Below are 72089 nucleotides of genomic sequence, written 5' to 3'. Positions count from 1 at the left end.
GCGGCCCCCAGGGATGCAGGGGTCTGCGCACCCCTAGAATTAAAGCCCTGGGGAGGTGGTGGTGCCTGGAGCTGGGGGGATCCATGAGGCACCCCATTGATAAATAAATAAGCCCCAGGGAGGTGGTGGTCCCCAGGGCACCTGGGGAACCTATATGGGCCTCCCCTGCATTTTTTATTAAACAAGCCCCAGGGAGGTTGTGGTCCACGGGCATCAATAAGCCCCATGAGAGCGGACCCATGTGCCATTTTATACAATTTTGCTGTGCATCCAACCACGAATTCACTCCCAAGTGAATTTAAAAAATGCTTTTAACCCCTGTCAGGGTCTTTGTGGGACCCCCCTTTACCATATCTGGAGGTTCAGGGTATTCAAATTCGGCCCCCTTTTCTTTATTTTTTTATATTTTTGGTGCAGCTCGGCTTCAAGCCGAGCAAGATGGCTGCCAACTAACTATTCCTGGTTGAAGTATCAGCAGACAAGCAAATTTCAGCATGGTGACTACAGAGCCGCGAGTCCACTGCAAGGATCCACGTCCCCAGATATCTATAATTTTTAATCTTAAATATCTCTAAAACTACACAAAGACTGCTTTCTGGACTATCATCTAGCTTTCTGCCAAATTAGGTGTAATTCCATTCAGTCGTTTGGATGCTAGTCATGGACAAATTCACTATGGGAAAGTGCATGGGGGATACGCGTTTTGGGACTACTCCTTTTTTTCTCTGCACTCGTTTCATGTATTACCCCGAAACTTTCAACGCAGCAGCTGAACCAACTAAAGTAAATGTTTTGAAAATGTTGTACATTTCGTGAAGATTTGTCAAGAGGTGTCAATGTTATTGGCAAAACAACAAATGCTGTTCCAATGATAACTAGGTCCTAAATATAACTTCCTACTGGTGCCCGCCCATAAGTAGTATATCTATCTATCTATCTATCTATCTATCTATCTATCTATCTATCTATCTATCTATCTATCTATCTATCTATCTATCTATCTATCTATCTATCTCTACAGAGTTTTCCAATATCAAGATAAGAAATCACGCGCACTCCCAGCAGATAATTGCAGATAGTGATTATATATATATATACACACATATTCAAATCATTGTTGTCAGCGATACTATTTGGGCATTTAAAATATTTTCAATATTTAAAGAAAAATCTGTTTTGTTACATTTTCTGTTTAATCACAACTTTCATAATACATTACATAAATGCGCATACATCCGCATGCAGCTTACATGTAGTAACACCTGACTTCACATCCTTCCCAACAATGCTGATTGTTATTTGTGCTCTGAGCGTGGTGTAGGCAACCCTCCCACTGCTATGTGTTTGTCATGTAGTTCAGTGGACTTTAGTTTCTGGACTGGTACCAATACCATGAAAAAACAGATTCACGTTTACTTAACTGTTCTAAGTTTAACAACCAATCTAATGATGCAGGTACTCCGAATAGGATGGTCACTAGTATTAGGTCTCTTACAGTTCAGCATGTGTTGTCCAATTCTCTCATTCTTTGGTCTGCGGGATCAGTTTGCAGGCTCCTGCTCATAAAGATCTGATTATACCCTTCAATTATTGGACTAGGACTAATTCTGGTGCCAAGTCCTGGCACTCGAAAGCTGTTAATAACTCTGCCCAAACCTCAGTTATCGGATATAATCAACACCCTCTGTTTTCCACTTGCTTCACATCTATGGGGAAGATTTACAACAAACTAACACAGCGGGATGCAGCTAGTCATTTTGCTGCACCACGCTGCGTTAGTTTGGAAGCACAGGGATGCAGCAAAGTGGGGAGTGGGGGAGAGAGAAAGGTTGGAGGGATGGATGGAAAAGAGAGATTTGTATGAGGAGATGAAGGGAGCGGGCCAGGTTTGTTTATTTTTGCCAAGACTGCTTTTGAGTCAGGCAATGGGTCAGAAACTGAATTTGATGAAAAGAGGTAAATCGTGGCCACTGGCACTCCGTTTAAATTTTTCTTGTACACGTCTTTATATCGGATTTTGTTCAAGTTTTCCTACTTTAGCGTGCTGTTCGGTATTATAGGGCTGCCTGTCCCTAGGTAGATAATAGTTTATGAGCATATGGTTAGTGATGAGATATCACAACCCTACCGAGCGCACAGCGACACTGTTATTTTGACTACTATTCTTATTTAAAAGAACCAATAACTACAACTTTAAAGACTGTTTCATATTATTTTCTTATTTATTTAAGTTGTTCCATTCGATTTTTTGATTTGTGTTGAATTTCAATCATGGATCATTACAATCAATTATTATTTTCCAAGATTACAATTAATCATACATTTGTATTATAATTCATATAAGTATCATTAAAAAAATGTTGGCGATTGTGGCGATGGTTGGCCCAATGCATTTCGGGACCGTTGTCCCTTCTTCAGGGGCCTCTGCAAAAAAAATGATGAACATTAATGTATTTAAACAACACTCTTATAAATCAGCTTTTATGTACATTGGCCACTTCAAAGTTTTAAGTGCACCACCACTGTTACTTCGCTTTTTGCAGTACATAACAACATGTATTTAATTCTATGGAGATTCCAAATACAAAACAACTTAATGCGCTCATTTTTATCATCGCTACAGGTACACATGGCATTATTCTATTGTGTAACATGAATTCATCTGTATATGTTGAACCTGTTATTTATCCAGAACTCTATCTATATGGCCGTGCACGGTTAATCTAGGATCATGAGGGATGAGTTATTGTACGTGGTTTTACTGCATTGAACGGAGGAGATAGTTCCATCCGTGTTTTCTTAATATAGGACTACCCAACGATTTGAACATGATTATGTGATGAAGCACTCGCATGATTTTCTTTCGTGATTCCTCTCGTTTTCAGATAGTATGGATTGTGTTCTTATTCGTGTCTGTGAACAGGAAGTGTGAAACGCTGTTTAGGCTAAACTGACGAAAAAGCGTCATTATTTACTGCACATTACCAAACACAAAAAAAGGGTGAACACCCATAAAATACCTTAAAACATGAAGGTCGATCTTGATCTGAAATAGAAGCAAAAAATACGACTAAATTACTATGAGGGAGCCCGCGTGTGGACTGAATTTAATATCGCTATTGTTTATCAGTAGATACGCTCACCTTTGATGAGAAAAATATATCGCTTTTCGCAACGCGTCTCGCCAGCATTCAGCTTGAGTTTCTACGAATGGGGACCCGAGTTCTCACGAGTTTTAAAGCCTACAAGGAAACGAAACACCTATGGGTAAAAGATAGCGGTTAGCCGAGCAATGTGTCGGCCATTTTGAAATGTCGAGATTACTCGTATGAATGAAGGGGAAATTAAGATGAATCTTAATATTCTGCGCTTAGGAGGAACAATGAAAGATTATCCAGAGATGCCAGGACTTTGAGTGACTTCCCTCATAATATTGAAAGAAAGTGTGAACATGATATGTTTGGGTATCGAAATACCATAGAGGTCAGGAAAAACAAATAAGCATGGATATGAAAGTTCAATGTATCTAGAATGAAGCGACCGATGTTGGTTGCTAAGATCAAGATGTAAATAAAGAAATTCAGGGTATATCTAATAGGGCATGTGTGTAATGCTGTCTACATGAATCTTTGTTCACAGATACCTACGAATACATACTAATATGGTGGGATTGCATTTTCCCAATTTAACATTTAAAAGAATTGTTCTCTTCTTAGTTTAATCATGCTGAATTGATAGATACCAACATTAACAACATTAGTAAGTTGTGCTATCAAGAGAAAACATAGGTTCATGAGTCGTCCCCTCATCTTTAGATTTACAAAAAACATCCTAGATCTAGTTTGTCATTTAAACCTAATGGTTCCATTGTTTGAAATGTTTTGATTAACATGACTTCCCATTGGGATAAGGTCTTGCGACTATCTGTTCCTTCTCTAATTTCTACCTTTTCAATGGCCATAAACCGCACTTGGGATATGTTGTGTTTGTGGGTGATCCAATGGGCCGCCAGGTTGGATTTGGTGTTTTGGTTACGGATCATGCTTTTGTGTTCCCCTATCCTTATTTTGAGTTTTCTTTCTGTCTTCCCTATCTACATGAGTCCGCATGGACTCATGTACATGGATGACATTTTTCTCATCTAGAAAGGTTCTCGTAACATATTGGATCAGAACATCATGGAAATAAATGAAAAGAATCCTAGAATCAAATTCACACATCTAATAAATAGTGAGGAAATATCATTTCTTGATGTAAAGATCATAAAAAAGGAAACAAAAATTCAGACTCAAACATTTGTGAAAACCACGGATCGCAACAATACACTACTGTATCAGAGTTTTCATTCACCGCAACTGATAGAGAATTTACCTTTTTCACAAATGTTGAGAAGCAAAAGAATTTGCTCCACAACCGAAGCTCATGAGGAAGATCTCTGTCGAATAAAGGAAAGATTTAGAGACAGAGGATACCCAGCGAGATGCATTGAAAAATCAGAAGCACGCGTTAAAATCATTTATCGCGATATACTACTGAAAAGCAAAATGAAATCTACAACTACAACACGGAATGTGTTTGTATCTAAGTTTTCAACCAAAGCCATCAATATAAGGAAGATAATTTCAAAAAGATGGGAATTACTTCAAAATGATGAAGATTTTAATAACATCTTTCAAACCAAACACATTTTTGCTTACACAAGAAGCCGTAATCTGTAAGAACAACTCAAACATAAAACACTGAGTAACAATATTCAACATAAAGGAATGAGGAAATGTAACAACTGCATTCACTGCAAAAACGTAATACAACAAAACGTTGTGACCCATCCCAGAACTGGTGACAAATTTACTTTGAAATTTACAGCTGATTGCAATTCGAACTTTGTGATTTATTGCATAAAATGTCCATGCGGACTCATGTACATAGGGAAGACAGAAAGAAAACTCAAAATAAAAATAGGGGAACACAAAAGCATGATCCGTAACCAAAACACCAAATCCAACCCACAAACACAACATATCCCAAGTGCGGTTTATGGCCATTGAAACAGTAGAAATTAGAGAAGGAACAGATAGTCGCAAGACCTTATCCCAACGGGAAGTCATGTTAATCAAAAAATTTCAAACAATGGAACAATTAGGTTTAAATGACAAACTAGATCTAGGATGTTTTTTGTAAATCTAAAGATGAGGGGACGACTCATGAACTGATGTGTACTCTTGATAGCACAACTTACTAATGTTGTTAATGTTGGTATCTATCAATTCAGCATGATTAAACTAAGAAGGGAAAATTTATTTTAAATGTTAAATTGGGAAAATGCAATTCCACCATATTAGTATGTATTTGTAGGTATCTGTGAACAAAGATTCATGTAGACAGCATTACACACATGGACTATTAGATATACCCAGAATTTCTTTATTTACATCTTGATCTTAGCAACCAACATCTATCGCTTCATTCTAGATACATTGAACTTTCATCTCCATGCTTATTTGTTTTTCCTGACCTCTATGGTATTTCGATACCCAAACATATCATGTTCACAATTTCTTTCAATATTATGAGGGAAGTCACTCAAAGTCCTGGCATCTCTGGATAATCATTCATTGTTCCTCCTAAGCGCAGAATATTAAGATTCATCTTAATTTCTCCTTCATTCATATGAGTAATCTCGACATTTCAAAATGGCCGACGCATTGTTCGGCTAACCGCTATCTTTTACCCATAGGTATTTCGTTTCCTTGTAAGCTTTAAACCTCGTGAGAACTCGGGTCCCCATTCGTAGAAACCCGGAAGCTGAATTCTGGCGAGACGCGTTGCAAAAAGCGATTCATTTTTCTCATCAAAGGTGAGCGTATCTACTGATAAACGTTAGCGATATTAAATCCAGTCCACACGCGGTCTCCCTCATAGTAATTTAGTCGTATTTTTTGCTTCTATTTCAGATCAAGATCGACCTTCATGTTTTAAGGTATTTAATGGGTATTCACCCTTCTTTTGTGTTTGGTAATGTGCGGTAAATAATGACGCTTTTTCGTCAGTTTAGCCTAAACAGCGTTTCACACTTCCTGTTCACAGACACGAATAAGATCACAATCCATACTATCTGAAAACGCGAGAAATCAAGAAAGAAAATCATGTGAGTGCTTCATCACATAATCATGTTCAAATCGATGGGTAGTCCTATTTTGAGAAAACACGGGTGGAACTATCCCCTCCGTTCAATGCAGTAAAACCATGTACGATAACGCATCCCTCATGTTCCTAGATTAATCGGGCACGTCCATATAGAGTTCTTGATAAATAACAGGTTCAACATACGCAGATGAATTCATGTTACACAATAGAATAATGCCATGTGTACCTGTAGCGATGATAAAAATGAGCGCATTAAGTTGTTTTGTATATGGAATCTCCATAGAATTAAATACATGTTGTTATGTACTGCAAAAACGAAGTAACAGTGGTGGTGCACTTAAAACTTTGAAGTGGCCAATGTACATAAAAGCTGATTTATAAGCGTGTTGTTTAAATACGTTAATGTTCATAATTTTTTCGCAGAGGCCCCTGAAGAAGGGACAACGGTCCCGAAATGCATTGGGCCAACCATCGCAACAATCGCCAACATTTTTTTTATGATACTTGTATGAATTATAAATAAGCATGGGCGAATTTTGCGAATCTCGCGTTCGCGAATTTTGCGGATTTGCGAACTCGCAATCCGCAAAATCCGCGAATTCCCGCGAATTTGCAGATTTTTTTTTTTGTGTGTTCGCGCGTGTTTCTGCCAGTTCGCGAGGGTTTTTACAATTTCGCAATTTGCGAACTTACCTGTCGGGTCGCAAGTTTTGCGAACATGTTGTTTCTACGTGTCCAGCCTGTTTGGGACACTCTTCTTCATCACTGCCACTCTCTGTCACCACTGCCACTCTCTGACTACTCATGCAACCCTCTGGCCCACCCATGCCACCCTCTGTTTCATCACCACACCCTCTGGTTGTCCAGTGTACATTATTTTCGGCAAAGCAAAGCACACCTTCCCTGCCTCAAGTGACCTGAATTAATTTGGGGCTGATTAATGTGTCACAGAATATTTTTTTAGCTGGCACCTGCTTCCTTAGTGCTTCCTGATTAGTGATCTTTTGCACTTGCTAAGTGCTTTCATTGTTGCAAAATTAGTTACAACACCTGCCCTGCCCCAACTGACAATAATGAATTAGGGGCTGATTAATGGATTTTAACTTCCAGCCTGGCTCCTGCTTGTCTCCCTTAGCTGTAATTCAGGACCTTTGTGGCATATGTGTAACTATTCTGAGGTTCAGAGCAGGGTCACATAATAGTTGCAACTGGCAACTGAACTCTGGAGGGGCCCCTCAGGAAGCACTACAGGAAATGGCTACTAATGATGAGCCTGAACTTTTGAACCTGGTAAGTAGTTTCAGTTTTGCTAAGATCGTATTTCTGCAATTAAGCACTTACTCGCGGGGTGCGAAGTTGTACTGGCAAGCCGCGAACTCACGCGAACAGTGCGAGCAAGCCATAAAATCCGCTGCTCGCGGATTTGCGGATTTTGCGGGAGATTCGCGGATCTCGCGGATTGCGAATTTACCGAAAATCCGCAAAATCCGCGAGCGAAACGGATTTTCCGCCCATGCTTAATTATAATACAAATGTATGATTAATTGTAATCTTGGAAAATAATAATTGATTGTAATGATCCATGATTCAAAATTGAATACAAATTAAAAAATAGAATGGAACAACTTAAATAAATAAGAAAATAATGTGAAACAGTCTTTAAAGTTGTAGTAATTGGTTCTTTTAAATAAGAATAGTAGTCAAAATAACAGTGTTGTTGTGCGCTCGGTAGGGTTGTGATATCTCATCTCTAACCATATGCTCATAAAATGGGTCAGAAACACCTGATATATGCACCACGGACAGGAAGTACAGATTAGAGCTTGGAGTCCAGCAAACATAGGTGCCATGGGGATAGCAGTACGCTGAATGCGAAGGAAGTACTTATAGTGTTCGGCGAATACTTACCGCCTTCTGGGAGGGCCCAAATGAGTCATGCTTGCAAGCATGGAAGGTGGGCCTGGCAGAGAAGGACAAGGGGTTTTGATAAGACCCAAAATACTCCTGTGAATATGGAGATGGAGCTCTGGCAGATTTAAAGGGGTTGTTGGCCACTGGCAAGGCGGAGGCATACAGCTCAAAGGAATGCCAGGGTCTTCTATTGCTACTGTGGTCGACAGCTACACTACGTGTTAAACTAAAGGTGTAGATTTGTGGCTTTCGATTGTAAAAGGGTTCAGGGGTCAAAGTGAAAAGATGTATTAGAGAAGAGAGTTGTGCTGCTTGTAGACGTGCTGGTAACTCAGGGGGTGGCTCGTCCGCTTTGGCGGGTGAGCATCGCCCCACTGCTCAAAGGCAGCAGACAACATAAAAATAAAATGACAACACAAATATTTTATTGTAATCGAATTTTTCACTTGCTGTCGCGGAGTGTAGGGCGGGACGGGTCATGTTGCATCTCATACAGCAGGGGGAGGAGGAGTATTAGGCACTGAAAGTCCACGGCCGACCAAGCTGACATGCGCACTTGGATATCTCCAGGTTACCTTAGAGATATCAGCAGTGCTCAGGAGCTTAGGCTCCCATTTCCTGCTGGAGCGTACACCAGGGCCCATTGCGGCCAATCCCAGCACTTCTCTCATGCTGGGAGTAATAGCATGAGAGCAGCGCTGGGATTGCATGGGGAGTCTGAGAGCCTGTCCTCATGGGGTTAGAGTGTCAGGAGGAGGGAAGCGCGGGAGCAGAAGACTGACCCCGGTGCGGTGAAAGGTACATTTCTTTTTATAACTTTTTAATCCCCCCCCCTGTGCTGTTCCCCCCCCCCCCCTCCCCTCCCCACGTAGGATTAGCAGCAGCTACTGCTGCAAAAAGGCTAGGAGAAGAACCTGGTAGTTGACCACACGGATCAAATTACAACAGTAATGCCAAGACCGGATCTCATTTTGAGACACCCATATGAGAGTGACCTGGAGGTTTTACTTGGGATGCAAATATATGGGGTGAGCCTGTAGAGGTCTGAGCCTAACTACTGTCTTCAGAGTTTGGACAGGAGCACATAGATCTGTGGCCATTGACATGAAAAGCTGGCAAGTTAGGTGAGGTCCAAAGTAATGTAAACAGAGACTCATAGGCTGTGTAAAACAAGAGCATAGATTTAAGGCAGCCCAGATGATCTGGGCTGACTTAAATCTATGGTCTTCTTTTAAACAAAAGCATAGATCAACAGGTAAACAGGATCATTGCCCTGCACTACTACTCTCAGTCACAGTGGCTACTCTCTATTGCCTTTATAAGTAATAACAAAAGCACTCCAATCGCTCTCGAAGAAGTGAACACAACAAAACCTTAATTCATTCTTTCTTCAATTAAAGTCTTTGTTATTCTTTTCGTTCCCTATAAAAAAAATGTACGTTGATTTTTATCATTGCTTCCCACACTTTGCATTGACATAACCATCCATTACATAGAACAACTGGAACGACATGAAAGAAAATTACTTTTTAATTAAAGAAAGAGTGAATTAAGAATGTGTTGTGTTCAGCTGTCGGAGAACAATTGTACAGTTTGGATTGATTTAAGATTACGTTTAAGCCTTAGAACTGAGGCAAGATGCAGAGAGTATTTCTTCTTTGGCACCTGAAACTTATTTGATCAAATTAGTTTGCAGAAGGCAGAATTTAGTGAGCAGGGTCTGAAATAACATTCCATCTTTTTCTGGAGGGGCAGTGGTTTGTCACCTGGAAGTGCATCAAGTTTGCAGGTAATATACGGGGAGTCGCGGCTGCATCCATTTTCAGGTAAATGAATAGGGAAGGATGTTTTGCATATTTTGAAATTAAATTGTTTTAGGGTCAGAACTAGGGTTAATAGACCCAGTACTCCTACAACGAGGCACAGGGAGGCAAAGAAGTCTTAGGGCACTACTGTTATGTGCTGTCAGATAAAAGGAAAAGGCATGAAAAGCTGCCTCCTCTTAGTAGACGGGGAGCACTCTAGTTGCAAATTTGCTATTTTTCCAGGAGTACCAATTATTATTGCCCCGTTGGTGAGCATGAGGATAATATGAAATATGCACCAGCTATGGGATGGCTCGCAAAAGGCTGGTGAGTTCATTGAAGGGAGCTGCAGATCAACAGGAAGTAAGTATCAGTAGGTCTGATGAAGGGCTGGTGGACCAAGAAAGTAGACAAATGCAGAAAGCCCAGGAAATCTGATAAAGTGGTGGCATTAGAGCCAAAATGGCAGAGCTTAACTTTATTTAGGGGATGGGAATGTGCATACTAAGCAATGTGTTATATGGGTGTATAGTGTTGCATACATACCATAAGAATTATTTGATTTAGTGACCACAGCATTTTCTGTATAATTATGAATTTGCCTCACTTGCCACATACCTCACCATCTGCTCCAAAGCCACATAACTCACTATCTGCTCCATAATTTTCAGATTTCAACAAAAAACGTGCTACTAGTGCAAATGGATCAAAAGTTACGAAAAAATCGCCACATCGTGTGCTGCGCAGTCGCAGAACGTTTACAAAGGTTAACTGGTCACCTTTCAGGGACTTATTGAAGTATTCATGAATAGAACTGGTGTTAATGAAGAGAAAGATTTGCACAGACAAGATTAATGTATGTTAAAAGGGCCAAATAATACTGCCCCAGAATATGCTGCTTCATATGCCATTTCTTTTTCCATAAATTACTCATCCCTACCACAATATTTGGTTGTTCATCCAATTTAAATGCAGTTGCCCTCAATGCTTGTTTGCATTAAACGAGGGAATTAATGCACTTTTGCAACGCAATCTGTTTAGTTGCAATTTTTTTAAAATACAATTTGTATTGAATATTTCAGCTAGAGGCGCGGGTAAACGAAGGGGCATATTTACAAGTATTGTCACGAACCAGTTTTCACACTGCTTAGCGACAATTTTTTCTTCGCTGTTGTTTGTCAAATCCTAACGCCTTGTTTGCTATGTATTTACAATACGGTGCTAAGTGGCGTCAGGATCAGCTAGCGCCCGGGAAAAATTATGCTAACACTAGCGTCAAGGTGTAACAAAACGGCACGTTAGCGTGAAAAAAGTGCCCGCCGGCAAATCAGCGACAAGAAACATCACGCTAGTCAGTCTAACATCATTTTTCGGCGCCTAGCGGGAAAAAAAGATGACAAATACGCCACTAAGGGGGAAAAAAAACTTGAATGAAGAATGGACCAGCCATGACCATGGTCAGCAGAGGACAACAATCCCTCCCCCTCCTAACAATCAGGATGACCAGCCAAATTCCGAGGGGAAGATGATGAGGACATGCGGAGGAGAATGAGATCCTTTTTGCGGGGGTGAGGGAGCATCAACACCAGCTCTTTGTAAGCACCAAGGTGTCATTGGGGACCAAAAACACTATATGGTAGTCCATAGTCAACAAGGTGAACTCCATTGCAGAGGTCAAAAGGACAGTGACGGACTGTAAAAAGCACTGGCATGTTGCCAATCGCAAAACTATGGAGAAACTGGCAAGCAATCGCTAGGCAACACTGCAGACTGGGGTTGAGAGTCCAGCTCCTCAGGAGACACTCAATGTCTTGGAGGACGAGGTATCTGCAGTAATCTGCGAGGAGTTGATGGTTGGAGCAAAGGGACAGGACAGTGCTGACTATGACCAAGTACATCAACAACAGGATAAGTAACAACAAGGGGGGAATATGTCATGTCGTACAATCCAGACACTTATGCCTCAGCACTCTCACACTGTGTGCAGGTCAAACAATAGCCACTTAGGTACACTGGGGCTTATTCACAAGTCCTTTATGCTGCCAGTACGTTACTTTTTCTTTATCAAAAGTGACAAACTGGTGGCTTGTAACTAATCCCTTCATGGGAACAAACAATGACAATTGAACAGTCATGTGTTTCTTTCCAAAGGTTTGCATCAGGCAGTGTTGTAAGTCACACAGTCAGCCTATATTAACACACATTGGTATTGAAGTCATGTGCATTGTTGTCAAGATATGCCGCTTAACTATACTAACTACGGGGCATATATACCATAATGAAGCATAGTGTGGTGTTACCCCAAAATTGGTAGAACGGTGCTCCGACAGAATAGAAATGCAGTGATGCACTGTATGAACAGAAAATACAACACCCCTGCAAGTTTCTCAGTGCTGTTTTCCTTAAAATTGAAGTGCGCCAGCGCAGTCACCCTTATGCCATGTCTGGATCTTTGTCTTCAACGCACAGAGGGATCAATGCACACATAAAAGTGTGTGTAAAAAATACATAAGATGTCTCACACCCTGCAGAACACCTACTCTGCACATGATGAAATATAGTGGACGTCAATGATTCCCAAATGATGACTTGGATAGGCAGTAGCCACTTAGTGTTGGCACACAGCGCTAATGTCAAAAACTCCTGACATGTAACATTCATGGGCAGTGTAATCTGCCATACACAGCTTTGTGTAACAGATGTACCATGCATCACAAGAGAATCGAAAGTGTCATGCACTTTGAATGTCAAATGCTTACCTAAATGTCAACATAAAACAGACATCAACAATAGTATTTGCCCTTTCCATTGCAGAGGATGAAACCTTACCTCCTGGTCAGCGCCCTGTCCAGACATCAACAACGATGATGATGAAAACCTTCCAACCAAAGACCAGGACACACTCCAAGAGCTCCTGGAATCCACAGGAAAACCATCTCCAGACCTGGTGAGGGTCAGCAGCATTGTGGCATCTTCACATACCCCACCAAACAACCAACAGGCACCACTTACCACCACAGCCACAACCCCTGACTCTGAGGGTCCATAGATCACTTTCCCAAGGAGTGTGGTAGGAGTCCAGCAGGAGTTGGCAGATCAGGTGTAGGTGGGGTTGTTGCCCCTGGCAGCCACAGTAAAGGGGGTCTGTGGATGCCTCAGTCCCAATAGGGACAACTCTGTTGCCATCAGCGGCACCTACCCTCCGCTCCATGGCCTCCAGCAGTCCCTGGCTGACATCACTGGTGTCCTGAGGCAGAGGCATCAACAACTGCCCTGCCAAAGTGACACCAGCTATGTGACCAAAGTGCTGGGAGCAATCTGCGAAATCTTGGAGACCATGGAGCGGAAGGAAGACTCCCACATGGCTGACATGGCTGCCTATCACATCGACATTGATGCTGTGTTGTAAAACCAGCACATCCTCTTCGCTGCAGTGATGCCTCATGTACTGGCACAGAAGAATGCTGCTGCAGCCACAGTATACACATCTTCTGCCCCTGATGTGTCTGTGTCTCCCTTGCCAGCTGCATGTACTACACCACCCTTATGGGAGACAACGCACACATCAGAGGAGGAAGATGTGGATGGTACATCTTTCCAAAGGAAAATCTGGTCGTAGTATTCATCTGTCAAATGTCCAGTTTCTGCTTAGCCCTGAACTTACCATCATTCCTCGGGACATCTATCTTGACTTTGCCATGTTCACCATGGACATTTGTGGAATGCCAATGTGGCCATTACTCCCAAATGACACTGCAATCATCTTCCTGACTTATATTTTCTAATTCCTCTGCATGTTTCTTGGCATGTTACCCATAAGGACTCTGTCTGGTCATCCACTGCCTATATACATGCTTTGGTGTTGTTGTCAAAAAAACTGGCCCCGTGTGAACAAGTGTGTTTTGCACATGTAAATAAATGAACCTTTAATTGCCAGATGTGTGTTGTCTGTCACCATTTAGCAGGACGTGTGTCAGCAATGGATAATCTGTATAGCTCTACACCAAATACAGAGTCGATTTGAAAGTTTGGTGTCCCACACACCCTGGGACCCTGATAGTCAGTGAGATGTCAGAACACAATGTCTGATATACACTGAGTGCTAAATCAAGCTGACCACAACAACGTTTAATTGGAAATGTGCCCTCAACGTGTATAGAAAAATCAAGCTATCGACAAGTATCATGTCCAAACATAGTAACCAGTGAAAATACCTCATTAGGGTGACAAGCAAATGTAGAGATTGTCTTAGGTCATGAGGCAGCAAACTTAGTATCACTCAACATAACAACATTACATAAAGAAGTCAGAGGGTGTTCCGTCCCTTCAAGACTCCGACAGTGGTAGGTTGAAACGGTCCTGACGTCAGCATGTGGAGGACAGCAAGTAGCTTGTTCTGCGGAGGGATGTTGGTGCAGCGCTGAGATGTGGGCTGCGGCTTTGGCGCTATCTGGTTCAGGAGATGGACATTGAACCCCCTCCTGAGCCTGTAACGGGCTATGACCTCCTCTTGCTTGAGGTGAATGAGGGTGATCCTCTGTGGGTAGATCTGCGCCCTTTTCCGGCGTCTCCTCTTTGGTGGTGGTCTCCTTGGTGCTCCTAGCTGCAATAGCAGTAGAGCCATAGCATACTTGAGCTTGCAAAGGATGAATTTGGAGTGTTCTACTTTTATACAAATGTGTTAGCATCATTTTTAAGACCAGGTAATTCTAGCGGTAAAAAACTGCTGCTAATGGGATTTAGCAGCAGTTTTTCTTTTTTAGCGACATACAAGGTAATCCTTGTAATTATCACGTTATGCGTTTTGCAGGAGTTTTACTGCGGAAACCGAACTGGCGCTGTACAAAATTGTCTCTAACTGTGTAAAAACGTCGCTGAAAGGGCTTTGCAACACTTTGTAAACATGGAGAGAAAAAAAAATGCCTGCCGTAGCATCAAAAAGATTATGCTACGGAGGCGATAAATCCTTGTAAATATGCCCCTAAGTGCCTGATTTAATTATATACAGATACCCATTTCTCTGCCTGGGCAACACAATAAATTACTCCATCGCCCTGACGGAGATGATACCGGCCTAATTTATAGCTGACTGCCAAACTGGCGGTCATTTATAAAGCATTGGAAGGAACCACCATCTAAAAAGATAATACCCCCTCGCTATGGGACTCATCTCCCATGGCAAGGGGGTAATTGTTTTGTTTTGTTACTGCCCCTTATTGCCAGTGACGGACTGTAAAAAAGAACTATATGTCTCCCCATCGTAATTGGGTGGACAGAAAAATAGTCAATTCTCTGACTGCTTTTCATATGCTTGGCTTTCAAAGGCGGTTGGCTGCAGGGATGACGGAGTAGTCACCCCGTAGCCAAACCTATGGTCTGCCAGTGCATAAATCAGGTGGGTGGACCACATTGGTAGGAGTTCCCTCCCCGCCAGCAAATACATTAGCATCTGAGTGTGTTCCCCAAAATCGCAGGACGTTGTGAGACATGCTGGGTTCCGAACCTGATTTCATAATTCCAAAGCCAACCTCTCTTACTCATCTTCGCCAGATCATCTTACTATACGAGCATATTTCATTGTAGATGTTTGCCTGTCAACGTTGAAGTGCGCTCATGACAACCTCAAGGTGTGTCATTGTCAGAGGCAGCTAATGAGGAGGTGCGTCGCCCCACTTGCAAAAAGGAAAAATAAATTACAACAATGCAATGTTATTATCATTTTATTTTTCCACACTGTACCAGTTTGATTTTAGAATTGGGTGGGGCAGGGCTGGGCTGTGTCACGGGGAGAAATGATTGATGTACCATAAGTGCGCATGACGGTTTGGTCCGCCGACAGGGCCGGCCAAACCATTATGGGCATTTTAGTATTTCTCCACCTGGCTGTCTTGTACAGCCAAGTGGAGAACGGTCTCAGGCTTCCAGCCTCTGTCTGAGTGGTGAGCCAGGCCACTCAGACCAATCACAACGCTGCTGTCATGCTGGCAACAGCAGCGTCGTGATAGGCTAGTGAAGTCTGTGTGCTTCCTGCTTCCGTGATCCGCGGACAGAAGAAGCACATAGGAAAGGCGGAGGCCCGCAGGTAAGTGAAATAATATTTTCTACCCCCGCCCCACCCGTACTATTCAGTAGCAACCTCCACTGGTCATTGTTGATGTCTGCCCTGTCCCAATGTGGTGTAGACAGAAATGTCTCTTTCCATGCATCATTCTGGGCACGTGCATGAATATATGGCTCTGGGTATTTTAATTTTTTCGAAATGGTGGAAAAAAGTTCAAAGTGGGTCACAGACTGTGTTTGAGGTCGTAAAATTGCTAGTTAAGATTTACAATAAAGCAGACAGTAGGCTGGCTGGCAAAAGATATGTATTTTTTACGCATATCAGTTGTCCTCTGTGGTCGAGACCACAGCTTGAAACCAGACTATTTGAGTGAAGCGCGTACAGCTGCTAACCCCTTGGCTGAAAATATCCTGTGATGAGGCGATTCTTAGAAATACATTTTGTTCTCAGAAAAGCATGACTGTTGAGTCATGATTCTGCGAGGTCTGTACAGTTTCCTTGATGACGATTCTGGTGCCCTCATTCTCACACAAAGTTCATGTCTCAGACGTTATCTGTGACACTCTAGGAATTAACCATTTGTTGGACAGATCAGCATTCCGCCTTCTCTGTAGCGCCTAGAAACAATTCAGTACTTCAGTCTGTGTGTGTCTACATATTGTATGACACGATGAAAAAGTGTATCTTGTAAATGTAAATTGTAAACGCATTAATGCCATTCTGCAGTCACCTCTGGGCCCTAAAGAACAAGGTATTTAAGGCGTGGAATATTGCTACCAGCCATCACATATGCAGTTCTTTGTCAGCACGCACTTTCTGACATGGACTGCCCTGAGGCGCAATGGGTGGGAACTGATGGAAAGATGCACCAGTTTCAAGGCAGACTGTTCCATTTACATTTAAAAGGGACCCTAGACCACAAATTCTAAGGTTCCAAGCTTTATTCAGCTTAATTTGAATTATTGTTAATACATAAGACAGTTCCATTTATGTATACGTCTTGAGATGAAACACATGTGTTTGAAGAACACAATACAATAGAAAACTGATTTAGTGCAGTGTCAAACAAAGCTCATCATGACATAAAACACAACATATTTGTGAAAAAGAAATTACGAAAAACATTTGTGTTGAAAAGTACATAGGCAAACATGAAACAGCTATACCAGTCCTAGGTTTCAGAATAAACATTTGCGGACACTAACTCGTAAACAGGCCTGCTGTCCTACCTGTGATTTGAGCATCGGGGGTTACACAGTATCAAGGGGGTGCCTACAAGAGGGAAACACAGTTTAGTTTATTCCTCATAGCAAACCCTATTGGAAATGCCCCATGCTCAAAGGTCAACGCGTTTCAAATCCCTAATCGTTTTGGAATTCTCATCAGGACTCGGACATGGTCGCAAGCACTACAAAAAACAAATAAAAATAATATAATCTAATAACTGACTCAATCTTGTTTGAGACACCTTCATTTAAAGGGCAATAAATCTACCTTTAGAACAGTGTAGAGTGAATCCACTAGTTGTGAAGAATAGTAGGGGCATATCATCAAGAAACAGCGTTAAAATTATCGCCGCTTTAGCGGCAGAAAACTGCTGCTAAAGCGGCAATAATGGGCTTGATAATATGCCCTTGAGAGTTCCAATAGAAGCCCATGTTCTGGTGTCAACATGGGCTTCTATTGGAATTCTCAAGGGCATATTATCAAGCCCATTATCGCCGCTTTAGCGGCTGTTTTCTGAAACTAAAGCCGCAATAATTTTAACGCCGTGCTTGATAATATGCCCCAGTAGTTCTCAATCGTCTGAGTGTGAAGGGCTACAAAAATGTGAAACAATAATGGCACCTTGACAGATTCTGAATGGTGTCTAAGCCACTGAAGTCTGATGACTTCATAAACAGAAAATAGTTTCCTACCTTCCAAATCTTAGTGTAAACAGGATACGGTTCAATTAATGTAGATCCTCTGTCCCTTCCAATTCTAAAATAACAGATACCAAAAGGTTAAAATGTGCTATGACGACACCCCCTGGACGGACCCCAAAACTGTTTTTAGCTCCTGCGGAGCCCGAGCAACCTTGGCCGATGCCCAGTGGAGCTGTCCTATACAGCTAAAGGGGAGTCTGGCCCCTTGACCGTCACCTACCCAGCCGGTCATCTGTCATTGTTTTCCTTGTCTCCCTGTTTGTATCTCCTTTCCTCTCACTCCCCCTCCCTCTGTGATTCTTTGAGTCAAACTGATGTAACTATGTAACCCGTAACTCGCTGATTCAACTGATTTTTTTTTATTTTTTTTTGTTTTTATTGCAGAATTAGAAACCATTGCATACAATTGCTCAACCAGTACACTCATGGTGTCCCACCGCATCAATCGTAAGAGCTTAGATCATACACAGCCATTCAGCCCGCATCCCGGAGGCCGGGCGGCACAGCGTCCCAGTTAGAAGCAAGACATCATGGTGAGCGTCCCTGAGGGACAATGGTCGAAATCGCTTTACGTATCTGCATTTTACCCCCCCAAACCCTAACCTGTCCCCAACATCAGCCATCCTAGTCCAACATTCCAGTGCTACGGAGCCGCTGCAGTCCCGTTCCCCGTTCCCTACGAGGGCCTCGTCATGTCCGTCCCATGCTCCCCTGCCGTCCCCCGCTATCCACCCACGCTCCACAGACCCAGTAAGCAGTCCCAATCCAGAATCGCTGCCGTATCCAATCTGCCTCCCGGCTCCTGGCCCACCCCTCAACAACCCCTAAACAACCCCTAGTCCCACCCCGCCTGCAACCGCTAATGGTGTGTGCCATGATCCTGACTCTTGCATGGGTCCCGCTACAGATCCGCTGATACCTCCGTACCCGTAAGCCTTGCGGTGTCCTCGAGTCCTATCCATTCAGTCCTCATCCTCCACCAATGAATCACGCAAAGCCTGCACTATCAATTCCCATGCACGCGCTGATTCTAAGTTCTTTTCATTATCAAGCTTGACAGCCTGCCTCATTCGGAGCACACTCTCGCACTTGGACCACCTCAGCAAGTCATTCGTCCACCTCCTCACGGACGGTCCCTCCCTGGACTTCCAGTGCCAGGTAATCTCTCGCTGCGCCAGTATCAGCCCTAGGTCAATAAACTTACTTGTCACCTTAGTGTGTTTGGTGTGTGGGAACCAGAGCAACAAGCACGCCGCCATATCAAACTCCACCTCCCTGTCGGTCACTGCATTGAGAAGTTCCCCTACCTCCGCCCAGTAAGCTCCCAATTTCGGACAGCACCAGAGCAGGTGATCCATATCTGCCTCCGACGCCAAACACCTCGGACACCGCGCTTCCTGCACCTGGAAGTACCGTTTGATCTTCTCCGGAGTCAAGTAGGCCCTATGTAATACAAAGAAATGCACCTGCTGGAAGCGCGCGTTCCTCGTGCCCTTCCACGTACGCTTAAGAATATGGCTCCACACCGTGTCCGGAATGGGCCTACCTATGCTCGCCTCCCATTTCGCTTTCAGCCCCAGGAGCGGTTCCAGCCCCTCATGCAGCATCCTATTATGGAGGCAGGTCACCGCCTTAAAGTTGCCAGCGGCCATCACTACGTACTGGCATGCCATAGTCGTGTCCGGTTCAATGAGCCCCCCTCTCCAGTGCTTCTGAATGGCCGCCACCACCGCCGCATGCAAGAGGAAGCTCCCCTCCGGCAGCCCAAACTGTTCCTGTAGTACCCCGAAGGGCACCAAGGTCCCATCAACATACAGGTCCCCTACCACTTGCAGTCCCAACTCCTCCCATTCCGACAGTGGGGACCAATCGCCCCCATGCGGCAGTGCAGTCAACATGCCTATCGGTATCTCTGGTGCATACGGTCGGGTCGCCTTCGCCCTCCTCAGACTCCTCTGCCAGCATGACCTGAGCGTCCGCTCCTCCATAGTGAGGCCTCGCAACTCCAGTTTCTGCTGCATAACGATATAGGCCAGGACATGACGTTGTATCCCCAACTCTCGGTCGCAATCCGGCCCTCTGAACACCCTAGCCACGTGCTGTGTAAGAACCTGAAGCTGCGCCGCCAGGTAATACAACTCAAAATCAGGGACGGCCATCCCCCCCTCAATCTTGGGGCGAAGCAACGTGTTCAGTGCCACTCTACGGCGGCCATGCCCCCAAAGGAAGTCAATAACCATTGTCCGCAAGCCCCGAAAGATCCTCTGAGGAATCCAAATGGGCAGCGTTCGAAAATAATACAGGAGTCGTGGGAGCGCTACCATTTTCAACAGAGCAATCCTACCTAACACCGTCAGGGGAAGGGATGCCCAAAAGGACATACAACCTCTCAGCGCCCGTACGCACCGTCCAATATTGCCCTCTAATAGGTCCGCGGCCTCGTGGTAGATACGAACTCCCAAATAAGTAAAGCAAGATGGCTCCCAGACCACCCCCAAGTCACGTGCGGGGCAAGGTGCATCCGCTCGGAGCGGAAAGACACAGGTCTTCGCCCAGTTAACCCTGAGGCCCGACAACCGGCCAAACTCAGACAGCATTTCCATCGCCCCTTCCAGAGCCCGTTCCGTGTCCTCCATATATAGCAGCAGGTCATCCGCGTACAGTGAGATGTGGTGCAGCTGCCCACCGCTTGCAATCCCTGCATACCCGTCTCCCGACCTGGCACGCACCGCCAAGGGTTCCATCGCCAGTGCGAACAAAAGAGGGGAAGGGAGCACCCCTGTCGCATTCCCCTACCAACTGGATAAGACGCGGACACCAAATTGCCCAAGCGTACTCGCGCCGTTGCCGAGGAATACAGCACCTTCGTCCACCTGCGGAACCCTTCACCAATACCAAACCTCACTAGCACTTCATCCAGATAGACCCATTCCAAACTATCAAAAGCCTTCTCAATGTCTACAGACAACACCGCCTGGGCACCATCCGTATCCACTGTACCATCCAGTATCCCAACCAGGCGACGAATATTTAACGCCGTGCTTCTCGTGGGGACAAACCCCGCCTGGTCCCTGTGCACCAGGCCAGTCATGTGTGGGGCCAACCTGGTGGCCAAAATCCGGCTCAATATCTTGTAGTCCACCGTCAGCATGGACAATGGCATGTAGGACCTCACATCAGTCGCTTCCCTGCCGGGTTTTAGCAACGGCACTATCAGTGCTTCCCTCATTGACCCGGGCAGACCCCCCAACCTGTAAGCCTCCGTATACACCACCAGCAGTCTGGGCGCCAAACTATCAACATACTTCTGATAGAACTCTATTGGTAGGCCATCCACACCGGGCGTTTTATTCCGCGCCATGTGCTTAATGGCCGTCCTGATCTCGGCCAGCATGATAGGCCCACCTAAGTCTTTTGCATCGTCATCGTCAAGGACCGGAAGCTGCCCTGACTCCAGATACGCCGCGATTTCGTGGGCCTCTACTCCCAGCTGACTCTCGTACAGCTCCGCATAATAGGCCCGAAAGCACTCCAGCACCGCCGATTGGGAATACACCGTTTCCCCCTGTGCATTTTTGATGCTTAGGACCGGGCAGCCTCTGAGTTCGGGATTAGCAAGCCTGGCCAGGAGCGTACCCACCTTATCCCTTTCGGCATGCGCTCTAATGGCGTATTGTCTGTAGTCATAGCTCCGTAACCGTTCCGTTTCGGTGGCTACCACCTCCTTTGCCTCCATCAACCAGGCCTGCAATTCCGGTCGGGTCGGCCTACGCCGCTCCAGTTCCCTCAGTTTCTCCTCCGCACTGGCAAGCGCATTCAGCACCGACAATCGAGCATTCGAAAACCTACCCAAGCATACACCTCTCACCACCACTTTCATCGCATCCCATTCAGTGGACCTGCATGTAGCTGTACCCTCATTCTCACTGAAATACTGATAAATGCCCTGTTGGACTGCATCACTGAACACCGAGTCCTCCAGCATGTCGGGCCGGAGCCGCCATGTTGGAATCGCAGAACGCTCCTGCTGCCATTGGACATGCACCAGCAGAGGATTGTGATCCGAGATGGTTCTGGCCAAATACTCCGTATGAGAGACCAATGGGGCTAGGGACCCGCTACACAGTACCGAATCAATTCTAACATGTAGAGCATGGAGTGCTGAGAAAAAGGAGTAGTCCCTAACATCCCTGTGTTGTTCCCGCCACACATCCAACAGCCCCCACCTATCCTGCCAATCCTTCCTATGCATGGCTAGCTTACGTACCGGGGAGTCAACAAGGGGAGGGTGAGATCTGTCTAAGGCCACATCCGTGATCGAATTAAAGTCCCCCCCCAATATCACAGGACCAGCTAGGAAGGAGGCCAAAGAGCCGGATAAACCATCGAAAAAGCGGGCCTGATCAACATTTGGAGCATATACACAGCTGAGAACCACATCCCGACCATATAACCTCCCCTCCACCGCCACATATCTGCCCTCGGGATCCACCACTTGATTCAGCACCTGAAACGGTATCCCCGCCCTCACCCATATCAGTACCCCTCTAGCAAACGCTAAGTAAGTGGTGCCAAAAACCTGACCCCGCCATCTCTTCTGTAGTGCGGTGCATTCCTGTTTCGTTAAATGAGTCTCCTGCAACATGGCAACCTGAACCCCCCTTCTCACCAAATACGCATGCACTTTGCGGCGTTTGACCATAGTTCGCAGCCCTCGGACATTCCACGTCAGGCATTTCAAGTTAGGTAACGTCCCCATACCAGCATAGAGCGATCCAGTTCAAATGCAGCCAGTCAATACCCACACCATAGCCGTTGCCCCCCCCAGAACAAACTATTGAAAAGAAAACTCCCCGAACCCCACTCCCCAGGACAGAGCCCACAAACCCGGTGTCAGCCCCGATCCAAACCTTAAACCAAACACACATCCGACTAACCTGTGGTCGCCACCACAGAAGGCCTTAAGGGCCCTGGGGGGGTGAGTTATCGCCGACCCCGGCAAGCGAAGCCCGCGCCCCGCGCTCTCCATCCCGCCATGCCAACGCGGCACCCTGCCCTGCGACCCACCCAGCTCCAACAGGATGCCACCCTACCAAAAACCGTGTCTAAGTCCCAATGAAAAATCAGCCATGAAAAATCTCATCAGACGTCTGGGGGTTGACCACCGGCCCCTTCGAGCTCTCCGCCTCCGAAAGTTCCTCACCGGTCCTGCCGCCGACGTCGCCAGAGTCCTTCGCTGCCAGTTCACTCTCCGGCTGCGATCTCGTAATGGCCGCCGTCGCTGCAAGCGCCTCTCTCTTGTCTGCAGCCATTTGGGCCTCCCGTTTCTCTCGCTGGCGCCTATTGCGGGAGCGGATCCTTTGGGACTGCCGGACCTGAGGCGGTTTAGGCCGATCTCGCCGACTTTTGTGATTCTTGTCCGTGCCAGCTCTGTACGATTCCAACCACAGCCATGCTTCATCCGGGGTCTGAAAAAGTGCGTGGCCCCATCCAGGATTATCCGCAGCTTGGCCGGGAAGAGCAAGGAGTACTGGATGCCCTCCTCCCTCAGTTCCTTTTTCACTGCCAGAAATGATGCCCTATTCTTCTGGACCGCCTGAGTGTAGTCCGGGAAGATCGTGACCCTGCTGTTTTCCACCTCATATGGGCCCGAAGCCCGAGCTCTCTGGATTAGGAGGTCCCGGTCCTTATAATGAAGGAGCCTCACCACCATCGGTCGGGGGGGGCGGCCAAGCGCTGGCGGGCGAGCCGGCACCCTGTGAGCTCGTTCCAATGTAAAGAAGGAAGTAAGTCCCTCCGGTGCCACCACAGTCCGGAACCATTCCTCTATGTAGGCCACCGCATCCTCCCCCTCAATCCGTTCCGGCAGGCCTACGACCCGCATATTGTTCTTTCTGTTGCGCATTCGGCATCCTCCGCTCGTCGTTCCAACATGTCCAGCCGGGTCAGGATGTCTGTTATCTTATGTTCCGCGGTCACCACCGCCGGTTTCAGGTCCAATAAGAGCTGTTCATGGTCCTTCACCTTATCCGCCAACTTGGCGTGATCCGCTCGCAGGAGCCCCAGCCCCGTAGCGACCTGCGCAATGTCCTGCTGCAATGCCTCCTTGGTCGAGGTGATAGCATCCAGTATGGCATCCAAGCGTCGGTGTAGCCTCTGCTCCTGGTCCATCATCGGCGGGGGGCCCTCGCCGACCTGGGATAGTGCGGCCACCTCCTCCTGGCCCTGCTCGGTGGTGGTCGCTCCCCCAGCAGCCGCCATCTTAGGTTGCTCCGTCGCCTCTGCACGGGCAGAGGGCCTCGCCAAGTCCCAACAACCACTGTCCAGTGGGACGTGCGTCTCAGCAATGATCGCGACAGAGTGCCACCACAATGCCCGCAACTCCAAGGATCAGGAGGACCAGCGCCGTCCACCTCACTGCCACCAGGTCCGGGGGGAGGGGGAGGGGGAGAAGGAGTAGAGACGAGTAGTCGCCCCCAGTTGCCCTGAACAAATGCTGGGCACCAAACTTCCCGCCTTCAGGACCGCATCTACAGCTCCGATCTCGTAGAAGCGGGCCACCCCGCCAGTCGATGCCAATTCCGCTCAGTTTCGGTTTCTGAGACCATCGTCCGCGCCGCCGCCATTTTCTTCACACTCCAGGCGACACCTCGGCCGTCGTCTTACGAGGTCTCCACGGGGCCAGCGAACCCCAAAGTGCTTTCCGCCGCTCCCCAGTGGCTCCCCAACTCTTCGTAGGCCAGTCAGACCGACCAGGGGTCGCTCCGGGTGCTGAGTTCAGGAGAATTAGCGGGACCCTGCGCGGAGCTGCAAGCTCACGCCGCCATCCCGATCGGCGTCCAAGCCACGCCCCTCTCGCTGATTCAACTGATGTAGATAACAAAACTGTTTGTACCTAACACGAAGCCTGAGCAACCTTGGCCGATGCCTGGTGGAGCTGTCCTATGAAGCTATGGCGGAGTCTGGCCCCTTGGCCGTCACCTTCCCAGCCGGTCATCTGACATTGTTTTTCCTCATCTCCCCATATGTGTCTCCTTCTCTTCCCCTTCGATGGAACAATGACAACGCCCCCTGGGTGGACACCAAAAATGTTTGGACCCTCCGCGGAGACTGAGCAATCTTGGTCGAAGCTGTCCTATACAGCTATAGAGGAGTCTGGCCCCTTGGCCGTCACCTACCCAGCCGGTTTTCTGACATTGTTTTTCCTCGTCTCCCCGTTCGTGCCTCCTTCCCTCCCCCTCCTCCTCCCTCTGTGATTCTTTGACTCAAATTGATGTAACTATGTAACCTGTAATTCACTGATTCATCCGATATAACTATGTATCCTGTAACTCTCTGCTCCTCATGAAAAGCGCTCTGATACCTACGGGTCTAGTCAGCGCTATATAAAACTTTGCAAATAAAATAAATAAAACAGCAGATCTAATAACACTTCTATCAACCAGCCTTAGAGTTAAATTGGCGGTGATTACAAACATAGTGTGGCCAAATGTAAATTCTCAACCATGCTACCCGCTCATTACCTTGAAGTTGTTTGTGAATTTACGGACTTTGTTGGTGCGGCTTTGCCGCCCTCAGTAGGCACCGAATAATTACTCCTCCCTACAAACAGTAAACGGAATGCTGTTATCTTGATTCTGTCACCCAACCTCAATGTAGAGACGGCGAAAAGCGCCAGTGCAGTATTACTTGCCTGAATCTAATCGCTGGAGCGAGGGAGCACGATTGGATCCATCACACTAGGAATCTTTGCAGTAAGTGCCAGGGGCGTTTCTTCAAAACAGCTGACCACCTCACCCGACAGAGAAACACTAAGGGGTATATTCACAAGAACGTGTGTTAACTGTCGCAAGAGTAATGAAACCCAACTTCCAACATCGCAGCCTATCGCGGGAAAATAACCCCCTGTCAACGTGGAATTCACAACACGGCGGTAGCATGTGATAGTCTGCCAAAACCGCATACAATTGCTGTGATACAACCACCTCGATGGAGACAAAAACACAAACCACCTGCAATGGGCCAAAGCGCGATGAGGAAACCAGCGATAAGCAGCGCCAGGCCTGCAACACACACCTGGCAGGCAGGAAAAATCACTATAAAAGTATCCAAAAAAAAACAAACACAAACTGACCAACACCCAAGCACCATGGAGGCAGCTGGAGCAGGCACAGAGGACGAGCGCAACCCCACAAGTACACCGGGTGACCAGCCCGGGTCCTCGGGACAGGGAAGGGCAAGGACAAGGAGAAGAGGAAGTTAGCTAACAGGATCATAGTCACAGAGGTGATGGAAAACCATCAACAACTGTTCATCAACTCCAACGTGTCATAGGGCACCAAAAATGGAATATGGCGGGACATCGTGGACAAGGTGAATGCCGCCAGGGGGCACAAGAGGACAATGGATGAGGTCAAGAGGCGATGGAATGACATCAAGCGGCGGACCAAGGAGAAACTCTTCGCCAACCAGAAGGCAGCAACGCAGACTGGAGGTGGGGGCCCAGCGCCACAGCACGAGCTGGATGACATGGAGGAGCTGGTATCGACAGTCATCACTGTGGAGACTGTGGCCGGAATTGGGGGATCGGACACAGCTCGACATGACACAACACAACCGCAACAGGGTGAGTGACCACCAGGTAGGGGTGGAGATGGGCCCAATGGCCCAAAAGTACAGTCGAGCAGAGCACAGTGCACACCCAAAATGACTCTAGGTCCTCGCCCGGATCTACAGACTGTCACAATGTACAATGCTATGCTGTCTGAATATCAACAAGTACCATGCAGCTACATACATGTGTACACATTGTAATACACGATCTCCCCTTCACATTGCAGGGGCACTGTCAACACTTCCTGCTGAGCAGTCCTAGCCACTCTTCACTGATGACGAGGAGGAAAGCACCAGCATCGACACCCAAGCCATCCAAGACATCGTTGACCTCCTCCGCCACTCACCTCCAGGATAAGGGCAACCCAGCTATGTCCAGGAGACCCCTCCCACTACCCAAACAAACCAGCAGGAGGCACCCACAGCCCGGCACTCCCCCAAGACACCCAGGAACAACACATGGCCTTCCAACACCGTGTGCTGGAGGGCCAGAGGGAGACCGCAGAGCAGGTGCGGCTGGGCTTTGGCAACATGGCAACCAAACTTGACGCCATCCTTGGGTGTGTAGCCCCGCTCCACGGTCTCCAACGAGCCCTGACTGACATCGCTGGAGTCATGACGTGGAGAGAAGAACACGTGTCTGCTCAGAGTGGTTCCAGTGATACCAGCTGTGAGCTGCCACTCACGTGTGGGGAGGTGTGTTGCCGCGGCAAGGGCGACTGACGCTGGAATCTGGGGATCATGGTTCGATCCACGGTGCCGGTGGCAGATTAGCCCAGCACCATGTGACTCTGGGCAATAGCTCGCTTAATCTTCCCGACGGCCCCCAGCGCCTGGAGACCCTTACAGGTGATTGTTCGTGCTTTACAAATGCGGATTATTATTATTACTTATGCGGAAGCTCATGGAGGACATACTGTGGATGGAGCCGGATAGGATGGCAGCTACCGCTGCACATCAGCTGGGATCTACCATGCCCTGCAGATCCTCATCATGGCATTGCTGCCACAAGGCGTGGCAATGTTGAATGCTGCTGCCCCCACACCTTCCACATATCTACGCCCCCTGGTGTGCCTATGCCTTCCTAACCCTAACTGCTCCGGCACCTGAGGTGTCAGTGGCACACAGTGCGGCCGACAACCCAGCTTTGGCACCTGAGGTGTCAGTGGTACACAGTGTAGCCGACAATCCATTTTGGGCACCTGTGGTGTCAGTGGCACACAGTGCTGCAGCCGGTTACAGCAACACCCCCAGGTGGGGAAGGGCACACATAAGGGGATGAGGACGTGGATGGGCATGTGATCAGAAGGACTCAGTAGCATTCATTTCCGCCACCTGGCCTGTTCCTGGTTTGGTCCCGCACATGGCATCATCACCTTCCATTGACCCCCGATTCACTCAGGTGCACTCACCTTGGACAACGTCATGGACAGCCACATCCTGTTTGGTGACCAATGTCACGGCAACCAGACTGCGGACTGCATCCCTCCTCTTCCGCTGTACTTGTCTTCCACAGATGGACTCTGCCTGGCCCTCCACGGGCCCATATTGTGTAGTGTATTCGGCAGTGCCCTGTCCCGTTCCAGCTGCGGAACTGTACTGGATGTGCAATGAACATCCAGTGACGCAGTGCTGTGTCATGTCTTTCATCATTCATGTATGTATGTTTGGATGAATGTAGGGACCGTGATTTCCCTTGCGTCAATGATTCTCATGCTGTGGGATGCCAGTCAGAGGGTGCTACATAGCAATTTGTGTCACGGGTCCCATGGACACCACACCAGGGACATAAGTTTCAGCCACTTTCTTGTCCGGACATGGACTGAACCACTCCCAGTGCCCACGAGTCATTTTTGCAAGACGTGCGCTATTCCGGCGCACCGCAGACTAGAGCACTCTGCTCAAGCTCCCAGGTGGGGGCCTCATTGCTACCCATCGCAGGCATACTCGCTGGTCGTGTGCAGAACACTGGTCTAGTTGTCAACATATCACAGCCACTCCCTGAGGGCAGGTTTGCATGGACACCACACCCACCCTGCACAGGCATCACAGGCCATGTGACCCCGCTAATTTAAGGGGCCGACGACACCACATACCGCTCTGCCGGTGGTGACTGGATGACGGACCCCAGGTCTTGAGCCCGGCATGGGCCTACTACCATGTGGCACTGACTGTGGCTGAATAGGGTTTGTGACACACACTGCATTGCGGCTGGCACAGGCACCCCGCCTTGGGACGCTGACTGGGGTTCGACAGGGTTTGTGGCACACGATGCATTGTGGCCGGCACAGGCAACCCACCATGGAACGGTGACTTTGGGTGCCCTGAGTCATTGGCACCTTGAGCTGCTGAGCGTGTGTGCAGCCCACGATGATGCCCCGTCCCGGCGGTCCGGACTGCTCAGGATTTGTGTACCTTGCTGGACCGCAATGTAGGCCGCACCAGTGGGCTGCGCGGGCCTTCCGCTACATGGCCTTGCTACTGGGATCACAGAGTTAGTGGCACCCTTTGGGCTGAGCGGCTTTGCAGGCTGCCATGTTGCTGGGTGCCCTGGTTTGTCCATTGCCATGGTGTAATCAAGCCCCAGCATCAGATGTGAGACCTGGTGGCCAGCGCAGCGTTGATGCATGGTGTGGAGGGTGCCATGTTTGCGGACCCTGGGCATGTGGCTTGCAGCAGCATGTGGTGGGACCTGCAGTCTGCACACCGGTGACGGAAGGTGAGCAGCAGCCTCGTATTGGTAACGCGGGCAATCGGGCAATGCCCGAGGGGCCGGTGTCTGAGTTCCTGCTGTGGGCTGCTTTTTGAGCAGGCTGGGGCCGATTTTGGCAGTGTCTCTATTTTCAGCATACAGCCAGCGGCCCAGTGGGTGGCTGAGTGGCCTTTCTGCAGGCAGATGGGCGCTCATTAACACCGCCCTGTAATACCCCCCCCCCCTCCCTACACAGCCGGTCCCACACCCCCGGATTAGCACCAGGCAGAGTTGTCACTCCCTTTGTCTCTCGGGCCGGCCCATTAATGTATGCACATACTGAGCGGGGGCAGGGGGCCTCAGCAGAAGTGGCCTCACATGTTTTCAGGTGCGTTTCACTAGTGTAAACTAATGCGTGCATTTTTTTGAGCCCCCCCCTCCTTCTTTTTAATGTAATTACACTGAAGCAGTGATTTGAGGAAAGGCATTATGCAAATGGGGGCCGATTTTTTTTTGTGTGCCCGGGCCGATTTTCAATCCCAATCCGACCCTGGTGAGCAGTGAGGCCCGGGAGTGCATGGGCGGGCATGCTCCGATGGGCGGTGGGAGGGGCTGGGTTGCCTCTGTGTGGGTGTGCATGGGCGGGCGGGCAATGTTGTCTTCTGTAAGCATGTGTACAGAGCCAGTTATGTCTCTGGACTCTGTTTCAGATGACTTCTCTGTCTCAGAAGTGTGACCTGGTGTACTGCTATACGTACCGGCAAGTGGTTGGAGACACACCGGTGTCAGCAGGTGAGCAGTGTGGCCTGGGTGTGCAGGGTCGTCTCTCTCTCTCTCTCTCTCTCCCTCTCTGTCCCCTCTCTTCCTCTCTCTCTCTCTCTCCTTCGCTCTCTCTCTCTGTCCTTTGATGTGCGCAGGACACACCTTCTCATCATGTTTTTTGTCTTGCAGGCTGTGATCGACGTATTGTGTCGAGGGGAGCCGCATGTTTCTTCATTTAATTTCTGTGTTAATTTCATTGTTTGCTTCGTAAGTGAATGTGTGTTGCTCATTTCTGTAACAAGCAATGCATGTCACCAGTTGTGTTTGTGTGACATCAGGCGGATTCTTGCGTACATGTTTCGGTGTAGCTGATGTGGCATGTCTTTGGTCGGGGGTGCCAGGGAGGGGTGGTCCTGGGGGTGGTGTCGATGGGTGCTGTGGCCCTCTTGGGTGTCCATGCAGCATGTTCAGTTGCTTCATGGCATCTGTTTGTCTTCAGGTGTGGCTGTGAGCTGTGCTCCCTTTTGTGGTGCAGGCTGTGGCCCGATTTTACACCAGGTCAGAGCAGGTGTTAATTTCCTGCTGCTAACACGCTTTATCGCATGTTTTTGTGTTCTTATCACCAATCTGGCTGGTTGTTGTGAATGTTGAGGTGTGGTGTTGTCACGGCTTTTTGCACGGCAATGCCAGAGGGAGACCGTAGAGCAGGTGCGGCTGGTCTTTGGCAACCAAACTTGATGCCATCCTTGGGTGTGTAGCCCCGCTCCATGGTCTCCAACGAGCCCTGACTGACATCGCTGGAGTCATGACGTGGCGAGAAGAAAACCTGTCTGCTCAGAGTGGTTCCAGTGATAACAGCCGTGAGCTGCCACTCACGTGTGGAGAGGTGTGGCGCCGCGGCCAGGGCGACTGACGCTGGAATCTGGGGATCACGGTTCGATCCCCGGTGCCGGCGGCAGATTAGCTCAGCACCATGTGACTAGACAATAGCTCGCTTAATCTTCCCGACGGCCCCCAGCGCCTGGAGACCCTTACGGGTGATTGTTCGCGCTTTACAAATGTGGATTATTATTATTACTTATGCGGAGGCTCATGGAGGACATACTGTGGATGGAAGCGGAAATGATGGCAGCCACCGCTGCACATCAGCTGGGATCTATCATGCCCTGCAGATCCTCATCATGGCATTGCTGCCACAAGGCGTGGCAATGTTGAATGCTGCTTCCCCCACACCTTCCACATCTACGCCCCCTGGTGTGCCTATGCCTCCCTAACCCTAACCCCTCCGGCACCTGAGGTGTCAGTGGCACACAGTGCGCCCGACAATCCACCTCCGGCACCTGAGGTGTCAATGGTACACAGTGCAGCCGAGAATCCACCTCGGGCACCTGTGGTGTCAGTGGCACACAGTGCCTGCTGGTTACAGCAACACCCACAGGTGGGGCAGGGCACACATAAAGGGATGAGGACATGGATGGGCATGTGATCAGAAGGACTCAGTAGCATTCATTTCCACCACCTGGCCTGTTCCTGGTTTGGTCCCGCACATGGCCTCATGACCTTCCACTGACCCCCGATTCACTCAGATGCACTCACCTTGGACAACGACATGGTCAGCCGCATCCTGTTTGAGGACCAATGTCATGGCGACCAGACTACGGACTGCATCCCTCTTCTTCCGCTGTACTTGTCTTCCACGGATGGACTCTGGCTGGCCCTCCACAGGCCCATATTGTGTAGTGTATTTGGCAGTGCCCTGTCCCGCTCCAGCTGCGGAACTGCACTAGATGTGCAATGAACATCCAATGACGCACTGCTGTGTCATGTCTTTCCTCATTCATGTATGTATGTTTGGATGAATGTAGGGACAGTGATTTCCCTTGCGTCAATGATGCTCATGCTGTGGGATGCCAGTCAGAGAGTGCTACATAGCAATTTGTGTCACGGGTCCCGTTGACACCACACCAGGGACATAAGTTTCAGTCACTTTCTTGTCCGGACATGGACTGAACCACTCCCAGTACCCACAAGTCATTTTTGCAAGCCCTGCGCTGTTCGGGCGTACAGCAGACTAGAGCACTCTGCTCGAGCTCCCAGGTGGGGGCCTCATTGCTACTCATCACAGGCATACTCGCTGGTGGTGTGCAGGACACTGGTCTAGTTGTCAGCATATCACAGCCACTCCCTGAGGGCAGGTTTGCATGGACACCACACCCACCCAGCACAGGAATCACAGGCCATGTGACCCCGCAAATTTAAGGGGCCGAAGACACCACATACCGCTCTGCCGGTGGTGACTGGATGACGGACCCCAGGCCTTGAGACCGGCATGGACCTACTTCCATGTGGCACTGACTGGGGTTGAACAGGATTTGTGACACACATTGCATTGTGGCCGGCACAGGTACCCCGCCACGGGACGCTGACTGGGGTTGGACAGGGTTTGTAGCACACGCTGCATTGTGGCCGGCACAGGCACCCCGCCATGGGACGGTGACTTTGGGTGCCCTGAGTCATTGGCACCTTGAGCTGCTAAGCGTGTGTGCAGCCCACGATGATGCTCCGTCCTGGTGGTCCGGACTGCTCAGGATTTGTTTACCTTGCTGGACCGCAAAGTAGGCCGCACCAATGGGCTGCGCGGGCCTGCTATTACATGGGCTTGCTTCCGGGATCACAGAATTAGTGGCACCCATTGGGCTGAGCAGCTGTGCAGGCTGCCATGTTGCTGGGTGCCCTGGTTTGTCCTATGCCATGGTGTAATCAAGCCCCAGCATCAGATGTAAGACCTGGTGGCCAGTGCAGCGTGGATGCATGGTGCGGAGGGTGCCATGTCTACAGACACCGGGCATGTGGCTTGCAGCGGCATGTGGTGGGACCTGCAGTCTACACGCCGGTGGTGGAAGGTGAGCAGTGATGCCCGGGTGTGCATGGGCTGGCATGCTCCAATGGGCGGCGGGATGAGGTAATATGAATTTTTATGGTCAATTGTGTCCCCTAACGTAGACCCCAACGGCTCCATGTACGTGCTTCAAGTACATGTATGTTCCCTCCACAACCAGCTATGAAGACGCAAATACATTTGCGTCCAACGTTAACATGTCCTCTTTCAGATCCACCATGAATGGATCGATTATTCGGTTCCTAAGTATACCGTGCCACCGTCTTTACATGGTGCACTTTCACGTTTTCCTGGCTCTGGCGAGCTAGGCCCTGATTTCTGCCATCGAGCCCTTTCTGCCTTCTGCCTCCGAAAGCTGCAGCCTGGATCCGCATCCATGACCCTTGCCTTACTCCCTGCGTGGCAAGCGGTGCCCGGCTCGGCCTGCTTGCCTGCCAAAACTGTATTTTGCCTTCAAGTTATCTGCTCCGCTCCTCGAAAATACATTCCTGTCTAGTGATTTAGGAAAACATCTCCCCAGCTGCAGAGCAAAGGGCCCGGCCTTTCTGTCTTCGTAAAAGTAATTCATTGCTCCCGTTACCATGGTAGGCCCATGGCCCCCTCGCATTACACGCAGACACGTAGTCACATATGCACGCACTAGCAGTCAGTATAGAATAGCCTCTGCCCGAGAGACCTTTCCTTCTAGATAATACAGTTCCTAAAACACAAGATATAAGATATGATTTGGGTTTAGGTTTTTCTGACACGCCAGACTTCTGTCTCCCCGTATAGTGCAAATGTCAAGTCCCCTTTACCCTCCAGTTCCACGTCAATCACATGTCATGCTGCTGCGCGCGCATCTAGCCCAATATTTCTGCTGACACTGCAGGATTCTTCTATGGATCCACCCACCTGTGACACTCTCATGTGACGTTTCTAGCACACACCTCCGTGTACGCCCTCGTGCACGCCTTCTGTTACGTACATGTGTTCTTATCTCTTTTCTCTCAGCTGTTACGCCTTCTGTATCCATCACCATTGTATGCATTTACTATATATATTGTACTCTGTTAATAAAGCATTGTCTATCCCTTCCTGAACCCTCGTGGTGATGGAACATGATACCTGGTTCGAGCCAATTCCATTTTATGGAATAAAACCCTTATAAACTCAGATGCCACGGACTCTGCCTCTCATTTATGATTGAGCTATTTTATTGAACTTTACCACATAGAAATTCCGCATAGGTAAATCTTTATTTACCACATAATTTGGCGCCCGAATAGGGACCCCTCCCCCACCTTACGCGCCGGCGGTGCGTTGCAGGCCTAGCCCCCTGCCACAGCCGTGACGGACGTTTACGCGTACCCGCAGGATTTCCTGTATCTCCCTCAGGCCAACGGAGGTGACTGAGACTGCGATTGACACCCAGACGAGGCGGTGAGGAGTGCGGAGGATCCCGACCAGAGCCCAGCCGAGAGAGAGCAAGGTCCGAGGTGTTTAGAGGCCCACCAGTTCCGAGGTACCTACGTCACGAGTCGAGTCCAGTCCGGTCCAGTCCAGTGTCGAGTTTCCGAGGCCTTCCGTTCCGTGCTTCCCGGTGAGTACCGTTGCTGGGGATGCATCAAGACGGGTGCATTAATTTGTGTCCGGTCAAGACGGGTTTGGGTACGCAGACCCGGTCTGCACTGTTTTAGCAGTGTATCTGTACTGTTTAGCAGTATATCCAGTATCTAGTTATCAAGTTATCTAGTAAATGTTTTAATGTGTGTTTCAATGTCGTGGTATGAGTGATTGTTTGATCTTCATTACTGTGTTTATTGTATTAGTTGTGTCCAAGTCCGAGTAAGTATCAAGTATCAAGTATCAAGGTTCAGAATGCCTCTATTCTCTAAACTGAGACAGATAGGAACTAGGAAAGGGATACTCGAGGAAGCTGGTCCCATCCCACCCAGGGACACTCCCGGATATTTTATGTACCACAAGCACGGCCTAGATGCCGTATTATATCTCGACTTGTGGGTGGATTACACTAAAGATTTAGCAGAGAATCAGAGATGGCCCGCTACAGGGACATGGGATGCCGAGTGCATCATGAGAGTAGAAGAAGCATTATGGAAAAAGAAAGCCAGACAGTCACAGAAAGATGCCATTGAATTATGGCGTAAAGAATCGCATAGACGCAGGGGCGTAGCTAGAGCTTGTGGCGCCCGGGGCTATCCCTCAGATTGCCGCCCCTGGGGGGTGGGGTGGGGTGGGGGGGGGGGGGGGTTCGGGAAAAAGGACGGTGAGCACTTGAAAGATGTCCGAGAGACACGTAGTATTGCGGCTAATAGTAACCTCGATCATGCAAGTTACATGCACATACATGAATACATGACACGGTCAAAGGCTACACAGTTGAATACACCGGTGACTGGCAGTACCAAAGAGAACACACAGACTGCATGATCTATCTGCGGCCCATATTGTAACAAAGCAAAGGCAAATATATTTTTATGGCTCCTCCTTGTGCATCTCTCCACCTTCTACAACTGATTGACGGTCCTTGTCCGACTCTGAGGCTGGGACGGACGGGAAGGGGGCATAGCTGCCAAGGTTGGTTGGCTTATGTGTGACAACTCCAAGTGTGCAGTGCGTTTATGTGTGACATTTCAAGGCTTATGAGTGACACTTATTGCGAGTGAATTACACTGTTTAGTTACAGGTGGTGGGTTAAAGGGGACTTGAAGGAACTGCAATAGCCTGAAACCATCAAACAGTTGCCTATCAGACCTGATCCTTTGAACCACGGAGGAGTCACAAGTTGAACCTGGGAGCCTTCACTATTAATACCCAGTCTTGCACTCTTATAGTCTCCCCCTCCTTGCCACTCACTCCTGTCATTCCTCGTTTTGTTTCTCTCTCTTCCTCATGTCCACGCTCCAATGTCTCATTCTTTACTCCCTTTGACCTTCTCCTCCCTTTGTGTCTGAAGAGAAACCAATGTGATTATAGAAGTGTGTGAACCCTGATTTTCTCCGTTCATAAGAAGTGTACCAACAACCCCGGTTTGATTGTTTAATTGTACACAATCATTTTTACGTAGCAGCGGTTGAGCACAGCTGTGAGTTTGAAGAAGATTGTGACCACTTCTATGTGCAAAGGATGAGCCACCAGAAGGTAATATTTTGTACTTTATGCTAATAGGTTGCTACGGTTCTAAACATGTTTTACCTTTTTAAAATGTACATACAACTGGTAAAAAAACACGTACTGTCAGATGGCTGCAAACAAGCATCTTACCTGGGGGTGGAAATGCAGGCATACCATACGCTCAGTGGAGTCTTGACAGTGAATGCCTGGCTCTTCTGCAGATTTAACCGTAATCCTAAGCAAGTCTCCAGAATGTCCGAATCCTAATTTATAACTCCTTTCATGACTCGTGGCAGTCCTGGGTCGCTCATGAAATTGTGCTTTTGGCAGAAAACAAACAGGCAAGGCCTGCAGCACAAGAAGGATGAGACCGAGTGTCAGTTATTGTGAACCACGGCCGTGACGAGTCTCCAGCAGCCGGCCCCAGTCACTGTCAGCTCAGCCTTAGGGGAGTGAGCTACACACAGGCTGACGCTGCAAAAGTAAACATATTTCCAAAAAGCAAAGGTCGGATATTACTGGAAGTTACAGTGAGCCACTGCTAGCAGCCGCTTAAGTCATGAGGCATCATGACGAGAGGGGAGGCACTGGTGGCAGTACGAGCAGCGGCGGGTGGGCTGCCAAACTTAACTTTAAAAACATAACTGCAAGCCGGTTTCTCGACCTAGCCCTGTCTGCAAATGGAGACGAAACCTGCCTCACAGATATATTCAAGTAAACATAGTTTTAATTATAATTTCACCACAAATTCAACACCACGGCAGCAGTGCACTGAACAATGTGCTGTAATGTATCTGTAACACACTCTATGGATTGTGGATGGTCTCTGGCAGCCGCACCTGGTCTCGAGTCACGCAGCATGATCCTTACGAGGCTGCAGGCACCAACCACAGTCTGTCCAGCAGCCTCGACGGAGGTACCCACTTGAAAGGCAGCAGGCACAGACCAAATACTACTGGTGGTGCAAGCACCGGCGAGCTCACTCTTGCCAGAGTTAAAACATTTAGATGTCATAAACTGGTGCACATTTCCGCGCCGTGTGCAGCACCGCGTCCTCCTGTTAATTTGAGTCTCCTGTCTCGGCCGGCATTGCTGGGAGAAATAAACATTGGAGTCAGCCCGAGCATAATTTACAAAATGTCAGACCTACGTTATTAGCAGTGGTCGCCCTTGATTTAAATTGCCCACAGCTACGGCAGTGAACTTAGCGGTGTTGCTCCTGCCTGTCCATCCTGTTCCAGGAGCCTCGTGGGATCACATCCGATCATCACCCCCCCAAACGCAACGCAGGCCCCGCCCGGGTCTCGGTAATTGGGCGGTCAGAGACAGTGACAGCCTGAGCCCGCCGTGCAGGCACTGGCAGCAGGGCAGATGGCAACATTAATTTGTAGCACTGCACTGAACTGAGAGCACAGATTTAACTGATTACTAACTGTGCTGCTGCTGGCCGCAAGTTAAGTCTGGTGCCTGCCGCCCGTAGGTGCAGCCTGCAGTTAACGAAAGTAGAAGGTCAGAGGGCAGGCTGGAGCGCGGCCGGCTTTATAATTTATTTGGGGAGTGGGGACACTGTTCGTTCGTTCCCAATCCCAAGTAAATAAATTATAAAGGCTGCCGCCTCAAAAATGGTGCCGCCCGGGGCGGACCGCCCCCCCCCCCCCCACGCCCCCCCCCTAGCTACGCCAGTGCATAGACGCACAGAGAAAGCACTCAGAAAAGCAGCGAAAAGTAGAGAGGATTCTGAAAAAGCCAAAGAAAAGGAACTGCTAGAAGAAGGAGAACGAGTTAGAATGGAACAACACGATAGACGTAGTAATGCTATTATGACAGGATTGTATCCAGTCCTGGCCGAGGGCCTGCCCAAGGCGACCCCGGAAACACCGAAAAATCTGCCCCCTCCATTGGTTCCGACTAAATTACGTCACAAGACCGCAGCAGATATTTTCCTTTCTTCCTATTTAGATGACGTAGCTCCCGAATATACTAATGTCCCACCTGCACTTGTACCACCCGCTGATCTTCGGCCCCCAGGACCGCAACAGCTTACCCCTCCCGGTCTGCTTCCTCCACCCTTACCTGTTGTTCCCCCCGGTAACCCTTTTGGGCCTGGCGCGGTTCAGGCCCCAACCCAGTTACAGCAGGTACCGACCCTACAGCCAGTTCATGCTCAAGCCTCCACTACAGGAGGTTACCGTACCCCGCCACCAGTACAGCGATTAACTGTCAGAGAACTAGCAATGCAACGTACTCCGAAACCAGCCACAATTGAAAAGCTTAAAGAATATCTTACAGACTGTAGATATGATCCAATACCAGGCCAAGACGGTTGCATGATATTAGCCTCAATACGTATAAGACGTGCTGCAAACTTTTTAGTTCTATTTCCAGGAATGGCAGATTATCTAGACAGGATATATCATTTTGTTCAGACTGGGGAGGATCAGGAATGTATTCACGAGGCCATGGCACACCAGAAAGTAGACACTCAAGGTTTAATATTGAGATTCCTCATAAACTGTTTCATAAGAGAACGAGACCAGCCTGGTGTAAATAAAGACGAGATGGAGGTACTAACTATATGGGGTCAGAATATTGCAGACGGAAAACATGATAGACAGAAATGTATAGGGGCCATGTACAGGAAAATCCGTAAAGAAATAACAGTATTTCATGAAAGACAGAAAGCTGAAAGTGAAGCAGATGCTGACAAGAATGAATCCTCAGAGGAGGAGGAGCCAGAACATACAGGAACAATAGCATATGTAGGAAAGGGTAGATCCTTTAATAAAACGTTACGCCCGGAAAGCAAGAGACTTTTTCACTCTGCTATGTCAAACCCGAGGAGTCCTGAACATCTATTTCAGGCTACCGATAAAGTACTTCAAGAACGAATGGGGTACCATGTACTCAATTCCATGGATGAACAAGAATAAGCCAGGTCAGCAGTACAATGGGCTGACAATTCCGATAAATATAATGATGACGCAGTAGCGCAAACTTTTTTGAATCTTTCCCCAGACGAACAGCGACTAGCTGGTATGTACATGATACAACACCTCCCTACGTTGTATAAGAGCCAACATTCTGATCCAGGTCCCCTACATGATGTACTAATAGAGTTACTCATGAATAAATGGAGAGGCCTAGGTACCGATTTCATTAAAGTAATTTTAGAACATCGACACAGATATAGTGCTTTCCTGAATCCACAGTTTGTTTCAGCTCCACCCCCAGAAAGAAAAATGTTTTACATAGACAGACAGAATCCTTTACGAGAGGTACATCCAGTCAAGAATGCTGATGATACCCTTACACGTGTGTATGTATACACGCCTATAACTAAAATGGAATTATTGGAAATGAAGAAAATAGTGCCCAGTCATGATAAAGACCCTGCAGGTTTCCACCGTGAAATCAAAAACATGTTACTCATGGGAGATTACACCTATCCCGACATTATGAAAATATTGAAAGTGTTATTGCCTGCCGGTATTTACGAGAAACCCAAAGAAAAAGAATGGGAGGTGGGAGACACAAAGATTGATTGGGCTGCATTAGAAAACGAAGAAACGACTCGAACCCCAGGTATAGGTCTTGGGGATAAAACTAAAGCATTACCAGGATTGTTAGTACAGGTTTTGCCACGTTTGTTAGCAACTAAAAAGGAGGACTGGGATGCAATCTCAGCCTGCAAACAGAAACCCGATGAAGATACTAGTGATTTTTATTCCCGATTTGAGAAATGTTTTATTATTAATAGTGGCCTGAAAGCAAGTAGCGAATCATACCCACACCTTTTTGTATCTAAATTAGTCGAGAATTCCCTGCCCCAAGTTAAGAATCGTGTACTGAAGGTCGAGAGCACATGGCAAGCAAACACGCCTTCCCAAATGTTACAAATGTTACAGTACCACCAGAACAGAATTAGAGAAGAACATGATCACGAACAAAGACGTATGAAAGACACGAAAATGAAAATGCTCGTTGCTCAGTCAGTTCCAGCTGACGGTCAGAAAAAGGGCATGACACAGTCCAATAATTCAGCAGCTCCTGTTAAAGGGACATGCAACTATTGTAAACAGCCAGGTCACTATGTAAACGATTGTGCAGTTTTGAAACACAATATATCTACAGGTAAAACTAAAGAGAGACCGCGTCCTCCTAGACAGGACCAGGCCCAACAACACGTTACACAGAATGTACAGCCTATGCATGCTCCACAACAGACAGCACAGACCGTAGCGGTACCACAGCCACAACCGATTGCCGCAACGCAACATGCAACACAGCAGATGTACCAATATGCACAAACTAATTATCCCGATTATCAGCGATACACATGAAACAGCCTAGAGAGGGAGGTTGGCTTGCCTCTTATTGAGGTTCCTGTAGATCAAGAGGGTCCTTACGTACATAGTCAGGTATTAGGGAAAGATAGAAAGTTTTTAATTGACACAGGGGCAAGCAGAACAACAATCAGTCACGACGAGGTTCCAGGGGCACCCCTCTCAGGCTCACAGAATGTTTCCCTTGGATTTTCAGGAAAGCCTATTGTTAATGAAGTATCGAAACCAGTTCCCCTTGCAGTTGGTCCATTGTCACATACTACAGATTTATTGCTCACAAAATCATGTCCGGAAAACTTGTTAGGTATCAAGACACTGAAAGCTCTAGGAGCTGTAATTTGTTGTTCTCCGGAAGGAGTAAGACTGTTTCTGCGTGACTTTAAGGGTCACTATGTGTTGAGAGATATTGATCCCAGATTACAGAATGTTCCTGCACATTTATGGGCACAAGGCCCCACTGATGTAGGTTGTATGCACATTACGCCATATCGAGTTACACTCAAGCAAGGTGTTGTTTTGCCACGAATCCGACAATACAAGTTACCACCTGATGCTGTAGTGGCTTTACTGAAAATCATTGACGAGCTCATTGCACAAGGAGTGGTTGTAGAAACCGACTCAAATCTATGTAATTCCCCTATCATCCCGATTCTTAAACGCACTGATCCGAATGCACCTCCAGTTTATCGATTAGTCATCGATTTACGAGAATTGAATAAATGCATTGTACCACAGTATCCTGTGGTTCCAGACATCTCTTCATTATTGGCAGCTATTGATTCCGAAGCGACGTTCTTTACTGTAATTGATCTCAAGAACGCATTCTTTAGTGTCCCCATTGATCCGGAAAGCCAATATCTTTTCAGATTCTGTTTAAATGGCCGAAGCTTCAAATTTGCACGCGCACCTCAAGGATTCACAGAAAGCCCCAGCACCTATAGCCAAGCATTGAAAAGACAACTTGACAGTATTCACATGCCTGCTAACACTGCCCTACTTCAGTATGTCGATGATCTATTGATCACCGCCCGAAGTGAACCAGAATGTGAACAAGCATCACTGACAGTCTTGTATTTCCTGGCTGACAAGGGACACAAGGTGTCTCCTTCGAAGCTGCAATTCTGTGTTCAGCAAGTGGTGTACCTTGGGCACTTGCTGTCCAAGAGGGGGAGACAGCTAACACCTGACCGCATCCAGTTAATTGTAAACATGTCACAACCCAAGACACAAAAGGAGGTACGGGCCTTTATAGGCCTCACTTCTTACTGTAGACAATGGATCCCTCAGTATGCATTTCTAGCCAAGCCACTCATACAGTTGACAACCCAGGAGGCAGCGATATCGACTGTCCTCCCTTGGACTCAGGAACATACACAAGCTTTTGACGACTTAAAGAAAGCCTTATGTCAAGCACCAGTTTTAGCAACACCATGTTACAGCAAACCTTTTACACTTTTTGTCACTGAACGCGAAGGTACTGCATTGTCAGTACTCACACAGGATCAAGCAGGTTCATACAAACTGTGTGCTTATTTTTCTAGTACATTAGATCCAGTAGCCCAGGCTCTGCCTGCGTGCTTGAAATCAGTAGCAGCGACAGCTCTAGCAATCAGACAAAGCGATTCCATAGTGTTAGGACACCAATTGACAGTACAAGTTCCGCATTCCGTGGAAGTTCTTTTAAACCGTACACAGACTCAGCACTTGACCATAGCATGACTGACAGGTTATGAATTGACATTGTTTCAGCCACACATAGAAATCAGACGTTGCAATACATTGAATCCAGCTACACTTTTGCCACTAAGTGAGACAGACCCTTTGGCACATGATTGTGTTGAAGTCATTACCATTACGACGAAAACCAGACAAGACTTGACAGACACCGCATTACCAGATCCAGACCTGACACTTTATGTGGATGGTTCATGTATGAGAACAAATACAGGAGAGTTAGTGGCCGCATATGCAGTAACGACAGAAACTGAAATCATAGAAACAAATCGTATTGACACCCTGTCAGCTCAAGCAGCAGAGCTCATCGCTCTGACTCAAGCCTGTATTCGAGCCAAGAATAAGAAAGTTAACATATACACAGATTCCCGTTATGCCTTCGGAGTCGTACACGACTTCGGAGTTCTCTGGCAAGAAAGAGGTTTTTTAACTTCTCACGGTGCCAAGATCCAGCACGGTCCCCTCATTCAAGCTCTGTTAGAAGCAATACATTTGCCAACAGCCATAGCCATCATAAAATGCAAAGCACATACGAAAGTCACAGATACCATTTCCCAGGGTAACGACCTGGCAGACCGAACAGCCAAGCATACAGCTCAGACTCAGACTCACACAACTGACTTGACAAAGACAATAGTCCCGACACCGACACATTGCATGACAGTTAGAGATCCCGCCCTAGATGTAATTGACATACAGACACATGCTACACCAGACGAAATCAAGAAATGGACTGAACTAGGAGGAATCCAGACAGAACAGGGATGGATGACGAAGGGAAAAGCCACATGGTTTCTCCCCGACTCTATGGTTCAAGCTATCATTAACACAGTACATAGTCCTGCACATTTAGGAGAAAAAGCCATGTTAGACAGTATTCAAAACCTTTGGTTCAATAAACATTTACGAGCAGCAGCAAAACAGAAAGTGCGTACTTGCATGATCTGTTGTCAGTTCAACCCAGGTAAAGGCATTCCCGTAGAGCAAGGTGGATTTCATCCTCCCGATCACCCTTTTGAAGTCCTCCAGATGGATTATATCCAGATGGAACGTTGCCGAGGATTCAAGTATGTCCTCGTAGTTGTATGTGCACTTTCCCGTTGGACAGAAGCATATCCAGTCCCAGATTACACTGCTCCGACCACTGCCAAGCAGCTGGTACGTGAATTTTTCCCCAGGTATGGTTTGCCCCGTATCGTGTACTCAGATAATGGTCAGCCATTCTCGTCCGAGCTCATGAAGCAGGTATCACTCCTGCTAGGTTATCAGTGGAAGTTCCACTGTGTCCGACATCCCGAGGCAGCAGGTCTCGTGGAACGTCACAATCAGACCCTGAAAACATGTCTTGCCAAGATATGTAGGGAGAAAGGCGTAGACTGGATAGTAGCCTTACCAGTTGCTCTTTTTTACATGAGAATGATAGCACACTCTAGAACAGGGCTATCCCCGTATGAGGTGGTCTTTGGCAGGCCACCGAATATGTGGGGGACGCCTCTGCCTCGTAAAATCACAGATGTTGACTGTAATATGCTGACAGATTACCTTGCCTCCTTGATGTCTGCACTACAATCATGTCGTTCACAGGTAGCTGCAGCCTTTCCCGACAACACAGAGGTGAAGCCACACGAGATCGTCCCGGGAGATCTGGTATACATCCGGAATTTTGACAGGAGGAGTCCGCTGGAGCCCCGCTGGCAGGAGCCGAAGCTTGTTTTATTGACCACAAGGACAGCAGTGAAGGTGGAGGGCCGCAAGGTCTGGCTCCACTCGAGTCATGTAAAAAGACACTATGGACTGCCGCCAAAACCAGACTCCCAGCCCTGCCCCCTTCCAGAGACTGATACTAAACTCCCCCTGGTAGAGAAAACTCCTTCTCAAGAATTTCGCATGAAGTTGAGGTCTAGCAAGTCAGACAGTTTAATTGTTTAAGTCCTCCCCTAGGTGAATCGGTTAGACAAGTTTCTGACATGTATCAGTTAGACCCCAATAGAGAGAGAGATAGACAGAAACAGATCAAGAAACATGAATATTGTAAATCTCTCCGTAGTCACTGCATAGTGACATTATTGATTATGTTTTTTCTGAGTCTTATGATTATTGCTGCAAGTATATTGCTACACATGTACTTTCCTATTTTCACACATGCACATTCTCCTTCAAATGACACTGTCGAGCACACTTTCAGTGAATTACCCCAGCACGAGTTATCTTACCGACTTGCGCTGCGCAACAATACCTTTATCGGTATGTTACATCATTCCCATCAGACCAGCAATGCTACCAATTGTTGGATATGTGGCCGACTCCCTCCCTATCAGAAGTATAAGGGAGTTCTGCCCCTCTTTCCGTATCCGTTCACACACAATGGTTCCTGTGGTGCATGGTTTAGTTTAATAAATTCTTTAGATTCTGATTCCGTAGTTTACCAGGGCAATTGGGTATGGGGAAATCTGAACACAGTTTTGCATAAAGTATGTTTCCCTGACAAGGAGGGTCTTCCCCAAAGGACAGGGACCGATCTAGAAAACGAAGTATATGGATTAGGTAATTTTACACTTAACCTCATGATTCTGAATGTCCAGTCCGATACAAAACCCGACTTACCCGTTATGTCAGTATTACCAGTCAAAGGTGAATTATGTGTCAGAAAGAATGGTTCAGTACACCTAGGTCATAGTAAATGTACTACCGTGATCGAATTCAGTGATAAAGGCAAGTCTACATTCAAAGCTTCCCGTCATTCCTATTTCATTTGTGGTCATACAGCATATATACGCTTACCTCTAGATTGGGATGGTACTTGTTACATTGCATTCCTTCTGCCACCTGTTTTCCTAGCCCCTCCTGATTATCATAGGGACTCCCATCTAGTACACAATAGATCCAAGAGAGATCTCCCGATTGTCGACTATACTGAAACGGCATGGGAGCAATACACAGACTTTAATAAAGGCTTCTTTCCCTATTTAGGTACTGTCTTTAATAGTAAACTGATACGTAAATTAACCAGAACCCTTGAAGCAGTAGTGAATGAAACTACTTCCGCCCTAGGTAACTTAACAGAGGAACAGTCTGCTATGAGACTTGTCGTTCTTCAAAATCGTCTTGTTCTTGACGTCATCCTGGCCGATAGGGGCAGAGCTTGTAGAGTCATCGGATCGAGTTGCTGTGTTTTCATTCCAGAAAACGCACCATCAGTGTATAGAGCCATAACCCGTCTCCACAAGATTGCAAGTCAGATACACCAGAATCCAGGCACCTGGACTTGGTCTGGTTGGCTCTGGAGCGTGTTATCAGCCTGGGGATGGAAAGTCCTATCCTTCCTAGGAATAGCCCTTCTTATAGTGTTCAGTTGTTGTCTATGTCTGCAATGTGGGCCAGCGATTTGCGGCTTGTGCGCCACATCATGTATTCCCCATCCAAGTTCACGTTCTAAATCCCGCCTGAAAAAGGAAGAGCAAATGATGTTATATGAACAGATTGATGGATTAATGAGGATTGATATATTATGAAGGGTCCGTAGGGGACAAGGAGGGAATGAGGTAATATGAATTTTTATGGTCAATTGTGTCCCCTAACGTAGACCCCAACGGCTCCATGTACGTGCTTCAAGTACATGTATGTTCCCTCCACAACCAGCTATGAAGACGCAAATACATTTGCGTCCAACGTTAACATGTCCTCTTTCAGATCCACCATGAATGGATCGATTATTCGGTTCCTTAGTATACCGTGCCACCGTCTTTACATGGTGCACTTTCACGTTTTCCTGGCTCTGGCGAGCTAGGCCCTGATTTCTGCCATCGAGCCCTTTCTGCCTTCTGCCTCAGAAAGCTGCAGCCCATGACCCTTGCCTTACTCCCTGCGTGGCAAGCGGTGCCCGGCTCGGCCTGCTTGCCTGCCAAAACTGTATTTTGCCTTCAAGTTATCTGCTCCGCTCCTCGAAAATACATTCCTGTCTAGTGATTTAGGAAAACATCTCCCCAGCTGCAGAGCAAAGGGCCCGGCCTTTCTGTCTTCGTACAAGTAATTCATTGCTCCTGTTACCATGGTAGGCCCATGGCCCCCTCGCATTACACGCAGACACGTAGTCACATATGCACGCACTAGCAGTCAGTATAGAATAGCCTCTGCCCGAGAGACCTTTCCTTCTAGATAATACAGTTCCTAAAACACAAGATATAAGATATGATTTGGTTTTAGGTTGTTCTGACACGCCAGACTTCTGTCTCCCCGTATAGTGCAAATGTCAAGTCCCCTTCACCAGTGGTGGCTGGTGGAATTTGAACCTGGTGGGGCTTTAAGTAGGCATCAACGAACGGGAGCGAGCGAGCGAAGCGAGCGAGCCCGACAGCAATAAGGGGGGTGTGGGGGGGTTCTCCCCCCGCGAAGAAATTTTTAAAAAATTGGCATTTTTTGGTGCAATTTTCCGCACTATTTCTGTGATAAATGGACTGAAAAATCAGTTCTTCTAGGCATTCATAAAAGAAAACTCATACATTATTTCAGAGAATTTCTGTGTTGCCAAGCAAGACTGACTTCTGAAGAGGGCCAGGGTACTAAGCCAGGTTGCACATCCACAAAGAAACACTCTTGTAATTTTGTTCCTACCAAAAATGACGGCTGGCCATCTCCTTTTCTGCATCAGCTATTCAACGTTGATTGCCCAGTAATCTTTATGACATATTAAATAGCTACATGTATAAGAAATATCAATTTGAAACAAACATTTAATTTTTAGGAAGTCAGCAAAAGCTTTGCATTTTTGAGCAACTCAATTTTGCAAAATAATTAAGTAAATATTGTATTTAAAATAGTTCATATAGCGCTCTGAAGCCCTTGGGTCTATCAGTATTTTAGAAAACCACTAATTAAAAATAAGTTAGGAAATGAGTGTAATATGCATTGCTTATAATATAAGAAATATCCATTAAAAATCTTTCATTTATTTAAGAAAGAAAGAACAAAAACGTTATTTGCATAAGCAGGCTAGGTACAAATGTTTTACTTTATTTTTAAATACTTTGCATGCCACTCCCAGGCCCTTGTGGCAGTCAGTATAGTAGAAAATGGCTACATAAAAATAAAATATGAAAATAAATAAATGTATATTTTAAGAAATATCCCTTCAAAACCAATATGATATTTGTAAACACAAACAAAATTATTTTAAATAATACTGTGTAAATTGTTTGAATGCCACTCTCAGGTCCTTGTGCCCTTCAGCCAGCACAGCAGAAAAAGTTAAACAAAAAGAAATTATGGAAATAAATAAATGTACATTTTAAGAACTTTCAAAACCAATATATTTTTAAACACAATTGACAAAATAAAAATAACATTTAAATACTTTGCATGTCAATCTCAGGTAGAAGGGTTCCTGTCCCTGTCAGTACAGTAGAAAACAGTTAAATAAAAATAAATAAGGAAAATAACTAAATGTTGTACATATAAAGACATATGCCCTCAAAACACTAACAACAAAAATATTTTAAATAATATTAAAATATGAAAACAAATATATATAAATTCACAGATACATAAGCACACATATATAAATACATATCAACTGTACAGGAGTTGTATGAATATTAAATGGAATGAGAACATTTCCAACAGTACTTCCTAATGTTATCAAACAAAACAAACTGAGCTATAAACACCTGAAACTATGATCACACATCAGATTCATATTTTCTATTTATATAGAAAGTTTGCTTGTCGATCTTTAATATGAACAAACTTTTCGATTGTTCTTTTGTTGAATTCTGGTATTTCCTTTATTAGCTCTTTTTCCATTGACAGCATAGCCAAAGCATTAAGTCTAGCTTGAGTCATAGTGTTTCGCAAAAAAGTTTTTACCCTCTTTAGTGTGGAAAAACATCGCTCAGATTCTGCTGTTGTCATGGGTGTAGTAATGACAACTCTTAAGAGCTTTATGGTCTCAGAAAAGGATTTCTCTAAGTTGTTTTCACATAAAAAAATAAATAAAGCCATGGCACCACCAGTAATTTGACGGAAGTCTCGTCTTCCATACAGGACCGAAAGTTCTGTACTCAATCTGGCTTTGTCTAACATAGGATAGGCTTCTACCGTTTCTGCGAGTGCCTCAGCTGGGAAAGATTTGTCATGGCTTTCAAAAAGGTCACTTCGCAATAGTGTTGCACTTACAAGATGCTTTGTGAAAGCAAAGCGCTCTCTGGCATGGGCCACAATAATGTCACAGACTTCTTTTGCTTCTTGGGTTAAAGTATTTATTTGCAGTCTCCGGTTTACAAATGTACATTCTTGTGGCAGTGTAGAATCCAAACTGTCAATGGATTCTCGTACGTTGGTGATGCTTGTCACAAAGTCTGTAGTAGCTTTCTGGACAGACACAGTGTCAAAGTCTCGCTTTTGCAATTGATTATATAAAATGTCTACCTGGGGCATTATTTTGAAAAAAAGAAACAGAAAGAATATAAACTCTCTATCATCTAATGTTCTACTAAATCCCTTAGCTTCACATATAGTATTCGACTCAAAATCACCACTGTTTGCAATGGTTGACATGCATTCAAGAAGATCTTCTCTGAATTCATAAATTAGCAATATTGCTCGAATATTGAAGTTCCAGCGAGTTGCAGACCCTCTTGGAAGTCTTCTTGAAACTATTTGTTCAAGAATTTCCGTCCTTTTCGGGGAACGTGCAAAAAATGCTGTTATACCACCAATCTCTGAAAAGAAAATTTTAACTCTAGATATTTTGGAGGAAGCCTGTTCCATAATTAGGTTAAGTTGGTGGGCATAGCAGTGAATATAATGTGCATTTGGGTAAACATCCCTGATTTTCTTTTGCACCCCATCTGTTGCACCACGCATGACGCTGGCACCATCGTAGCTTTGAGCAATTACTTTTCCTTTAGCACATTGCTCAGGGAAAACAATGTTTAATTCATTAAGAATGGCTGAGGCAATTGTTTCTGCAGATGAGTCTTTTAGATGTGTGAAACAATAAAATCTTTCAGCTACCTTGCAATTTCCATCAATGTAGCGGAAGACCAGAACTGACTGTGTCTTAGTAGAGACATCAGTTGTATCATCAGCTTGAATAGCTACATAATCAGTGGTTCTCAACTGCTGTATAATATAGTCTCTTATTACTTCCAGCATACAGTCCAGCAATTCATTTTGAATAGTTTTAGAAGTGCCTTTAAAAACGGTGGCTGTTTTTAAATGTGTTTCCATAGCACTGTCAATGCTGGAGACAAAATCAACAAGGCCCCTGAACACGCCAGGATTTAGAGACTCTTCAGTTTCATCATGGCCTCGTAATGCTAATTCAAAGGCACCACAAAATCGAATACAGTCAATCAATTTTGATAAAATGTATCGGTTTTTATCCACTTCTGCATTATGTTTTCTTACTCCCACACGGTATGCTTCGTTTAATTGCTGTACAATGTCCGATTTTCCAAAAAGAGATAATTTTAACATATTTGTCAAATGGGATTTACAGGAATCATGTTTTTTTATTTTTTCAGCCAGATGCTTTAGGTCAGTAACTCCTGTTTTTGTCCAGGTAACTTCACCTCCAAAGAGTAAGCATGGGAAACAGAATAAAGCATTTTTAGAAGCGCTACCAGTAAGCCATTCAATCCTATCATACCATGTACTGGTAAAGCGACGTGTGTACCCCTTTCCCCTATCTTTTGTAGACTGCTCAATTTTAATTTGTGGCTTATCAGCTCCTAATGTTTTCACTTGCAGTTTATCTGCATGTGTCAAACCCAAAAATGGGTTTATGAGTAAACTGTCAACTGTGTTCATTGTGTCCAGCAATATATCAGATTGGAATTAGAAAACCTAGGCTGTTTTTTAAAATTCCCTTGGTTGAAGACACAAAAACGATATTACGCAAAATACTAAATAAACACTAATATAAATTGTCATGCACACACAAGTAACAGCAATTATTCATCCACATCCATCTTCAGTCTGACAGAAATGCAACTGCAGCAGCACGTACAGCTGTTCCCCAAGCGGTATATCCTTGTAAATTTTTGCAGAATTTCTCCTGGGATCCTGTTAATAATTAAAATATGGCGTGAGCTTCGAGGCTAGGTGCCATAGCATGCACAACACCAGTGGTGATTGAAAAGCTTGAGCATGTCAATTCAGTGATCTGCCTAGAATTTAAAGGGTGTACTTATAAATTTTGACTTGACTTTAGATGGCAAATAATACAAAACATATTGAAAAATGTCTTCAAAAGAATGAGCAATACCCTTTAAAAGGGTTCTAGGCAGATCTCTGATATATTCAGTACTCATCTGTACCCAACACAGCAAAATAAATGCATATTTTTTTCAATTAAGAGTTTAACATTGCAGTTAGACCATTTTGATATTCTACACATTGATGAAATGACCTATTTTACACACAAGACAGACTAAAATTACAGCCTATAGACAGTGCTAATCCTATCAGTGATCCTATTACTAAATGGACAACATGCAGAACTGTCACAACACATTGGATCAATTTTATATATCCAACTCACTGTACATACTCTGTGTGCAGTAAAAATATTGTGTGCAAAAAAAAGGCTGAAAAACATTGCTGTAAAAAATATTGTCGACTGAAAAAACTAGAATGAAAATAAACAGTGGCCTAAAACATGGTAAAATGCCATGCATTATAGAGCAAAGATGAGTGTACTGGGATTAGGGGTAAGTGGCATCCTCCTAAAGTAGACAGGAGCATTTAAAATGAGGTGGGGTAAAGGGGCCGGAGACTAGCAATGCGTTTTAACAATTCAAGTATAGTTAGCTTTAAGGGATAGTTAGGAGATTTTAGGGTAGCACTAAGTAGTAGTAGAGGGCTATAATGAATTAGAGTAGTACTTTTTTAAGCAGGAAGAAAGGATAAAATATATGGGCAGTTTGGGGTTTAAAGGTTTTAAGGGTGAAAAGCATTAAGGGATAGTAAGGGATTATCAGGCCACAGTTAAATAAATGAAAATGTATAAAACAAATTAAAAGATTTCAAAATCAACATTTTGGGAATTTTCATAGTTTATGATGAAAAACAAAAAATGATTCCCTTGAACTTTCAACTCGCTACAAGCTCACACTCTCTGAACTGTTCTGCTAGGATAAGCCAACAGGCAGTCCTCTACACCTAAAGACCACACAGTTGGCATCCATATGCAGCTGAATGTGGACGTTTGCCGTAAATAGAGAACCATGTCCTACCTTGTGGTCTGAGATTAAGGACCACGAAGCTGAGTTTTGATCAATGTCCTGCAGAGTCAGAACTACCACTTGTCCTCTTTTGATATCTCTCAGTACTGATCTTGAATGTGATTATATCAAACCAGTTTTAACTCCAATTTTTCATGTGCTAAAAGAATTAAAACAATAATTATTACCAGCAATTACATTGCATTCATGTAATGTTTCAAGCCAATGTGCTTCCTGTATAATAATGTTTTACACAAAACAAATAAAAATAATAAATTCAGGTGTTTTTTAATGGAATGTGCATGAGTGCAAGTGAGCTCCTGGGTCTCTGCAAGCATGGTGATGTGTGAAATTTTGTGTAGAGTTGAATATTTCTGCAAAGAAGTGCATGCCCATGTTTAAACATGAATCTATGTGAACGAATGTGTGTGTATGTTTGAGTATGTGTGCATTGCAGTAGGCACCTGTGCCGCTGGCCCGAACTCTAGAATCCTGTTGAAGTAGTGAGCAGAGGTATGGGAACACCTCATGTGACTAGAGGAGGGATGGTGAGTTAACCCCTTCCATGCGGCCGCGATTCCCCTGGTGTGCTGTAAACAACATGAACAGTGACGAACCCCAGCCGTCATCAGCACACGAGCACCGTAGTGCATGACGGCTGGGGTTCGTCATCAGAATGGAAGGGGTTAAGGTTTTACACCGGCTACATTCAGGGGGCTAGAGAGTCAACGGACAGATAAGCCAGTGATCATTTCCAGCAACCAGACCCCAAGGTTGAAAACTTTCAGCACCAAGGCCACTGCCACCTCTAAGTAGCCTATAGTCCATCGCCTTTCTGGAAAACAACAGTTTGCATAGGGCGACCCCTTGGTTCTACGTGGAGCACTCCCTACCAGCCGGGTCAGGAATTTTTTTTGTTTATGACTTGCGCTAACTGAAGAAAGTGTTTTACACTGTTGGAAAGCAGGCAGTTTGGCAAGAGATTGGTGATTATTTTTTCCAGGCAGTGCCGAAATGTGATTTTGGCAAGAAAATAAGTGGGACAGACTGCATGCTTTTCATGACCACGATGCACGTACTGCCAGCGTGCTTGCTGCCTAAATGCAGCTACTCAGAAAGCATGCAAGGTGGTTAGGGCCCAGGTGTGCTATAGCTTGAATGAATAAAGCATTCTAGTGTGGTGATGCGGACACCAGCACTAGTATGACCACTAATGAGTGGTACTTGACAGGACTACAAATGTGAAAGTGAACGCTCTTCAAAATTTTAAAAAGTGTATCTTTTTAACATTTGAAAGCTTTGACATTATCAAGTCAAATTATAGCACTGCACTAAGACTTCATTAAACATAGAAGGAGGGAGGGGCTGACACCTCCACCTGAATAGGGCTATGCCTATTCCAACACAAATAGCTATATAACCGCCTGTAGTGTGCCTGGAGCCAGAGAAGAAAGGGCAGGGGCCTTTTGAGGATCAAAGACAGCTGTCTTTTGTTGTCTCCCCCACATCAAAGACATTTTGGTATTAGTACTGGACCTCGCTGTAGCATCCCCAAATTGGTTCACTTTGGGGTCTGGAGGAGACTCTGCAACTATGATGTACAACGCTGCTAGGAAGGACTGCCCCTTTGTCACTTGCTTTGCTGTACTGCCTATGCACTCTGCTCAGCTATGTTGGCCTGCTCCCTGCTACCTCTGCAATGAGGGACAACTGGGCCTCTATATCCTACAAGTTCCCAAGAACTTGTTAGCTTTCCTCCTGTTATGGAAGAATCAGGGCTATTTGTATGTTATTGGGCCACCAGACACACTCACATTGTCTAGCGCCTACTGTGTTGGTGCTCAGTCACCTTTTGCTACTAGTCGTACTCGACACTGCTGTTTCTGAAGATACCGCAGCGGTGTAGACCTTTACCCTCAGTCAGCGCCGGGAGCACCGAGTGGCGTGAGCGCATTCTGGTTGCCTAGCAACACAACGATCTGAGCTCGCTCTCTCCAGGCTCTTTGGGCCGAAGATTCACAAGACTGCATCTACTGCGGCTGAACACCAGTCCTGCCTACCTCTGTACCTCTTACCAACACGAGCTCCATGTGTGATGCCCACCAACACAGCAGTATGGGGCCACAGACCTGCCTGTGCTCCAGCGACCAAGCCAGAGCCCAACTCCTCTTCCTACCACGTGGACCCCGTATGCGAGACCGCCGACAACGAGAGCAGTGACTCCAAGCCCCAGGTACTGTCCCGAAGGCCTTTGCAGGCTAACTTCAACCCCCACTGCATTGAAAATCTTTTCGAGGCGGAGGAGGCCGGTGGGCTCATTTGAGGATTACTGTAATTCCCTTAAAGTTTCCTGAGCACTGTGATGAGCTATTAACGTTACTAGTACTGGCATAACTCTTGATAGACTATTGAATTGCTGTCCTTTAGGCCTGGTTTTAATTAGATAAAGATGGTCTATTTTTCTAGAACTAGTGTGGAGTGTTTTGCTTTGTCTTTCACTGTTACTTTACTATGCGTTGCAGAAATACTTTACACATTGCCTCTTTGATAAGCCTCCTCTGCGCCAAGCTACCAGACGAGGAGAACAGGTAATCTTGCATCTGAAGTAACCTGAGTGGTGGTGGGTACTGCTTGGCTTAGGTGTATACCGTAGCCAAACAAAAACCCCATTTGTAACTGACACATTCAGCAGCGCCTGCTGCTGCACGTTGCCTGCTATCATTCCGAGCTGCAATGTGCAAGTGGAGGGGGGCAGCAGCTTATCAGATTTCACCTGGGCCCATAACAAAGGCCGAAGTTAAAGGGCCAAGGAGATATCTGGAGCCTCAAACCTAAAAGCAAATGCCTCGACCAATGGGAAACAGCTTCCCTCTTCCTGCTGGACCTCTCAGCCGCCTTCAACACCGTTTCCCACCACACCCTCTGCACAAGATTCCACGATGCCAGCATCCGGAACAAAGCCCTAGATGGATCTGCTCCTTCCTCACCGGCCGAACACAGAGAGTACGACTTCCACCATTCAACTGAAAACCCACAGAGATCAGCTGCAAAGGGTCTCAAGGCTCCTCCCTGAGCCCCAAGCTCTTCAGGCCCCATTTGCAGCCATCGTCAAGAACCACAGACTCAACATTGTCTCCTACGCCGATAACATCCAGCTGATTCTCTGCCTCACAGAAGAACCCACAGCTGCCAAGAGCAACTTCCACAACAGGATAAATGCAGTCACCACCAGGATGAAGGACAGCTGCCTCAAGCTTAACTAACTCAAACAAGACCTAAGTCCTCAACCTGGGATCCACCCCCAAGTGTTGCCACGCCCTCTGCCTTGGTTGACTCTTGGTGGCCCAGGAAGAGGGGGTCTGCAGCACTTGGAACCCCCCCCCTCCCCCACACGCCCACTGACTACGTGCGAAACCTTGGCAACCTCCTGGACTTCTCTCTCTCAATAAACCACCAAATCAATGTTGTTTATTCCTCCTATTTCCACATGCTCCATCTACTTCATGAAATCTTCCAGTGTGTCCCCAGTGAGTACAACAAAACTGTCACCCATGAGCTTGTCAGCACTCTATCCAGCACCACCCAGAAACTCCATAAGAAACTGCTGAACATCAAGAACACCTCCGCCAAACTCATCCTGAACATCCCACGCCGCAGCCACATCACCGGCCACCTGAGGAGGGAAATATCCAATACAACGCATGCCAACACAACGCAAATACCATTACATCGCAATGCTATTACAATGCATAGCATTACAATGTAAAGCATTATAATGCATATACTTTTACCACACATGCCTTTACATGAATTTCTTTGTATAGGCAAGCATGGTAAAAGCATATGTGTTTTACATGTAAGTATAAGGTAAGTATAGGGTTTAGGGTGGGTTTGGGTTTTGAGGTCTAGGGGTATAGGTTTGGGTTGCCAAGGTTAATTTTAGGGTTCAGGATGGGTATATGTTTTGGGGTGCCAAGGTTCATTTTAGGATTTAGGGTGGGTTTGGATTTTAGGGTGCACAGGGTAATTTTAGGGCTCGGACAAATTTGGATTTTGTGGTGCCAAGGGTAATTTAAAGTTTTAGGGTTTGGGGTTGTAAGGGTAATTTTAGGGTTCAGGGTTGGTTTGGGTTTTGGGGTGGTGAGGGTAATTTTAGGGTTTAGGGGGTATGGGTATTAGGGTGGTAAGGGTAATTTTAGAATTTTAAGGGGGTAGGGCTATTGGCACTGGTACGAAGGGTAATTTTGGGTTTTGGGGTTGCTTGGGGGTATTAATATATATATATATATATATATATATATATATATATATATATATATATATATATATATATATATATATATATATATATATATATATATATATATATATATATATATATATATATATATATATATATATATATATATATATATATATATATATATATATATACACACACAAACAGAGGCACACAATTACTTACCTTAACCCCTTTTACCAAGTCTATGCCTTTACCACGCATGTCTTTGCCTTGTAATGGCATGCGTGGTAAAGGCATATGCATGGTAAAAGTGTGCTATGCAATGGTAATGCATTGTAACAGCACTTGTGTTGATACAACCGCGTTATAATGGCATTCTTTGTGTTGGCATGCAATATAACGTCATATATTCCCTGAGGGACCTTCACTTGCTATCTTTCAACAAAAGAATTACCTTAGCTCAAGCGCCTCACTCATGCCTACAAATCCCTCCACAACGCCAGACATACATAGCTCAACCACCACTTCTGCTTCTACACTCTCCCCTGACATCTCCACTCCGCCCAACTGGCGCAGGCCACCATCACACATCTGTAGACCAGTGCTGGAGAAAGATCCTTGTCTAAACTTCTGGAACGTCCTGCCTCTGCACCTCAGGCAATCACCATCACGTCCGCAATTAAGGAAGGACCTCAAGACTTGGCTCGTCAAATCAATCGCAGATCCCCTCCCCTCAACCCCCCACACACAGCGCCTTGAGACCCTACGGGTGAGTAGTCTTGCTTTAAATAGTAATTGATTTGAAGCAATGGAGCAGAAAGAAAGGCTTAAAGCTTATCACATCATAAGACGCTTGCTTTTGAATTTATATTTGCAAACATTTTAAATTTAAATACCACTATTTTGTTTCTATTTCTTTTTATAGTGCTACTCATCCACATGTAGGGTGTCAAAGCGCTTTAGATCACATGTACACATATATTGACAATAAATGAAGAGTGTAAATCAATGTACAGGTTGAATAACAAAAGTAAGTAACGGTTACAAGGTTGAAGAGTTGCATGTTGTTTATAGCTCACTGTGCTATATGGGAAGGATTCAAATGTATGGACTGTACATAACCAAATGAGCTCTGTATTCAAAGCAGTAACCCACTTATCTAGTTTCATAAAATAAAAATCTGTCATCTGCATATTACATAGCATTTTGCATGAAGTGCACTGCATGAGACACATTAACCCTTGCAAGTTTATTTAAATGCACTCATGAGTCATGATACTAGACTAGAGTGTGCTATATGTTAAAATAATTACAAAGTAGTATATTTAAATAATGGAAATATTGCAAAAATAATTTAAAAGAACAATAATTAATACTTCACACTTACCCCAGATATCAGGCAGCTTCTGTCTTGGTCAGTCAGCCGGTTGATGCTAGTTGCTGGCTGGCTGTGCTTCTCCTTTTGTTGTCCAGCAGCTACTGGTTCAGAGAGAGCTGAAACAGTAAAGCTTTCACTTTCAGGATGAAAGTGAAAGCTCTTCTCAGTGCAGCATGTGACACCACGTCACAGGGTCATGAGTTAAGTCTCATGACTCTGTGACATAAATAAAATGCTTCCAGCGTTTTTTTTTTTCTAAATAAAGTTAAAAATTTATATACAATAATCATTCAGTGTAATGATTATTGTAATTTAAAAAATTACCTTTCCCAAATGAGTCGTTTTTAGAATGCTGGGGTCAGTTATGTATGACCCCACCCCCTCCAGTGACGACTGATCAAAGGGTGGGGTGTGGGTGTACTCGTCATCATGCCCCAGCCTTCATGTACACCATAGACTTCAATGCAGCCTGAGCCTCGGGCTTACACTGTACCCGCCCGAGGCTGCTGTAAATGTATGTGCCTGCTTTGCGTCATTTCTGGGCGGGCCCCGAAAGGGCCATTCTTTATGTTCCCGGGCTGGCACCTAATGCGCCCGTTGTTTACACTCCGGCATTCTTTTTGCATTAACTTGTGACACATGCGCAAAGCGCATGTGTCACAAATCTTTCCACGCGCTGCCTCCATTTCCTGCCTGGCCTGCCTGGCTGCCTGCCTCGAGTGCGTGCTAAACTGATGGCAGGCAGGCAGCAGGTCAGATGACAGATGGCCCGGGGCTTTGATCGGCAGTGCGGTTCCGGTTCGGGATTTAAAATGCTAAGTAACATTGCTGTTACTTAGCATTTTAAATCCCTTGCTTCTATGCCAGCCGAGTTGATAGGGAGGGCGGAGCCCCGCCGCCCTTGAAAGAAAACCGCCGCTGCCCTTCACCCTCCAGTTCCACGTCAATCACACGTCATGCTGCTGCGCGCGCATCTAGCCCAATATTTCTGCTGACACTGCAGGATTCTTCTATGGATCCACCCACCTGTGACACTCTCATGTGACGTTTCTAGCACACACCTCCGTGTACGCCCTCGTGCACGCCTTCTGTTACGTACATGTGTTCTTATCTCTTTTCTCTCAGCTGTTACGCCTTCTGTATCCATCACCATTGTATGCATTTACTATATATATTGTACTCTGTTAATAAAGCATTGTCTATCCCTTCCTGAACCCTCGTGGTGATGGAACATGATACCTGGTTCGAACCAATTCCATTTTATGGAATAAAACCCTTATAAACTCAGATGCCACGGACTCTGCCTCTCATTTATGATTGAGCTATTTTATTGAACTTTACCGCATAGAAATTCCGCATAGGTAAATCTTTATTTACCACAGGGAGAGGCTGGGTTTTCTCTGTTTGCGTGTGCATCGGTGGGCGGGCAATGTTGTCTTTTGTAAGTGTGTGTACAATGCCAGTTATGTCTTTGGACTCTGTTCCAGATGGCGGCTCTGTCTCAGATGTGTGACCTGGTGTACTGTTATACGTACCAGCAAGTGGTTGGAGACACACCGGTGGCAGCAGGTGAGCAGTGTGGCCTTGGTGCACAGGGTCGTCTCTCTCTCTCTCTCCCTCTCTCTCCCCTCTCTTCTTCTCGCTCTCTCCTTCACTCTCTCTCTCTGTTCTTTGATGTGTGCAGGACACACCTTCTCATCATGTTTTTTGTCTTGCAGGCTGTGACCGACGTATTGTGTCGAGGGGAGCCGCATGTGTCTTCATTTAATTTCTGTGTTAATTTCAATAAAGCTTCATTGTTTGCTTCGTAAGTGAATGTGTGATGCTCATTTCTGTAGCGAGAAATGCATGTCACCAGTTGTGTTTGTGTGTCATCAGTCGGATTCTTGCGTACATGTTGCGGTGTAGCTGATGTGGCATGTCTTTGGTCGGGGGGTGCCAGGGAGGGGTGGTCCTGGGGGTGGTGTCGATGGGTGTTGTGGCACTCTTGGGTGTCCGTGCAGCATGTTCAGTTGCTCCATGGCATCTGTTTGTCTTCAGTTGTGGCTGTGAGCTGTGCTCCCTTTTGTGATGCAGGCTGTGGTCCGACTTTACACCAGGTCAACTGTTAATTTCCTGCTGCTAACACTCTTTATCGTTTGTTTTTGTGTTCTTATCGCCAATCTGGCTGGTCGTTGTGAATGTTGAGGCCTGATGTTGTCGCGGCTTTTTGCACAGGAACGCCTACTCTGCATCTCAATAGCGATAGTTGCGGGCGTCCTCTATGGCGATGTTTTTTGCGGCTGCTATCTCAGGAAATCTGGTGCTGTGGGTTGATAGCACCAGCTTGTGAATGGTGAGGTAAATTTATCATGACTTTGGCTGCGATAAAGTGCCGTTAATTGGGCGATAGCTCTTTGTGAATATGCCCCTAGATTGTTTGGGGCATATTTACAACAAATGGCACAGCGCGGCGTTGCAAGCAATTTAGCTGCGCTGTATGGCGTAATTTCAAAAATGCAAGGATGCATTGAAATACGGCTCTCCACTGTGTTTTCCCTTGCGCCGGCGCTAATGAAGCTGCCTAGTGCTAGCGCAGGCACACTTGCACCATTGTGCAAGGGTGCCTGCTTGCAGGGATGATTTTGTATGCGCAGGAAGGGGGTACCTTCCTGCACAAAAACAATCAGTAATGGTGATTTGCTCCTTCTATGTGTGCTGCAGAATGCAGCACACCTAGAAAGAGCAATAAAAAGGAGAAATATAAGTATTTCTCCTTGTTGTGCCACTCAAACGCCTCCTCTTGAAAGGTGTTTTTGGTGTGGCCTCAGATTTACAGATCCTTGTAAATCTGTGGCAGTGTCAAAAAGCAATGGGTGTTGCCTGGATACACCCACAGCAACACCCACTTTGTCTCTGAAAACTGTGATGAGAGGACCATATTTACAAGGAGGTGTCAAGCCACACAAAGTAGCTCAGAGCCACCTTGTAAATATGGAGCAGGGCATTGCATCACCAGAGCACTGGAAAACGTGAAGCTCCGATGGCGCAATGCCCTTGTGAATATGCTCCTATGGCAGCACACATAGAAGGAGCAAAACACCATTAATGTTTGTTTTTGTGTAGGACAGTGTCCCTTCCTGCACAAACACAATCATTCCTGAAACGCAGGCACTGATAGTAGGCAGCTTTTTTAGCACGGCGAAAGGGAAAGCACAAGGGTGCACCGTATTCTTGTAAATACGGCGCATCACTGCATTATTTAAATGACCCAGCATGGCGCAGCTAAGTTGCTTCCAGCGCTGCGCTATGCAGTTTCATTGTAGATATGCCCCTTTGTTTCTTGTCTCTCACTATGGCATTTGCCCAATGATATCTTATCCTGGCTGTTGGCGAAGTGTAATTTACCTATGTCATTGACAGCTGGTAATTGTCAATCAGAAAAGCTTCCATAATTGGTATAGAAGGGTAAGACAAAGTAGACACATTTGGGCATTGTTGTATGAAAATTCATAAAATAGCCAACATCATATCCGAACTATGTGCACTAATAAAACATACTTGGAATTGTCCTGGCGCTTGGTTGTTTTGTTTGTTCCGTTTGGATGGAACGTGCCAGAAAAGGGTAATTTGTAGGTCAAGTAGCAGTAGCTAGTATTTTTTGGCACAGTGACGTTGTTTAGGGTTGGATAGTCTAAGCATGGGGGAGATCTTCTGTTTTCTTTTTAATTAGGAATTTAAAGGCCCCGGGTATTTGGAGAACCTCGGGCATATTATCAAGGGGGTTTATCTCCGCTTTTTTGGCTTTAAAAGCCAAGAAAGCGGAGATAAAATGATCTCCCTATTACCTAGCTGTCGCTAACACCAGTTAGCGACAGCTAGTAGGAGATAGCGACCATCTTGGGCCCCACTTTGCATGTCAGTGATATTTATCACTAATGATATGCAAAGTGGGCGTGCCAAGATGTTAGCGACTGGAAACAGTCGCTAACATCGCTATGTCCTATTACCAACTTTTGGAGATATTCGCGCTAAGCGCGAATATCTCCAAAAGCTAACACCTGCCCTGAGCAGTTCTTAGCCATGTTATCCAATGGGAGGTGGTTAACATGGCTAAGAGCATTAGCTCGGTAATGCATGAATATCGCTGACTTTTCAGCGATATTCATGCATTGCGGTGATTTTTATCGCATTTGCGATAAACCTTGGTAAATACCAAGGTTTATTTGCGGTAAAAATCGCCGTAGCTCAGCAGTAAATTTTTATCTCTAACCAAGCAATAGCGATAATTATCGCTATTGCTTGGTAATATGCCCCCTCGTTTTAAGAATGTAATTGATATTTTCTTCGGCATATGATCCTTACTGGAAATCCTTCCACTGAGGAATAGACCTGCTACGACCAAAATAAATACAGCTCTGGGATGATTCTATGGCATCCCACATGCAAATAATGTAATTTCTTTCTTCAGTTGTATATCCTTAGATTACATCCTGGCTCAACAAACCTCCTCTACAGTCCTAAAACCATGCACGAAATAGTGACCTCAGCTTAAAACTAGCTACTGTCTCTCTCTCTCTCTTCTTCCTTTTTGCACAATGACCCTCTCCCTACCCATCCTCCTCTGCATGCCTGTCTCTGTGTAGCTTAGTCAAAGCAGCATGGCGGTCTGCCCACTCTCTATTATTGTCTTTCTGCAATATTCATCTTAGCACATACATTACAAGCTCTTTCATTGAAACTATGGGCCAGATGTAGGAAGCCAAATAGCGACCGCAAACGCCGAAATTCGCAGAATTTCAGCCTTTACCATCGCAATTTGGCTTTGTAGGTAAGATCAAACCTACTCGCAAATTAAGGAATCGCAAAAATTGTGATTCCTTAGTTTGCGATTGCATTTAAGGAATCGCAAATTGCGATTCCTTAAATGCAATGTAAGTAGCACAAAATAAAATGCACTTTAGCCTTAAGGAATCGCTAATTACCACCAACTTCAAGTTGGTGGTAATTAGTGATTTCCTTTAAAAAAGCACTTTTGTGCTTTCTTTAAAGTGCCATGTGGCACACATTCATGCGCTTAGGGCATGTATGTGTGCCACATGTGCACACAGGCACATTTCAGGGGTGCAACAGGGTGTCCTTTTGGAACCCTTGCACCCTTGAAACTGCGCTCTGAATTTGCGAGTGCCTCTTAGTTACTCGCAACTTGCGGGCGCAAATCCTATTCATTCCTACGGGCCTCTTGGCCCATTGGAATGAATGGGATGGTATTCCTTGATTGCGAATCTCAATTTCCGATTCGCGATCAAGGAATATTAAGGAATCACAAATATTTTCGCGATTCCTACCTACATTCAATTTTGCGAGTTCTTAATAGTGATTCAGTAAAGATCTCTATTAAGGACTCACAAAATTGAATTTACTTACATCTGTCCCCTAATTCCTGCAGCCAAATACCTCATCTTCCCTCATCTATCTGTTCATCCCCCAGCCATTGCATGAACTCAAATATCCCCCACTAATGATGAGTCGTATTAATTTAATCTATCACACAGAAACTGGAGTGAATAAATGAAATGGTTTCCTTGATAGCAAAAGACTAATCCCACAAACCGATATGAACTAATAACCAATAACAACCAATGATAACCTCTGGATTACACACTCACCTTTAGTTCAAGAGTAGCATTGTACCCACCTTAAAGTGCTTCAACACATTTTCAAGGGTAGCATGCGCTGTCTAAATAAAATTATAATACAATTTAATCCACCAAAATTATTTGGGCAAGTGGTCTTGAAGCAGTTTGGTATATCTAAGTCCATACTACACAGAGATGTGGCTATGGTTGTTCTAACTAGGCCTGGGCAGAGTTCGCGGAGTTCTGTGTAGCAGAACCCCACAAAGTGACCAAAAAACTCATCCACGCTAAGCGGAGTTCTGCAAGCGGCAGAGTGCGTTAGGCTGTGCCACTGTTCACGATGATTTTTAGCACTGGGTGTTTGTCCCGCGTTGGAAAAGCAGCACAATGCGCAGCACAAGAGTGCGCTGCTTCTATGTGCTGCTCAAGTAGATGTTCTACTCGAGCGGCAGCTTCCTCAATGCGAACGGAAGGTTTATCAACGTGAGCAGGTTCAATGCGTGGCTTAAAAGTTCAGAAAGTCATGTAGCACTAAACTGATGTTTGGACTACCACACCACCATTTTGGAGGCTTTGAAGGGGAGCCAGGAATGCAGGAGGTGACCAACTCAGAACATGAGACTGGCATGCAGTCCAAAAGAAAGAGAAAAGTAAGTTTCACAGAAGAGGAAAGACAAATTTTGATCACTGACGTGGAAAAAAAATAGAAACCTTTGTTTTTCACCTCAAAAAGGCCATTAGCGAAGAAGGATGCATTGTGGCAAGCAACAGTGAACAAGATAAACTGTGCAGCACTAACCAGAAGTAATGTAGTTGAATGTAAGAAACGGTGGCATTACCACAAATGTAGGAGATAAAGAAAACTGGCCAGGAAACAAAAGGCTGCAAAGAGGATTGGAACAGGAGCAAATGTTCAAGAGAAATCGACCACATTGTAGCAGCAGGTGTCATCACGTATTGCAACTGAGTTGGTTGCCGGAGTTGAGGACTGGACAGTGCTGGGCAGCGCTGACCTTGAAGACCAGCTAAATGTAGAGTGAGTTATAACATAATGCATGTAATATATATGTGTAAAATGCCAGTATGAGTATTTACAAACAGTACAGAACCATTATATGTAAGCACACATAGGACAACATAGGGCAACAGTGCTGGTCAATTAAGCACCCCAATATAATCACACCAATTGCAGAACTTCCTGCAACTAACTGTAGAAATCCCAATATGAATCAAGATGTGTGTATGTGTAGAGGTATACTTTAACACAGAGGACAGATGCATATGGGTCTTAGTAACATTTCTCCACACCATCAGATCATCTGTGAAGTACACAAATTTGGCTTTACTCAAACACAGGGCCTAGTTACTACTTTGGCATGTAATGTAGGCAAACAAGCCAACTGTGAGTGTTCTGTAATTTGAAAGGCAATGTAAAACAGTGAATGACACAGACACAAATCCATATATCAGCTAGCCATGGTGCATAGCATGCTGCCTAGGTTCAGGTCTTACACTCACACCCCAAAGTGAAAGGATGTCTGCATTGCAGGCCTGTTTGCATGTGTAGTATTGTGTAATAGCTTCACAATTTCCAAATGTACGATAGACACACAGAGTTGATAATAGCAAGATCTGAGAGCTGCTTTGGTTCATACTCACTCATGACGTAAAAACTGGATTATTAAGATAGGTGTCACCAGTCCACAATGGCACAAGTATGGCTGCGTTGTAATGAACACACCTAGGTATACAGGGTAGTAATTGTATGCCATTTTCATATATCGGACGGAAGATAAACTGCCCTCCTAAACCACCACAATTCAAGAATACAACATTTTGAGGGAGAATCCCTGTGCATCTTCATGCACAATTACTCTCAATGTTGGGTAAACGGTTGCATCTGATCATATCTTACAACTCACTAAGGAAATCAATGCGAATTGTAGTGCTGCAGTGCTGGAAAGTTTAAGGAGCTTCAGTTAGCACAATGTATTCATATTTTGTAATGGCTAGCATCCATAATAATGCTTTACTGTGTGGCTAAGTGTATGTCAGATTTCATGGAACAGTCTGGATATCTGGACCCCCACCAAGCAGGTTTTCGCCCGGGTCACTCCACAGAGTCAGTCATACTGGCAGTACTGGACGACCTACGCAGGAAGGCAGACTCTGGAACCCCACAGGCCTTGGTACTCCTGGATTTATCAGCCGCGTTTGACACAGTGGACCACAAGATACTGGGGGACCGTGTCAGGCGGGCTGATGTCCAGGGCCATGCCCTAGAGTGGATTACGTCCTTCCTGGAGGGCCGCACACAAGCAGTGTGTCTGGCTAATTTCACAGCATCCAGGCTGAACATGACTTGTGGGGTCCCTCAGGGCTCCTCCCTGTCCCCTCACCTATTCAATCTGTACCTCCTCCCTCTGATCAAGTCCTTAAAAAACAGGAATGTGACTACATTCAACTACGCGGATGACTTCCAACTCTCATTTACTATAGACAATTCTCCTGATTCCATCACTAATTTCCAGGAAACCATGTTACACATCCGCCATTGGATGGATCACAATCATTTGAAGCTCAATCCTGAGACGACTGAGATGCTACTGATAGGGGGCAGCCACGTCTTCTGGGGCCCTCACTATTGGCCAGCAGAGCTTGGGCCTTCCCCTAAAACTTCTACCTCTGTGAAAAGTCTGGGGGTAACCATAGACAGAGATTTATCTCTGAAACCCCAAATAGGGACTGTAGTCTCAACATGCTTCTTTCAATTACGAAAGATTTATAAGATCTATTACCTGCTCACTATCGCAGCACTGATACAGGTGGTGATAGGGCTGGTACTGTTTCACCTAGACTACGCTAACTCAATTCAATTCAAAACGTCTTTATTTCGATTTTTTTCAATCATAAAAGACAGTTACAGCCTTGGGCATTCTCAAAAAAATTTTACAATTTAAAATTTAAAATTACCCTTCATTGACAGCTAGTAAAATCCACAGTTCTATGCTAACTCAATTTACCTAGGGCTGCCTGTCTGTCTGACTAAGCGGCTTCAGCTGGTGCAGAACCAGGCTGCAAGATTGATCCACCAGCAACCCAGGTGGCACTCTGCCAGACCGCTTATAAAAAAGCTACACTGGCTTCCACTGCCTCAACGATCTGCTTTTAAGACAGCCTGCTTAATTTTTAAATCCTTAAACTGTCATGGTCCCATATTCATCAACAATTTGTTATCTAGATACACCCCTACTCGGGACCTTCGCTCCAAACATCTACACTTGTTAGTCACTCCGAAATTTAAACGGAACCGACATGGTGGATGCCGTTTTGCATATCTGGCCACACAGCTGTGGAACTCGCTTCCATTGGAGATCCGGTCTTGCACAAAACTACTGCAGTTCAGGAAACTTCTTACAACATGGCTATTTAAACAAGCATAAGAGTAAGCCCTGCCTCAGTATGCGACCAGTCCAGAATAGCGCCATGAAACCTTGGTCTACTTGCACTCTATAAATCTGTTATAACATAACATAACATACTGTGTTGTGAAGAAAAAGAAATGTAGGACATGTTTTCAAATATGTTGGGCTGTGTGTGTAACGTTCAGAAATGTGAGTGTATGTTGAGACTCCAGTTTCATTGCTCAATTATAATGTGGAAATGTATAACGGGATACAAACCCACTCATGCAAAGCGCAATGGATTCAAATGTTTTTTCATTCCTGCTATCCCTGCATTATCTTTTTTTACATTATATTACATGGTTTTCTTTTTTAAAGGGATGGATGGGTGAAAGAATGGTTGGAAGAAAGGGTGGATATAGAATGGATGGATAATGGATTGGAAATTTTGATGAAAGACTGGATGAGAGAAAGTAAAGCTTAATCATGGTGGCTATGGGTGAATTAGAATGAAAGGATGAATGCATATTTGGATTGTTTGGATAAATAAGCAAGCCAGCTCTTCTCGTGGTAAGCTGGGCCCCAGTGCAGACAGTCCACCTCAACCTCCAACCTGCCGGCCATTCCATCACTGGTGCTTCCACCTGCTGACATCAACTGCTGCCACCCCCTCCCACACTGACAACTCCAGGCCATTGCTGTGGGTCTGAAAGTCCTGCGGTACGGAAAATATGTGAGGTATTGTCTTGAGTCTCATGGTGCTAAGCTGAGCTGCTGGCGAACTCGGGATGACAGTTTGAGCCCAAAATGTGTGTCATATGCTGTGAAGTCATGTGTTCTGGCCGCTGTGACACATATGTCGAAGTAGTGTGAGCATGTAGTTATACCTACTCGGATGAACTTTTGTTTCGAACATTGTAACTTGTGTATGGTGCTTAGGGGGTGTTATACAGGCAGTGCGAAGGTAAATTTGCACGTATCTAATGAATTCGGTATTTGTGAAGTGAAAACTATTTAGTCTTACGGGTCTGATGGCGCTGGGGGCGCAAAATGAGCTGCTGACGAACTCAGGGTAAAGTCGCTGAACTACTGACCCCTATCGGTATGAAAATGGGGGGTACGGAAATTAAGTGAGGTATTGCCTAGAGTGTCACGCAGTTAAATTGAGCTGCTGCTAGACTCAGGGATGAAACTGTGAGCCTCAACTGTGTGTGCTATGCTGTGAAGTCATGTTCTCTGGGCACTGTGCCACACCTGTCCAAGTTGTATATGGTGCTTAGGTGGTGTTGTATAGGGAGTGTGAAGGTAAATCAATACAGTATTTGTAAAGTGCAAACTACTCACGTCTATGGGTGAGTAGAGTCGGTGATCAAAGCGAGAGCTCTGTGTTGCAAAGTGAGATCGTGTGGCCCCTGTTGCACAGCTGTGTGGAGAATACATTTAGGTGAGGGTCCGGGAGTTGCGTTACCTGGCCTTAAAATAGCAGGCCTAAGTTGTAAGTTATAGGGTGGCTCTAAAAAGAGCCCTTGTGTTCATTAGTTGAAGCTACATACAAGTGCGGATGCGCAGCTCCAAGTTATTCAGGAAAACTCGATTTCCCTGATCTGTGAAGTGTACTCCATCACTTCTGTAGATATCTGCCATATCAAAACGTATGTTGTTGTTGTAGATCACGGGTACTCAAAGTACGGCCCACGGGCCGGCAGCGGCCCGGCAAGCCTTCCTTGGCGGCCCGAGGTCCTTACAGACAGCATACCTGTGTTATTTTTATTTTTTGAAAGTGCCAGGAAACACCACTGATTGCAACTGCACGGACTCGGAGAGACGGGCCAGGCGATTCGAGCGATATTCAGAGGGCAGCTGCAGGGGCACTAAGAAGATGTGAACAAAGCCTCATTAACATGTAAATGGTCTTTTAAAGACCTGTTAAGTACTGGGTGCAGCTGTGTTCGTGCAGGGGAAGCTGCCCCCTACCAGGCTGACGCGCAGAGTGAGGTGACAGAGGACAGCAGGGACTGAGGAGGGGGGATGGGTGTTGAGGTGGTTTGTGCCCCTTTTGCTAAACATATTGACATTAGCATAAAGAAACAGTGACTATGCTCGGTGCCTTTGCAGGAACTTTTACTGCTGGCTTTCATAGTTAATTAATCTCAACTTCACAGCAGGAATTTTTTCGAAGCACGGGCAAAATAAGATTTTGCGTTTGGGTACTCCATTTGAAATGCAATCTGGCACCAACTTGCAGTTTCAAGCGGTCAGGCAGCTGCCTACAGTGGCTTAATGTATCCCCGGGACTGGTTAGTCTTTCAAATATTGACATTTGAGAAATCGCGTCTGTGGCATGACAACATTTTACATAATATTGCTACAATTTAAATAGCATTGCTTCTTCCGAATGGTGAACTTACTAACCTTTATTCCATTCCTTCAAATTGGTCTGCCTTTTCTGCCCTTTTTTCCTCAGCTTCTTTCTATATGTATGAGTGCCAAATGCAAATTGCTGCCTGCCAGAATTAAAGACAATAAATCCTATTCCCTGCATTGCCACTTTAACTGCTAAAAAGATGCTAAAATAATTGGATATTTGTGATGCGGGTGACGAAGGGCAGCAGGGAGTGAGAGCCAGGTGAGATTGCAGAGGGTGACAGAGGACAGCAGGGACTAAGGGGGGTGAGGGGGGGGAGGTGACGAAGGGCAGCAGGGAGTGAGGGCTGGGTGAGATGGCAGAGGGTGTCAGAGGACAGCAGAGACTAAGGGGGGGTGAGGTGACATAGGGCAGAAGGGAGTGAGAGCCAAGTGAGGTGAGACAGATAGAGACAGAGACAGATAAAGACATATACAGACAGATAGAGGCAGAGACAGATAGAGACAGGGACAGATAGAGACTGGGGCAGACAGAGCTAGATAGAGACAGGGACAGACAGAAACAGTTTGAGGCAGAGACAGACAGTGATAGAGAGAGAGAGACAGAGAGAGAGAGAGGGGGAGACAGAGAGAAAGAGAGGGAGACAGAGAAAGAGAGGGAGACAGAGAAAAAGAGAGAGGGAGACAGAGAGAAAGAGAGGGAGACAGAGTGAGTGAGACCGGGGGAGACTGCGAGAGAGGGAGGGAGGGAGAGAGAGAGACAGAGAGAGTGAGGAAGAGAGAGAGATAGAGAGAGAGAGGGAGGGAGAGAGAGGGAGGGAGAGAGAGGGAGGGAGAGAGAGGGGGCGAGGGATGTGTGTATGCAGGGTCTGTTGGCTCAGTGGACGAAGGCGTCCGCTGCATTGGCCTGTGTTCAACCTCATGGTCACAGTTTTTTTTTGTTGCTCTAGCCCCGCCCCCCTCCCCACTGACCCCACCCCCACCGGTGCGGCCCTCGGCCACAAACCACACTGTAAATTTGGCCCCCGAGAGAGTACCCATGTTGTAGATGGACCCCATTTTGTGGTCTCTGAGGTATGCAAATACAGCTTTGTTGACTTTCTTCCTATATTTTTCAATCTGAGGACAGATTGTCTTGACCATTTCCACTTCTGTCTTTGGCATATATTGGAATATACAAAGACAGTTTGGGGAAAAAGTAACATAATTTGTCCAAAGATGTCCTTCATAAGCATTTCCAAACCTACCCCAGTCAATGTGCCTAGGTCGTTTCCACCACAATGCACAATCATGAGGTCAGGGTGTTGGAGATGCAAACAGGTTTTAACCAAAGGCAACAATTAGTGCCACTTCAATCCTCTCTGTGGAAACCATTTAATGTTCACATTTTGTAAACCTAGGTCTAAGTCAATACGTCTCTGTTCTGCATACCTCTTGCACCAGAAAACATAGCTTTGTCCTACGATCCACACTAGCATTTTGAAGGTATGGCAGGAAGGTATGGAAAGATGTCTGTAGCTAATGCAGTTCCTTTGTAGAATAAGAGATATGTTTAAAGATGGGGAAGTCGTTTTTTTTCAGATACAAAACAATGCCTTATTGGGAGATGAAAAGCATTGTTTTTAAAAGTAGGGTTCACATTTGTTTGGTGGAAAAGCATCTTTGTGATTGGTTAAGAAAAAGAAGTTTGGACGTGGAGTACATATTATAGGATAAAATGATCTCAACTCAACCACACCTGCTACTTGCATTTGGAAGGCACTGTTCATACTTAAAACAATCGTGAACTTTTAACCTGCACGTGCCGTTAAATGTTTGAGAAAAAGTTGCAAAAAAGTATTGTTAGGTTTAAAAAAATTGATGAACTTTTAACCTGCACGTGTTGTAGAATGTTCTAGAAAGTGTGTTGATAGAATATGTTGCACTGCTGACTTCGATGTGTCGTTGAATATGAAAAAAAAACTGTTTAGATGGAAAATTAAAAAGAAACTAATAAAGATAAGTTTTGAAACGTAAAAGAATCAAGGAAGTATTCTAATTTGTTCTTTACATGTATTTATGTGTGGAGGAGCAAAAGTATAGAAATAAAAGCAGCAGGAAGAGGAAGAAGCAGGGAGTGGGGGGACGGGGGAGATGGGCACAATGTCACACATGTACAATCAAGTATAGCACAAGTATAGAGAAACAATGGCCAAAATGAAACACGAACAAGGCGCATAAGTCACACAATCCGGTAACATCACACCACTGAACGAGCATAGAAGTGAAAACCATGCGGCATTCATACAAGATGTGTACAAGGCCGGTCGTGGGTGTTGTGGGATGTGTGCGACAGTGGTCATCATGGATGAGGTGCCGAGCACGTGGGACATGGGCGGGTTCACTGTGTGTTACGTTGCCAAACAGCTGCTCCTCCCTCCCACGAGCCCCACACTTTTGTATGGTGCGCTGTTGTATCCCGTACACTCGTACAGCACACCGTTGTAATTCCTATTTGCTCATGTCCTGCTGCATTCCAACTACACCATGGCAGTGCTGTTTGGAGGCGGTGCATGCCACAACATCTACTGCTGTGGCCCATGTGGCAGGCCACACCAGAACACAGAAACACACTTACCGTACTTCCTGCACATGGACATGTCTGAGACAGCCCGTTTCCCTTGCCGGATAGTCACACACCTGCGCGCTGACCTGTGTACGCAGGACCAAAACACGCGTGTTGTACTTGCAGGAGGATGCGTGCATAGCTACATGTCGAGGGTCACTACCAACGCTGAGGTGACATGGTAACGTCTGCTGAAGACAGCACACTGTGATGTTGCAGGGCCCGTGCCTATCATACTAACACAATGACCACTTGCTCAGATGCGGGTTTGAGGGGCGTTCGTGGTCCTTGGGCTGTTGCGATGAGTCTTGTGGCCCTCATGGGTATCCCTGTATTATGCTCATTGACTCTATGGCACCTGTTTCCTTTCATGCTGCAGGTAGTCGTGCTGCTTAACATCAGCAGTAAGCAGGTATAAAGTTCCTGGTGGTAACTTGGATTATCGCCAGAATTAATTTTGCATTGCAGTTGTGATGTCATTTTTTCGTGTGCAGAACAATATACCAACTGGGCAGTGTATCTCGTCAAGATCCAGTACCTGACGCACTATTCCTAATCAATATAAATACCATGAGATTTCTTCATTGATTTTGTGTGTACACTGTAAGTGCAGGCACTACCTCAATGCATTTCGATATAGGGTTTTCGTATTTAGAATAAATCTCAAAGGTGCTTCTCATGTCTTTTTGCATGGCCACGGCTACACTGCATTTCATTATCAGCACTTTAATGCAACTAAAGTTGAGATAAATCTAACACAGTATTCAGAAGTTGGTGCAATCTGCAGAGATCACCAGTATTCCCACGATAAGTGGTTCAAAATGTAACACCATGGTGGATACCAGCACATAACAGTAAAAAGAACAAGAAAGAGTCACACAGCAGTTATGAAAGCAACCGAAAAGGTTAATAAAAAGATGTTTGCAAAACTTTATTTTTTTATAAACCATAAACTATTTTTACATTTCATATTTTTATTATTATTATATATATATATAGCTACTGCACGCTGTTTTTGCACGTGAAGAGGCTCACCCTGTTTTGCTGAGGAGTTCTGAGGGCAGCTCCGCCCACACGGCTTGCCGCTCCCGCTCCGCGGGAGCCGCTGCGCACAGGAGTGCGTGTGTCACCACCAGCACCTGGACATTGGAAGCAGAGGCAGGGGTAAGAGGAAAGGCGTGGGCTGCGAGTGTGCTGGGACTCCGTTATCCAGGAGTCCCTGCGAAGACCACGGAGTAACA

The sequence above is a fragment of the Lissotriton vulgaris genome, chromosome 9, assembly GCF_964263255.1.
Source record: "Lissotriton vulgaris chromosome 9, aLisVul1.2, whole genome shotgun sequence".
NCBI lineage: Eukaryota > Metazoa > Chordata > Amphibia > Caudata > Salamandridae > Lissotriton > Lissotriton vulgaris.
This window is presented reverse-complemented; position numbering follows the sequence as displayed.